Raw genomic sequence first — 72,089 nt, 5'->3', positions numbered from 1 at the left:
GAGAAAGAGGGCCGACCGGAAAGGATTTTGTGAGGTCGATTAGGGTTTGGCTCGTGATACCATGAAAGCAATGATAATTACAATTGAAATCCTTGCCTCTTTCCCATTCATGTTGACTATATATATTACAATAATATGTAACTAACTATGGAAATAATATCAACTATAACCATTACAATATTTCACAAATAACTTCTATATACATCGATAGTCTATTAGGTTGGTTGTGATTTTATATCATTGGTTTATCATCCATCTAGATAGTTGTTGGATGATTATCCATACTCCAGATTTATTAATCAATAATCTTCTTTATTCGGTGTAAACTCTTTTTTTTTAATTTATGAAACATTGTCAGTATAACGATATCAGGTTTTCAGGTCTGAATTGCTAGTTGAAATTGGAAGGTCATAGACCGGATGCTGACCAATATTGTAGCTGACATTGAAAAGTATTCTCAAAAGTCAAATGATTTGGAATATGCTGGTCAATTCTGCTGGGTGGTCAAAGTCAACACCTGGATAAAGTGAACAGAATGCACTTGAGAGTTGATAGTTGGACACAATATGCAAAACTCAATACTAAATCTTACCAGCAGACAATATTACGATGATCCCCAGTTTTGACTGCTTCAAAATACACAACTACACTTGTATACAAAAACTCTATTTTATACAATAAGCGCGTACCTTATGTATCTATTTTCTACGATAAACCCTGTACCATTATGATTTTATAACAACAAATAGTGATTTTTTGGATGTAGATTCATTATTACAGATATTAGGAAAACCTTAACACCATCGGCAACTCAAAGATTTTACCTTTCCCATGCCAAAGATTAAGAAAACTTGTCGTTTTGATGCCATAGGATTCTCACTGTCAATTGCTAATCAATCATGACTAATGTGGATGTTAGTCATAAAATATTTGACTATTTTATGGGTACGCAGAGCATTATTTTATAAAACCACCCGAAACTATTTTGATCATAACTCGTTTTGATTCTAACCAAACTGAACCTTTTTTTTCCCTCTTAAGTTTTTCTGTTCTGATCCAAATCCGGCATGACAACCCTCTCGTTTTGGCATGTATACTTCTCATAGATTGCAATGTCTTAAGAATTGATGATATCACATGTACTTGAATAAATTCCATGTGTTTGAATAACAAGATCAACAGAAACCTGGTTTAGAAGTCGGTAACATGTTTTGCACTTTTGGAACCAAAAATTTGCCTCTTGAGTGGATCTGCAAATAAACAATCAGGGTAAATCAAGATTTTGTGTCATTGTGTTGGTTGAATCATGATTCATGAATGTGTTGTTTATATGTTTTCTTAATTGCAGATTTGGTAAATGTTTGAAAGGAAAATCGAATGTATTGAATTAATAACAACCAAAGACTCCATTCAAAGTCTGGAAACTTGTGGTGAAATGATTTTTGCAGTTACACATAGCCATAAAATGAAGGTAATTGACGGGTGTAACAACAAGCACTTGCAACCAAATAACCTATTATGTGATTTGAATAACTAGAATCAGATAATGTTTGTAAGTATTTTCATTGTTTGAAATTGCAATAATCAGACAATCAAAGCAGCTGGGTTGTGTTTGGTAATTCTGAATTTATGATTATTTAAAAGATAATACATAGAAGACAAAAAAATAGGCATGCAAACGAGCCGAACATTCAGTGAACGTTCTTTTATGTTCGTTTATTTGATTAATGAACAAACATTGACACATGTCTTGTTCATTCATTTCTTTTTGTGAACATTCGTTTACGTTCGTTCATTTATGTTTGTTTGGTTGTGTTCATTAGTTTTGTTGACTTTTTAGGCCCAGCGGACACGCTTATTTTTATTGGTTATCGCTCAATTATATTTGTTTAGTTTCGTTCTTCTATGTTTCTTCGTCTATGGTCGTGAACCATCCATTTCTACTGTTTGTAAGAATAAATATATTTTATATATTTATTTATATGGTCATCTTATCATTTATATAATAATAGATCATAATAATTAATTATACCTTATTATATATTAGCTTGGTGACTGTTGATGGGCCATATTACTCTTAATAGCTAATAAAGGGTTTTCCATTGGGTGTATATATAGAGAGAATAAATTAACATCATAACCTAATCACACACACATTATAATTTTGTGTGCTTCCTCTCTCCTAAACCAGGTTCCTCTCAAGAACCCTAACCATCCTTAACTATACATCCTAAAGGAACTCGATCAAGATGACAAGCATGTCGACTACATCATACCCTGCTGCGCTTACTACTATTCATGCTGTAACAGGTTCATAGGTTTAATATTTATCATGTTTTATATTACTTACATGAAGAACTGATCATCATGTGGCATCAGAGCGATGTTGATTAATCAGTTCTTCATGTTTTCCGTAAATCTGGAATTGAATCAGAAGACATGGACTAAAACTTGATAAACCCTAACTTTTTAGGTTTCTCTTTTTTCATGTTCTATTACGAAAACAATACATGGAACTGTTTAAAATCGCTAAAATTCATATTTAGTAAACTCTAATATTTTCGAAATCTGTTAATTTCATGTTTAAAGATTTCGATTCCAAGTTTTTTTATGTTTAATTGTTAAAATTTTCGATGATGTTCTTCGTGTTCATCATTATTATCGAAAATTATACATATGTTGGTTCAAAATCTAGATTAAAATTTGTTAATGATTATTTAGGGAAATATTTTTTCAAATCTTGGATAACTTAGAAGTTTTAATATTTTCTTAAAAGATTTGAATCCCCTTAAAATAGGAAACAAATATAATTGTTAATCATTAAAAAGATTTGAACCAAATCTTATCATTGTTAATTTAGTTAATAAAGATCATGGGTTAAGGGCTTAAACTAGTTTACGGGTTCACGGGCCATTTAAAAATCATGTATTATGGGCTTAAAATAGCTTATGTGTTCTAAGAGTTTATGAGTTTTCTAAAATGGTTTGGGGTCATAACCCACAAACCCGAAAACTCACTAATACCGGAATTAACATTTTCCATAAAACTCCATAAAATCATGTAAGCACCCAAATACTGAAAAACCCACTAAAAGCCGGAAACTGGCAATTCTTGGGAACCCAAAATTTCAGAGAACTAATTCCGCAAAATAAGGTCCTACCGGAAACTTAAAAATCCTTACTCTAAACATTTTCCGCTATTAACTAATTAAATGTTTTGTAAACCTTAAATATTATTAAATTTTACAAAACATAAAGGCTTAACTTGAATGAACTTTTGATGTAACACTTCTGCCCAAAGGTGATGAGTTACATTTACCCTATCATTCAAGTATATCTGAAAAGCTTTTGTTAGTTTTGCCTAACATGATACAAATGTCTCACTTCTGCCCAAAGGTGATTTGTTACATTTTTATTTAGCAAAACTAGCCCGTGCATAATTAAAATAATTGTCTCATTTCTGCCCAAAGGTGATGTGTTACAATTGTTTTGCACATATACTTAAATAAATTTTAATTCTGCCCAAAGGTGATTTATTTTTTGTTTAAGTAGAACTATTAATTATAGTCTATTAGTTTGATGTTAATAATAGACATATCACATCTTCAATAAAATATAGTAATCCTTATATTAATGATCATTCATTAATCTAATGATTATAAACTTTAATCTATATTATTTTAATATCCCATAATATTACTCACTATATTTTCTTCCATAAATAACGATCTCATCCAAATCATCCACTCTAATCTTAAAATGCACTACAAGAAATTAGGGTGTTTACCCACACATATATGTGTGAGTAATAGCTTATTATATGTTGATAGTTGTCTTTACCTACACATAAATTAAGTGTCACTATGTGTAGACTCGCGACTGTTGAGATAGATCATCCCCCACACATCAACTATGTGTAGGTATTAACGTGTTTATACCTACACATATATGTGTAGCTAAAACTAATATATATGTGTGGTAATAAGTATGACGATGTGTTTAGATGTCAGCTGACGTGGCACGTGACATGGCATGTGACGTGGCGTGTGACATGTCATGTGATGTGTCCAGTGACGTGGCCTATGGTGATGACACGTGTCAGGAAATATGTGTGGGTAAAAGTATTATTATGTGTAGGTAAAGTGATCGATGTGTAGGTGTTGATTTTAATATGTGTAGGAAGAAATATACATATTTGTGGGCAATACCCACAATAGATGTAGATAATTGTAATAAATTCATATAAACAAATGCAAAAACAATATAAAAACATTTGTGACCAAATTCGCATTCTTATTTAAAAATGTTGAAACATCATTGTTCAAACCCCAAATCGAGAATACTAGTTACATAAATTGACATCCTTGAATTAACAAAGCAAAAGATATTCATAAGTCACTAACAACTTTATAGAAAATAATAAAACTACTTCAGTCATCGGTATTTTCACCACACTCTGATGTATCTCCATGAGACTGTCCTGATGCACTTGGTGGAGGCATTATATGGTTCGCAATTAGTGTTTGTTCCATAATTGCACATTTACCTTTCACTATTTCAAGTGCATCCACTAGTTCATCATAAGTAAGACGCTTTGATTTTTTGGTGGCCCCCATGGTGTTTGTAGCAATAACTGGATCACGTCCTCACCCATGCAAACGAACAGAGCTTCGTCCAAGTACACCCTCAATAATCGACTTATCACTCATTGACTCCAAAGAATGCTGGTTTCTTAGCTTAATCATCTCTTCCTTTTAGGGAAAAAAAGACAAATACAATAAATTAATTATTTACCAAATAATGAATACTTATCTATAAACATGAGCAAATAAACTCACATATAATGCAGCTGCATCCGGAGATATCCAACCTTTTTCTTCATCCCAATGTGTAAGCTTCCAAGTCTCAAGTTGACCCGATGATGAATCTAAATCAAGTCCACGCTCAATGTGATAGCGTATTGTACTCTTTGAACCATTTCTGCTATTAAGCTTTCGCTTTCCACGTGCAGTAACATTCTTTTTTGTAGTTTCCTTCAAAGACATACAACCAAATAAAACATAAAATATTACACATTTTTCAACAATTGTTAATAATACAATAATTAGAATATTGTTGTAATAATACCAAGTATTTTGTCTCAGACCACATGTCACAAAGATATTCCCAGTCTTCTTTGTTTATATTAGAAGGGGGTGTGGTCTTTGCCTTTGTTGGGTCATCTAGTCCTCCAATCTCTTTGAAGTAATCATGCAGTTGAGCTCGGTAACCTCTCCATGCCCTTGCCATGTAGCTATCAATAACCTTAATAAAATTCGAATTCTCCACGTCTATATCAAAAAGTGTCTTCAAGCAACAAATATAATTAACTAATTAGTAAATGTTGGTGTTAAAAATCATATTGATTTATAAAAAAAATAAATTAAAGAAAGAAAAGTGAGACACTTACAGTTAGCTTGTGACGTAACGGCAACCTAACTTCATTCGGTACAAGCCTCCACTCTTTATATTGTAAGCTACAATTGTTCCGCAAAATGTAGCCACACTCGTACATGAAAGATGAGTCATTTTCACATATTACTCGCCTCATTTGAAAATTGAACTCCAATGACAATCTCTTCTTAGATGCTTTCATTATCTTTCGAGCTCCCTTACCACAGGTAATGCCACGTTTTATCCTTGTCACACCATTACCAATTTCTTCCTCAGTCTCATGAATTGTGTCTACAAAAAGGTAGAAGAACATTTATATCTACAACATTGCCTACTAAATATATGAACATGTTTTTATTGTGATGGTCGTACCATTATCGGTTTCTTTCTCAGGTTCGTGAGATTGCTCAGCATTAATAATCAGGTTTGGAGAGACTGGATCACGTTCATGGCTTGTGAGTGAAGGGACTGGATCTGTTTCATGTAACATATGTTACGTTAATTTAAAAATCAAAATACATATGCATAAATTAGTGTACCCAGTAAGAAAAAGCAAACCATCTCTAAGTCGGCCACCTTGGCTTGTCATTTTTCTCTTTGAAAATACAAAGAAAAATTAAGCATTATATAAGTCAATATATGACATTAAATTAAACAAAAAAAAAGATTGTTACTCAAAACTAAAAAAGCTTTCATGAAAATCATGCAAAAGAGTAATTAAAACTATCAGAATTTGGATAATCAGAATTCAATATATAAGATCGTAGAATACTAATAACATAAAACACAGAGAACTACACCAACTAAAACAAAATAATAGTCAAATCAAGAACAAGTTAGTGCTCTTAAGCTTGGGTAGAAGACAGGTTTGTAACCATTATTTTGAATGAAAAAAACAAGCTTAAAAATATAAGGATATTCTAACGAATTTATCATCATAGTTGATTAGAAATTACGGGTATTTTATTTAACTTTTTTGGTGCAGAAGTCAAGATACCCCGATGCAACCAAGTACCTTCGTTTTAGATGCACAAAGATCATCTCCGGTGTCTGAATCGCTTGAAAAAGATGGTTCCTCATTAATGGCTAATGGCATATACTCCACATCGTCTTCCAAATCCGCCTTTTTTTCCCTTTTCTCTTCTTTGTACCCATAAATGAAGACGTCCTTTTATTCAAACCCATTGCTTTCATTATCGCGTTATTCTCTTCTATTCTTTTCATTCTCTGTTTCTCATACTCCAACATTCTCGCTTTTTTTTAAATTTCAAGTACACAATTAGATTATAGATACATATAGTTATTTTCTCCTAAAAACTTGAAACACACATTGAAGCCCAAACCAGTCTGCAGCCGGAAATTAGTAAACACTTGAAGCTTAATCCAGTTTGTAACATTGAATCATTTCATGACCTACCAAACCCGTTTACTTTTAGAGCCCTAAGAAATGTGTTCTTGGGGTTCTTTAAATTTTTAGTCAGGTTTCTTTAGACTATTTTTAAAAGTAAGCATTAAACTAGCTTTCCGAATTATGTTATATTCAATTTCTTAATGATAAGTATTATTTGAGCACATAAACCCATGGATAACAGATTAGTGAGACCCAAAATCATAAATGGTATAAACAATCCTATAACAATTATGGCATAACAAAAAAATAAACAAAATCAATCATCCGAGCACATAAGTAATCTCTAAATTACATGAAATATTTATGCAATACACTAATTCCATTTGAGTGTCAAAATTATTATAAACAAAACCAAGAAATCACATAATTAATTTTTTTTTATGAATCAGGAATAATATAAATCCAACACATATGTAACAAGACTAAAGTTCACAACAAAAATTCGAATTTGATGATGAATATAGAAAATACTAACCTCTGGATTGAATTAAACTAGGGTTTATGGTGCCAAGCTTGTGCTGTTGAAGAAGGGGTTGAGAAGGGGAAATATATAACCTGTTGTGCTCGCAATCCATTCCTTGTTTGGAGGATGTGAAATCTCTTACCATTTGAAAAAAAAAGGAAAAATCGATAAAGGATTTTGGACAGGAGGATTGAGTGAATACTGTCTAAAATAAAATTAACTCGAGAGATGATTTCTCCATCATATTTGAAGGCTAAATTAAAGATGTTGACTTGAGTTTCTACACATACACATGATGCACACTATAAATTGAATATTTCCTTTAAACTAAGTTTGATATTTCCCTTAACTACAACGTTTTAGACTTTAGTATTCGTAAGTTTCATAATAATATTTTATTTTTTTAGTTTACGAAAAGTTTAATAATCAAACTTGTCAAAATAACTAATATTTTACTTTTAATTACTCAATTTCTTATTTTAAAATTATAATATATATATATAAACACCTACATATATACTAAAAATTGACTCTCTACCAAGCTAACTCCTGAACCATGTGACTAAGTATGATGGACCTGCAACCGACCTTATATAATGGTTTGTTTTGGTCACATGGGTCTCATGGTAAGACTCATGAATTGCACACTTCTAAGTATATGTATGTGTTAAGTAAATAAACAGAAAAAATATAGAAATTGGCACAAAACAAAATCCAAAAAGAACAAGGAAAAAAACACTTGTTTTGATATTTGTGTCGTGAGTGGGAGAAAAAGTTGTTCCGTTTTTACGACCCTAATTAACCACACTCATATATTACTAATCCGCTTGACTAAATAAACATTGATCAACTACTATAGTTGATCATCATTACCTCTATTTGATCATAACTCGAACAACTTGACCACTAGTGAACTTAAATGATCATCAACGGTTCCAATTGACCATCATTTATCCTAATTAACCAATAGTTACCCTAACTAAGTACAATTGACCAACAATGATCTATAATCGACCAATATTGGCTTAAACTGGCCATAAGTTACCATAATATGAATCACTTGACCACCCGTGACCTTAAGTGATCATCACTGACCTAATTGACCATCATTATCCTTATTAACCAATAATAATGAACCAATAATTTAGTCTATAGTTGTCATACTTCTTATAGTGTGTATCTAATATCTACACATATTGTAAAATTTTTAAATATGTGTAGGTATTTATTTTGCCATGTCATTTCAAAAAAAAATTATTTATATATAAATTTAAATGTATTTAATATCTACACATATTGTACATTTTTAAATATGTGAAGGTATTTATTTTGCCATGTCATCTAAAAAAATATTTACTTAAATCCATTATCTACACATATTTTTCATTTCTAAATATGTGTAGGTATTTATTTTCCATGTCATTTTGAAAAAAAACAAAATAAAATTTATTTACTTCTCTTATCTACACATCTATTTACAAATATTATGTGTTGGTAAAGATAATCAATTACGTACACTTAAATTAATTTTTTAAGTATGCGTAGATAATTTAACTACACATAACGAAAATTTGTCATATGTGTAGGTAATACTATATTTATTTGATCGCCAATTTGGGGGGGGGGGGGTTTTCCCACCAACGCTCTGTGTGGCTAAAAGGTATTACCAACACATATTAAATGTTAATATTTATGTAAATAACACATCAACTATTACCCACACATATACAAACATGTATAGATATCTACCCACACATTTATATATGTAGGTAAATTATGTGCGGGTAAACACCCCAATTTCTTGTAGTGATGCAATTGAATTTTGTCTCATAAAGAATTTTAATAACATGTAGCTCTTCTCAATTTTAATTATTCATTAAGACATGATATAGCTATCCTACTACTCTTTCTAATAACAATCATTATATTAGAAACTGGAGCATAACAAATAGGATGCGTCAATCATAATGTCTCTTATAATAATGATAATCAATAATTTATTTAAATAAATGTTATCACTAGAGTTATTCTTGATTTAGTTTTTCCTAAGACTAATCAAAATAACTCATAAGATGCATGCATTCTTTCTTGAAAATTCTAACTATAAGGTTAAATGGCATTACCGAATACATCATAATTTAAAATACCATGACCCATAAAATTAAGGGCTTACACATGGAAATAAATACATTTTTAGTACATTACATACTAAAATTTTCAGCAATACAATTTGGTGTCTTACGAATCAACTATAACACTCAGAAGTACCAAGGGAAAATGAGTGTGTTGATCAGCAACATATGTACACGAAAAGAAATGTCTGGTGCTAGAAATAAGATGTTATTCAACTCACTACCACTAAAACCTAAAAGAGGATAATTCTAAGGTTCATAGACAAAATACAGGTATTACTTTCAGCTTTAGGTTTCTTAAGGAGAAGTCCCATTGCAAAAATATGTCATTAGATTAGGCATAGACATTAAAACACCACTAGAAAAAAGGCCTTTAATGACATGCGCACTATGACACGCAATGATTTATGACTTGCAAATGCGTGTGTCATTAAAAAAAGGTCATATTTTTTAAAATCTGAAAGATTTACGACTTGCATTTTTGTTTGTCATTGATTCAGTGTCATAAATAAAAACATAAAGTTATGCTTGTCATCTTATAATTTAAAACAAATATATATCAAACCTAATCCTTATCACAATACGATTGTAGAACACTCATGTTCCTTCTCCACAGCACCCCCGCCTCCTTCTCCAGCTGCTCGGAAACTCTCTCGAGATCCGGCGATGGCCGCCGTCGACCCTTAATACCCTTCTCATCTCTCTCGCCCATGTTCTCTTCCCGTATCATAACTAGGTTTCCCCAAATTCCTAACCCTAACCCAATCTAAATCCCAATGTTATCAATGAAAACCCTAATTCTAATTGGACCTCCAATTCCACATAGGGTCATATACAGGTCAACAATCAGGTAAATACTTATTGATTTAGATGAACTTTAAAGGTGTTCTTTTTGTTATACATAAATATATACTTTTCTAAGTTAATGATCTATATATTGGATTTAGATCAATTAGTTTAGTAATTAGTTAAGGTCTGAGATTTGTTTTTCTTTCCTATACCTCATTTTCTGTTTTTGTTTGGTTAATTGATCTATTAGAGTTCTTAACATACGTTAATGGGTGTTAATTTCCTCTTTTTTACAAACAAGTAGTAGGTGTTTCGTTTATATGCACTTCAAAAAATATTGATTTGAGGCTTAGCACCCCAAAGCAAATCAGAAGTATATTGTTATGTTAAAACCATAATCATAAAAGAAACTACATCACAATTATAAACAAACTTTATCCAGTATTTTACTTACATAAACAATATAGGCAACATGCATTACTTACACATTAATTAAAAATAAATTAGTAGTAAAAACTAATGCAAATATGAAATTAACAATGAACTTAAAAGATTATGTACTAACAACTAACCATAAGACATGACTGTAAACATAAACAATTAGCATAAATACCTAAATTAGTTAAGAACACGAAGACAAACGAAAAGTAAAATTAGATAATAATTTTACTCACAACGGGTCAATTTGAGTTATGTTTAATCTCTTAACTGGCCAATTCGGGTTATATTTTGTCTTTTAATGGTTAATTCGGGTTATCTTTCGTCTTTAAAGTGTAAACCCAGGTTATGTTTAGTCTCTAACATATTGTACTTGGCTATGGTTATCTAGCAGGTTGAACTCAAACAGAGGGCTGATTTTGGTTTAGCCTGCAGGTATCAAGTACTTTATATATGGTTTTTTTCAATTAATGTGCATCTAGGTACTTTATAAATGTTTTTTTTCATTTAATCTGCAGGTGTCCGCATTTACTTGTTTGGAATATCTGTATGTCGTTTTATTACATCCAAGGTTTCGTTTTGGCTCTGTTTTATTAGTTAGGATTTGATTCTACAAAGATTTTCATGCTCAAGTTTAATTTAAGCATCTTAAGCAGATCAGATACAAATGGCCTGATGAGTTCTATAACATACATCCAAGTAAGTTCTTTTTGCTGTTATTAGTCTTTTATTTGATGGAATATTCAACTGTCAATATATGTATTGTTTGACCCTTTATTGTCATATATTTTCATCACTTTCTTTTAATTGATTAAACCAGGCAAATGAAGTGTTCTTTATTATATCCGTAGCGTGGCTCTTATTCAGCCTCTTCGCTATACTAGTAAAGTAGTAAGTTACAAATCATTGTTTATTTCTATGATTAATAGTTTTATTTATGCTTGTTTCCTTGTTAAACTCTTGAATATGTGTTTTTTTTTGTCTTGTGAATTTAGCTTTCAGATTTATTTCTTGAAGTTGGACACTGCTGGTGGTCAGGAATCCACGAACACAGGTTTTAGATTTATTTTCGGTCTTTGCATACAACTTGGCTGATGAAATGGCAACCATTTGCATCTATACTATAAACTAACCAGTTTTAAACCCAAATTTTTTTATTAAAAAAGGGTCGTTGGTTCAGACTGACCCGTTCGCACCCATACCAGAAAGTAACCTATTAAAGCTAAATAAGTGTGATTTGTTGAATATGTGAGTTTTTTAGGCATTACATTTATAATGCAGAGATCTACAAATACAGAGAGCTTCTGACAAAGTTTCCATTTGAATGTGAGTATTTTCCTTTTTGCTATTAATTTTTTTACTCTAGTCTAAATTCACAATAGAATTAGCCTTTCAAGTTTAGATGTGATTTTGAAGCCACGTTTCATTTATGGTAGCCGTTGAGTTGGCAGTATAAAATTATATTTTGAAAAAATATATATTATATTGTTTGATATGTTTCATTATTTATTTGTAGGGCAATGGTATTGGACGGTGTAAAAACGGGATCCGACATGCGGGTAAAAATAAACTGGGTCAACAGCAAGGTGAGCATTTAATTCCTTGTTTGTGAGATATCATATAAATTGAATTGCGAAAGCAGATTTAGATCAATGCTTTAGGGCTTGTTTGCTTGTTTCTTTTTAACCAATTATCGTGGATCACTTCAATCTATAATTTGTAATGTCAATAATTGTTAGATATATGGGCCTCTTTTAGTTTTAGCTTGCCTAACCACACTATAATAAAGTGGTGTATTGTACAGTTAGATTACTATTGAAGTTCGGAACTTTGGACAGGAAGTTTGTTTTGAACAGGTTTTGAACAACTTATGACAAGTTGTTATATATCTTGACTGCATGTTATAAGCTTAAAATCTGTATAGCTTCATTAAACTATGGCTTAATTATTTTAAATCATTAGAAAGCTTTATTATATGTCTTATTTATTTTACTGTTTGTAATTTTGTAGTGTCCGACTCAGCGGGGAAGTACCGAGTGTGGTTATTATATCTTAAACTTCATGAAGGAAATCGTTCATGGAGGACTTCAATACTCGTCAATAATAAGACGAGTACATGGATGCGGATTTTAATGCAATTTGAGAAGAATGGTCAAGTTATGCATCACAGTTTATTTTCGGGTAGTGATATATGTATAGGGTTGAATATTAACAAATACTTTTGTTAACTTGAAAATATTTGTAATACTTTGACTTGGAATGTTTAATTATGAAATGAAATGGATGGTTTTGATGCTATATTTGTTTAATTAATTTACAAATTAGTAATTATGCAATATATATATATATATAATAATTTTTTTTTAAAAAGTATACGATGACACTCATAAATGCTAGTCGTAAATTGGTGTCATAAAGGCGTGTCACAAAGGAGTGTCATTAATGCGTGTCATATAATATGACACGCAGGTGCATGTCATATTTTGTTTATGACTGGGGCTTCAACGATGCGCATTTGCATGTCATTTGTACCTATTAATGACACGCAATGCGTGTCGTTAAAGGCCTTTTTTCTGGTAGTGCAAGACTATCCATAATTCAAAAGAACAACTGGCTAAAATTGATAGTTGTATAATAATGATATATAAGTCTGCTAGTCCTAATATTCCCATTAACACATGATTTGTTGAGTCTAGTTCTATATGTTTACCCGAAATCAACAAATAACTAACATGAGTGTTAGTGACAAATTTAAATGTTAAGGTTATTCGAACCATGATAAACTGTCTTTTAATTACACTTTATGATACCTTAAATATTCTGAAGATTAATCAGAATTTAGTATCAATACTTAAGTTACATTATGACAGTTATAAGGTTTGCATAGCTAACATAAAGTCACTCTTACCTTAAACACTTATATTATTTGTTATCAATATCTGGATTGAAACATTTATAAAATAGAACTAGATGATAATGTATACTTTCACAACTTTTGTTATAATGCAAATAAAAATTTAACGAAAGACAAATGAGACCTATAATATTCATCTATTAAAACCAAATTTCTTGAGAAATCATGACTGGTTGATGAGGGTGATTTTTCATATAATCTCATTCTTAGTGATTTTAAATCATGTGTTAAATGCCTTAAACATTACTTGGCTTAAGGAATAAGTATGGGTCCACCATAAGTTATATTTCACTGACATTCGTGAAACTTATTCAAACGGAATATTCAGACATAATTCTTTTATCATTTAAAATGTTATTTACTTGTATCTAATCAGTATTCTATGGTCCGCGGTCTTAAAGAGATCCGTTCATATATACTTAATACGATTTCTTCTAAATATGTCCTTTAAGTTTATTATGACATCTGGACGTTAAAGGAATCAAATCAAGTCTAACATATATATGACAGATTCTCACGTCATGTACATCATTGAACTTCTCTTGTATTTTTCCTAGAGATATTAAAGATCAGTGGGAGTCTTAAGTGTCTCAGTCATAACTTACAAGATTTGCAAGAGGTGGGGGAGTGAAAACTTGATATTATCTCAAATACACCTCTTGTACAAGACACTGCTCCATCATAACACTATTCCATCAAAACTTATCTCTTTAGAATTTACTACTACTCTTACAAAAGTTTCATTGTTGCTTAAACGTGGACAAATTCAGATTTCTTACTAAATTAATCCTCACCAAGAGAAACTGCAACAACTTATATTATTAACTTGTTTCTCTGTTAGAATCTATTGGTCTTTAAATACTGACCCTAAATATGCTAATTTTCTAATGGTTTCTAAGGTCAATAGGAGCAGTAAAAGTCTTTATAATGACTTGTTATAAGTACAAAAGGCGGGAGGAAGAGAGATATTAAATTTTTACTCCAATTACACCTCTTGTACACCATACTGCGCCAAATCTTACACACTTAGAATCCTGAAAATGATAGCAACCTAACTAAGAGCTAATCCATAAAACTGAGACTTTTAAAATTACTCAATAATCAACTTAGGAGGCCATCTAGGTTTTAAAACCTACTAAATTTGATGCTTATGTAACCTCCCTAACTAAAGTTGAATTGGATGTTGGAAAGTTTAATGATCATATCCCTTATAATTAAACCATTATCATCAATCATAATTGACTCCATAAGTCGCTAACGTTTTGAGATTTGGTTGAATCACCTAAAGGTGTTCATAACTAAACTAAATCCTAACACAAATGTTAAGACACTAAGAAGCATAATTGATTATTAAAGGTTAGATTCAAAATGGAATAAATCATCAAAGAATCTTATAACCTATATTATAAAACATTTCTTTGAGGATCATCACTGTTCAAGTAGTTTATAATAGTTAAAGAGCTACGTTAGAAGAACATTAAAACAACTTTCCCTAATAACTGACTTACATATCTACATGCTCATAAAACAACCTAAACTGAAGGTTAATGAACATTTAGTCTATAAGTCAATAAAATCCATATATGGGTTAATGCAAACATCAAAATTTGATGAAATATTTATACAATCATTTTCATCAAAAAGCAAGTGAATTAATGTACCTACCTCAAAATGAGTGGGAGCAACTAAAAACAAACTTGTCCTTATATAGATGACATTCTATTGACAAGTATATGTTACATAAGTCAAAGCATTGTTCACACACTTTGATATGAAATATCTCAAAGATATCCCTGACATAATAGATATCACAACATTCTGAGATATACCCAAAGGGACATTAGTTTTGTTCTATAAGTTTTATCTTAAATGGGTCCTTACACATGTAACAAACCATATTACTCTATTTAGAGGATAATAGGATCATTGAGATTATTACCTTATGCTTCATTAAGTAGAAGCCTTATGTAGGTTCAAGTCTATACCCGTTCAGATATTACTCAAAATTGTAACACACTAGATATGCCTAGATTAATGTGAAACATCTAAAAGAGTATTAAAATATTTTTAAAAGAAACGAAAGACTATAATTTAAAAGAAGTGAGAATTCAAAGCGGTATATTACTCTAAACTTTGTCAAATTCAGAGATAAGAAAATGTAATTTTCGGGAATATTCTTATGTCAGTGGATAAATCTATCTCATGGAGGAGTCATAATGAACTGATAACAACAACCTAAGTCATAACAACATAATATGTTGATTAATTACAACGTTGTTGTCAGTAAATGTTGTTGAATATTTAATAAGGGACTCATAAGTTTTATTAAACTCCATATAACTTATATATTAAAGACTAATTGTGATAACGTCAGCCACCATGCTTTCTCAAACAGTAACAGTTTGATAGGTGTTGCATTAAATTTTGATATGAAATTAATTATTCGTTTATGAACGAATTGAGGAATCTAAATTTTCATATCGAATACATTCATGATATGCTTAAGGATCCTATAACTAAAGGTCTATTACCCATAAGTATTATGAAAGTGCTTATAATCATGAGGGGTTTATTAATGACCACGTACAACTGCATATCGTAGTATGAATGATTAACTATTAAATTTCCTCATCAGTTTTGATTTTGTGCGTCTCTTAATATGTTCTGCATGCATAATGACATATAGATGAATTAAATATACAAATCAAACGTTCTGAAGGGCTTACTTGAAAATTTTGATCATAACTACTTAGGTTTTAAATAAGGACTGCAGTATGATTAATTGGGGTCTTGAGCTGATGTTCAATTCAATGACTGTATTTCTCTGCTCCAGTTTGAGTTGAAAACTAAAATGAGTGTTAACTCCTAATCAGGCTTATCTAATACTCATAATAAATGATTACTCGGCCAAGTGGGAGATGTAAGAATAAATATATTTTATATATTTATTTATATGGCCGTCATTATCATTTATATAATAATATATCAAAATAATTAATTATACCTTATTATATATTAGCTTGGTAATTGTTGATAGCCATATTACTCTTAATAGCTAATAAAGGGTTTCCTCTTGGGTGTATATATAGAGAGAATAAATTAACATCATAACTTAATCACACACACATTATAATTTTGTGTGCCTCCTCTCTCCTAAACCGGGTTCCTCTCAAGAACCCTAACCATCCTTAACTATACATCCTAAAGGGGAACTCGATCAAGATGACAAGCATGTCGACTATATCATACCCTGCTGCGGTTACTACTCTTCATGTTGTAACAGGTTCATAGGTTTAATATTTATCATGTTTTATATTACTTACATGAAGAACTGATCAACACTGTTAACAAACGAACATTAACATATATGAACACAATCAATTTCTTAACGAACGAACACGGACAAGAAAAATCCGTTCATTTAATTGTTCGTGTTCGATCGATTGTTTTGTTTGTTAAAGATAAACAAATGAACATGAACATATCTTGTTCTTGTTCGTTTGTTTCGCTTACAAGCCCTATTAAAAATGAGAATATAAAACATTCAAGTTATTTCTAAAGAAATGGTAATTTGGTAATTTTTTGTAGGTATTTGATTCATCGATCTCGAAAGGTGAAGGATGTTTGCAAGAACAGGCATGTGAAATGCATAAGGGCTAGCCAAGGGAAAGTTTACATAGGGTGCATGGACTCAAGCAATAGCATACAGGTCTTTCTTTATTTTATTTTTTAAAATTCAAGAAATCATCATATGTAAAATATTTATTAAGTTTATGAATATATGTTACAGGAGTTAGTTATTGGAAACAACCGACAACAAGAAATCAAAGGTCCGTCTAAGAGTTGGAGGATGCAAAACAAGCCTATCAGTTCACTATCACTTTATAAAGACTGGTTATATATATAGTGCAAGTACATGTATAGATGGATCAAGAATTAAGGTTTAGATGAGAATAACATGATCAATTAATTAGTTAATCAATTATTATTTAGACATGTTACTAATTAAGTGATTAATGCAGGATTTGAGAAGACAACGCAAGGCTCAAATGTCTATAGCACCAGAAAAAGGAGCAAATGTTGTAGCAATGAGTGTAGTTGAAGACTTTATAAACTTAATCACCAGTTGTTCATCGAGCAACCTAGAGGTGCGTGATTTAACCGTTTTAAATGATTATTATAACTTTTTTATAAATCATTTATAATTAGCAGATTTGGTTAAGAGGAACACAACATAGAGTTGGAAGGCTATCAGCAGGCAGCAAGATAACAAGCATGCTTACAGCCAATGACATTATTTTATGTGGTACTGAATCCGGGCTAATTAAGGTAATATTTTGTATTTTTACTTAAGGTCATTAAATGATGAATATGTTGTATTTGATAGTTAACAAGGTGAGGTAAAATGTGAATAGTTGCATATAGCATTGAATAACGTGTTCTTACATTTCTCTATTTTCCATGATTAACAGGGTTGGATTCCTCTTTAATCCTTGGATTAAGCTATTGCTATGTATACAATGTTATACTATGATCGCTGTACATATTATGGTGTATATATATAAAAGGAAAACCGAGCTGCACATAATGTACATGAGTTTCATACATTGTATATCTCAACATGTACAATTCATCTCCATTTCCCAATTTTCTTTCACACGATAAGAAACGAGGCAATGATGATGTAGTTGGTTATTATGATAAGTTGATAACAGATAATATATTATTTTTATGTGTGTTCAGAATTTTCGTTCTTTCACTATTTTGTAGTTGAGTTTTGAAGAAACACGAATCCACCCCTCAAGGTATAACACGTTAGTCCGAGGGTAATGGTTAAGTATTCTACACGATGGGTTATAAAACCTTCTTGGCGCAGACAAGTGTAACATGCAAAACAGAACACCGTGAGCTCGTTACGAGGAATGGGGGGGGGGGGATTCTCTCGTAACCACCCTCCGGCGTGAGAATCAGTACTTGATAGTACGAAGTAGTATAATTTGATAGTGATAGTAGGAGAAAGTATATCCTTTACCATTTGGAGGTTTACTGGTATTTATAGCCGGAAGAGAGAGTGTGTGACCAACCACCTTGTCAGGTTTTTCACCAATAATATTCTCCACTCGTGCGGTCGTGGTGGTTGGCGGAAGTTGGTGGGCATCATAGCCTTTTGATAAGGACGTGGTTGTACTGTTTGTACCGTCATTTATGTGTTGTCCAATCCCCATTGGTTTGGTATTTATCCCTACATGGGTTACCATCTTTTTGTCCCATGCTGGTGGGACCTTTGCATTACCATTCTCGAGGTGTCAGGAAAAGTAATATTGGACTACACTCTTCGCGCCATGCACTACGCCCGGCGTTAGTGATTTCCTGGCGCCTAGTGTTCCACCCAGCGTATGCAGCTAGTGATACTTTGTCAAATGGTGGGTTTCATACACTACCTCTACAAGTCCCCGTAGTCTATAGTCGCCCTTCTTTCAAGAAGTGGGGGCTGTGGACTTATTATGGGCTTTTGGTTATGCATGCTATCTGTGTTTCACTGATTTTCGTCGTTGGTTTTGTTTACCTTCGTGGATAATTCCACGTTTTTGTCATGTGACTTCATTAATTGTAACCACAGTTCGGTGATTAATTTATGTTAAGTCATCCTGTGGCGCGGCCTATATTGGCGGGTGATTTAGCTTAAATCATTCCATAGCAGAGCTTGTTTTGGCGGGTGATTTAGCTTAAATCATCCCATAGCGGAGCCTGTTTTATAGGGTGATTTAGCTTAAATCATTCCATGACGGAGCCTTTTTTGGCGGGTGATTTAGCTTTAATCATCCCATAGCGGAGCCTGTTTTGGCGGGTTATTTAGCTTAAATCATCTCATGACGGAGCCTTGTTTGGAGGGTGATTTAGCTTTAATCATCCCCTAGCGGAGCCTTTTTTGGCGGGTGATTTAGCTTAAATCATCCCATGACAGGCGGGTGATTTAGCTTAAATCATCCCATGGCAAAGCCTTTTTTGGCAGGTGATTTAGCTTAAATCATCCTATGACGGAGCCTGTTTTTGGCGGGTGATTTAGCTTAAATCATCCCATGGCGGAGCCTGTTTTGGCCAACACTTATCATCTTTGTTTCCTATTATATGGATAACGTGTAATTTGGCGTTGATGGGTGAATTAAATGCAAGTCAGTGAAACGACTGCTGTACGTGACAGTTTGACGACGGTTGCTCTGCCCTGCAGGCTTTCTGCTTGTGTCAGGCGAGTGGGCGAGAATCCCGGTGACGCGCCCAGCTGTAACACATATCTTCTGTCATCCTATTATCGTGGTGTTCTTTGATTGGGCCACGCGTTAATTATCCTTTTTATATCTCTCCCCCCTCATTAACTGCGATTAGTATAAATAGGGGGAGGTTACACCATTTAAGCATCATTTCTCACCGTTTTCCTTCCTCCAAGCCTTTTTTATTTTATGGTTGAATCTTCGCAAACCTCCAAGACTAAGAAGAATAACACCATGGAGTTCGTCGGTTGTCGTATGTCTGCAGACGACTTCAACAATGTGGTCAGGGTCTATAACATTGGCCCTGAGTATGAGCCTGAGTTGCCTCAGGCAAGACAGCTCATGAAGCTCCCACCGGCAAGATTGCCGTGTACCGAGAGTACTTCTTTTTGGGCAACTTCCGGTTGCCCCTTACCCGGTTTTTAGTGGACGTTCTGGGTGTGTTTGGGCTGCATCTCAGCCAGATTCATCCATTCGGGATGGCTCGTCTTCGCCATTTCGAATATACTTGTCATTGCCTCGGTATTACTCCGACGGCTAACAGGTTATCTGCTTTCTACCGGTGGCGTTTTACCCATGGGTGGTACAACTTGCATACTCGCCCCGGTGCCAAGGCTATCGCCTTAGATGCACCATCGAGTTTGCATGAGTGGAAGAGTGTGTTCTTCTACGTCTCCGCGCACGTGGTTCCACATCCTATGTTCTTTACGGATGTGAAAGAGCTTCCTGAGCCGAAAGTGGCTCCTTATACCGGTTCCGACTGGTTTACCACTTTGCGGTCCAGCCTCTCTCCACTCTTCGTACTATCAAGTACTGATTCTCACGCCTTATGGTGGTTACGAGAGAATCCCCCCATTCCTCGTAACGAGCTCACGGTGTTCTGTTTTGCAGGTTACACTTGTCTGCGCCAAGAAGGTTTTATAACCCATCGTGTAGAATACTTAACCATTACCCTCGGACTAACGTGTTAGACCTTGAGGGGTGGATTCGTGTTTCTTCATTGGCGCCATCCGTGCATATAGCTAGAACAGTAACTCACTCCGTTCTTGACTCAGATGAGTGGCAAGATTACACCGAAAGAGGTTGGCCAAAAAGCCAACCTAGAAGGAAACGTTGAAAATCTGGACGTAGAGGATACAGGTGGAGGTCTTCTAAACACCTCCACCGTTCACCCTACCGTCACGGATAAACAAAAAACAAAGACACGTTCCAAAGCAACCATGCCGCCATACATCATGGCGTGGCTCGAAGCAGAATAACAAAAGCTAAGAAACAAAAGTACAAGAAAAAATGGCGTCCGTTGTGAAACCTAGATCACTGTTTGATACAGCTTCTAGTAGCAGCGAAGAAGAAGAATCTGAGGAAAACTCAACACCGCCTCGTGTGAAAACACCTTTCGCCAAAACATCTCCTGCTAAGCAAACCAGCAAAGCAGGAGACAAGTCACAGCGGTCGAATCTAAAGGCAGACTCACGCCTAGATGACCCGGACTATGAAGAGAGCTGGAAAGGGCCAGACACCAAGAAATTAGTAAAATACCACCCAGAAGCGGCGGTTGATTTTTCCAAACCATACCGGCCAACAACATCGGCGGGAAAATCAAAGTTTGTAGCAAGGATAGCCGAAGCAGAGCTACCAGAAAATCCCAAAATCCCGCCAACGGTGGGCCAATATGATGGTATCTCAGATCCAGACGATCATTTGCAAACCTTCACGGCAGCGGGGTTAGTATCAGGGTGGACCATGCCGTTATGGTGCCACATCTTTACGCTAACCCTAGTGGGAGCCGCTAGAGCATGGTTTGAAAGGTTGCCAGATGGCCAAATTACAAGCTGGGAAGACCTAGCAAAAAAGTTCATTCAACAGTTTAGCCCGCAACGACGACACATCAGTGACCCAGCGGACATTTTGAATGTCGTTAGAAAAGACAACGAAACGCTTGAAGATTTCATCACAAGATTTAACCAAGAAGGCCTGAACATCGGCGACGTAAGTGAAGAACTTCTGCGGGCAGCCTTTTGCCAAAACGTAAAGTGTGACGATCTTATGTGTAACCTTACGGGCAGAGATGGCATGCCGCAGCGATGGGACGATATTATGACCGCGGCCAAAAGGTACGCGAGAATGGAAAGAAGTTTGGGAAAAGAACTGGCAAAGAATGACGCCAGAAACGACATTAATAGGGCCGCCAGGGCAAAAGAATGTCCTCCGTATGGTCAAGGTTGAACAACGATAGAGAGTCCACATTCGACCCATCCAAAACAAGACAAAAGGGTCAGCCGAGTACGCCCCAAACGAACACATCCAGGTGGACTCCACTGACAAAAAGTCCAGCCCATATAATGTACAACGAAGGGATCCAACTGAAGAAGCCGGCACCAGTTAAACAGGGGCCGAGCACATATATGAAAGTTATTGCGACTTTCACGAACAACATGGCCATTCAACAAACCAGTGTATTAATTTGAAAGAGGCGATCGAAGAATGCGTCAAAAATGGCAAATTGGATCACCTTGTCAGAAACATACGAGGGAAGTACAGACGCCCACCTTCAAGAGATGGTGGAAAATCGGAAAGAAGATCAAATATCTACACGCCAATATGATCTTAAACGATGTTCAAAACAAGAAAAGAAAAACATAATGGGCGCCATGGAAAGAAGAACAAGTCATCTTCCCAAGAGTAAGAGGAGAGGCGAACAAGAAAGCACCCTTAGTGATCACAGCCGTTTTCGGCAAATACAGGACGCCGCGTTTCTTTGTTGACACAGGGGCAACGTCCAACATCATGTACCGCCGGTGTTTCGACCTGGTAGACGAACAAGACAAACGTCGGCTGACAGCAGTTTACGCTCCAATCACAGGGTTCAACCAAAGCATCGCATACCCGCTGGGACAGCTGACATTCCCAGTCGAGCTAAGCGATGGACTCCATTCACGAACGGAAGACGTCGACTTCCTAGTAATGGAAACCCTTCACCCACAATACGATATAATCTTGGGAAGAGAGGCCATTGGTGACTTCAACGCTACCCCGTCAACAGCACATGGGATAGTAGGGGTACCAACCCCGACCGGGATAGCAATGATCCACGCCAACAAAGAGTGTAACATGGAGGAGAGAAAAACACCACCACAAAAGACGCTCAAACTTGGTAAAACCAGAGAAATGGAAAAGTGGATACTCAACAAAAAATTCCCGGAGCAAAGCATAACCATTGGATCGACCATCTCCGAGGAAGCACGGGCGGCACTCAAAAGCCTGTTGGCCAAAAACATTGATGTCTTCGCCTGGACACCGGCGGATATGACGGGGGCCCCAAGAAGCAAAGCGGAACATGAGTTAAAGGTTAACCCAACCTTCATTCCGGTGGTACAGAAGCGGAGAAAGATGGGACCAGAACAAGCAAAAGCCTGTGATGAACAAGTTCAACAATTGATTGACGCAGGTATAATCAGAGAAATCCAGTACCAAACATGGTTAGCCAACCCAGTAATGGTACCCAAGGCAAATAGCCAATGGCGCATGTGTATAGACTTCAAAGATCTTAACAAAGCCTGTCCAAAATATTGTTATCCACTGCCAGAGATCGACCTTAAAGTTAACGCACTAGTACCCTTTCAGTTCAAATGTTTTTTAGACGCGTACAAAGGGTATCACCAGATCCACATGGCGGCAAAAGACCAAGACAAAACGGCGTTCAGAATGAACAGTGGAACATATTGTTACAAAATGATGCCATTTGGTCTCAAGAACGACGGGTCTACTTACCAAAGGATGATGGACAGAGAGTTCAAACCTCAGATTGGAAGAAATTTGGAAGTCTACATGGACGATTTAGTCATCAAAAGTAAGACGGAAGGAGCCATGTTAAAGGATATCGAGGAGACCTTCGGAACTCTAAGGTCAATTAGCATGAAGCTTGACCCAGGAAAATGCTCCTTCGGCATGGAGGAAGGAAAATTCCTGGGGGTAATCATGACGAATGGTGGCTTCAAAGCCAACCAAGAAAAATTGGAAGCCGTGCGGGGAACGTCGTCGCCAAAATCGGTCAAACAAGTGCAAACGCTTAACGGCCGATTGGTTGCGTTGAATAGATTTTTATCTAGTCATGCGGAAAAATCATTCCCGTTCGTTTCAACCCTGAGAAACTGCCTCAAGAAATCTCAATTCCAATGGACGGAAGAAGCAGAAACGGCGTTCCAAGAAATTAAGTCACGCTTAGAAGAATTACCAACACTTACAGCCCCTAAAGCTGGGGAACCATTAATAGTGTACTTAGCAGCATCAGAAAGAACAGTCAGCGCAGTCTTGATGGTGGAAAGAAATGGTGTTCAAACGCCCATTTATTACATAAGCCGCACACTGGCAGACGCAGAAACAAGATACTCCACCTTGGAAAAGTTAGTCTTATCCTTGGTCCAGACAGCGCGACGATTGAGAAGATACTTCCAAGGCCATCCGATACATGTTCTCACCAACTTTCGCTTACAAAATGTGATAAGCAAGCCAGAATTGTCTGGGAGGCTCGCAAAATGGGCAATAGAATTGGGAGAACACGCCATCGAATATAAACCAAGGCCAGTAATCAAGGGCCAGGTTTTGGCCGACTTCATCGCAGAAATCCCTCAAGAAAAGGAGGAAGAATGAAAAAGAGAGATCGAAACCCCTCTGGATCAAATGGAAGATGAAGTCTGGAAGATGTTCACTGAAGGAGCTTCCAACGATGAAGGCGCTGGAGCGGGCCTAAACATAACCAACCCAGAAGGGCAGCACTTCACGTGCGCATTACGCCTAGAATTCAAAAGCACAAACAATGAGGCGGAGTACGAAGCATTGTTGGCAGGGTTGAGAATCGCTAAGAAGCTAGGGGCACGCCACTTGGAAGCACATGTGGATTCCATGTTAGTGGCAAATCAAATTGAAGGGTCGGACGATGCAAAAGATGATAAGATGGCGTCATACCTAGCGCAAGCTAAAACGCTAATGGCAACTTTTGCCACATGCAAGGTGAAACACATCAAGAGAAGTGAGAACAAACAGGCTGACGCCTTAAGCAAACTTGCAGCTGTTGGTTTTGAACACCTAGCGAAAGACGTCCGTCGAAGTCCTAGCAACACCTTCAATAATGAACAAAGAAATTCTCGTTTGTTCAGAAGCAGAAAACAGTTGGATGACACCAATCATCAACTACCTCGCAAGAGGTATTCTGCCAGAAAAGAAAGCAGAAGCACGGAAGATCCGCCACAAAGCATTGAATTACACAATCCAAGGGGACATTCTCTATAGGCGATCGTACTTGGGTCCACTTCTCAAATGCGTGGACCCGCAAGACGCAAATTATCTGCTTAGAGAAATTCATGAGAGAATATGTGGCGTACATGCAGGACCAAGAATGGTGGTCGCAAAAATCATGAATACAGGATATTATTGGCCAGACATGCATGTTGACGCTGAGAAAGAATTGAGAAAATGCAGCGCTTGTCAACGCCATGCGCCAAACACCCTGCGCCCGAAAAATGCCATGATACCGGTGACAGCTTCTTGGCCATTTCAAAAATGGGCAATTGATATAACCGGACCATTTCCAGAAGCACCAGGTCGCGTGAAGTTTTTGATTGTAGCGATCGAGTACTTCACAAAGTGGATCGAAGCAAAGCCGGTAGCTTACGCTCTGATGCATCTCGATGGCTCAGCGATTCCGAGAACATGGAACGCAGCACAATTGCGAAGGTGTTATATGTAAATCGATTCCAATTGTAAAAACAGGCCAAGGGTCAAATTTGAATGGAAACGATACTCCGCATTTCACAAAAGCATTCATTTCATGAATTTCTAGTATATAAATGAAATGAATGCTTTTGTGAAATGCGGAGTATCGTTTCCATTCAAATTTGACCCTTGGCCTGTTTTTACAATTGGAATCGATTTACATATAACACCTTCGCAATTGTGGTGCGTTCCATGTTCTCGGAATCGCCGAGCCATCGAGCTGCATCAGAGCATTGGCGCCTTTCCCCAACACTTTGTTAATTTGGTATGGGCCTTCCCAAGACGGCGCCAATTTGCCTTGTGCATGTGCCCTTGATGCCTCGTTTTTGCGAAGAACATAATCTCCGGCATTGAACTCACATATCTTTACTTTGGTGTTGTAATGCTTTTGCATCTGGCGCTTGTAATTTTGTTCTCTTATTGCGGCCAATTCTCGACGTTCTTCAAGAAGCATTAGGTCTAACCGTCTCTCCGCGTCGTTGTAACTTGGTAACGTGATTCTTGGAGAAGGAACGCCGACTTCAGCGGGGATCATTGCTTCGGTACCATAAGTCATACTAAACGGCGTTTCCGCATTACTTGTATTTTTGTGTGTTCTTATGGCCCATAGTACGTGAGGTAGCTGATCAACCCATCCTGATTTGTGGCTCGCCAATCTTTTCTTGATTCCGCCCACAATTGTTCTGTTGGCGCGTTCTACCTCGCCATTCCCTTGCGGGTGAGCAACGGAAGTGAACGTTTGCGAGATATTGAGTTCCTTCGACCATTTCTGGATGTGTTGGTCAGCGAATTGTGTTCCATTGTCGCTGACCAAGTTCATGGGTAATCCAAAACGACAGATTATGAACTCCCAAATAAACTTCTTGATGCTGGCCGCGTTGATTGTTGCTACCGGCTTTGCTTCGATCCACTTTGTGAAGTAATCGATCGCTACAATCAAAAACTTCACGCGACCTGGTGCTTCTGGAAATGGTCCGGTTATATCAATTGCCCATTTTTGAAATGGCCAAGAAGCTGTCACCGGTATCATGGCATTTTTCGGGCGCAGGGTGTTTGGCGCATGGCGTTGACAAGCGCTGCATTTTCTCAATTCTTTCTCAGCGTCAACATGCATGCCTGGCCAATAATATCCTGTATTCATGATTTTTGCGACCACCATTCTTGGTCCTGCATGTACGCCACATATTCCCTCATGAATTTCTCTAAGCAGATAATTTGCGTCTTGCGGGTCCACGCATCTGAGAAGTAGATCCAAGTACGATCGCCTATAGAGAATGTCCCCTTGGATTGTGTAATTCAATGCTTTGTGGCGGATCTTCCGTGCTTCTGCTTTCTTTTCTGGCAGAATACCTCTTGCGAGGTAGTTGATGATTGGTGTCATCCAACTGTTTTCTGCTTCTGAACAAACGAGAATTTCTTTGTTCATTATTGAAGGTGTTGCTAGGACTTCGATGCGGACGTCTTTCGCTAGGTGTTCAAAACCAACGGCTGCAAGTTTTCTTAAGGCGTCAGCCTGTTTGTTCTCACTTCTCTTGATGTGTTTCACCTTGCATGTGGCAAAAGTTGCCATTAGCGTTTTAGCTTGCGCTAGGTATGACGCCATCTTATCATCTTTTGCATCGTCCGATCCTTCAATTTGATTTGCCACTAACATGGAATCCACATGTGCTTCCAAGTGGCGTGCCCCTAGCTTCTTAGCGATTCTCAACCCTGCCAACAATGCTTCGTACTCCGCCTCATTGTTTGTGCTTTTGAATTCTAGGCGTAATGCGTACGTGAAGTGCTGCCCTTCTGGGTTGGTTATGTTTAGGCCCGCTCCAGCGCCTTCATCGTTGGAAGCTCCTTCAGTGAACATCTTCCAGACTTCATCTTCCATTTGATCCAGAGGGGTTTCGATCTCTCTTTTACATTCTTCCTCCTTTTCTTGAGGGATTTCTGCGATGAAGTCGGCCAAAACCTGGCCCTTGATTGCTGGCCTTGGTTTATATTCGATGGCGTGTTCTCCCAATTCTATTGCCCATTTTGCGAGCCTCCCAGACAATTCTGGCTTGCTTATCACATTTTGTAAGCGAAAGTTGGTGAGAACATGTATCGGATGGCCTTGGAAGTATCTTCTCAATCGTCGCGCTGTCTGGACCAAGGATAAGACTAACTTTTCCAAGGTGGAGTATCTTGTTTCTGCGTCTGCCAATGTGCGGCTTATGTAATAAATGGGCGTTTGAATACCATTTCTTTCCACCATCAAGACTGCGCTGACTGTTCTTTCTGATGCTGCTAAGTACACTATTAATGGTTCCCCAGCTTTAGGGGCTGTAAGTGTTGGTAATTCTTTTAAACGTGACTTAATTTCTTGGAACGCCGTTTCTGCTTCTTCCGTCCATTGGAATTGAGATTTCTTGAGGCAGTTTCTCAGGGTTGAAACGAACGGGAATGATTTTTCCGCATGACTAGATAAAAATCTATTCAACGCAACCAATCGGCCGTTAAGCGTTTGCACTTGTTTGACCGATTTTGGCGACGGCATTCTCCGCACGGCTTCCAATTTTTCTTGGTTGGCTTTGAAGCCACCATTCGTCATGATTACCCCCAGGAATTTTCCTTCCTCCATGCCGAAGGAGCATTTTCCTGGGTCAAGCTTCATGCTAATTGACCTTAGAGTTCCGAAGGTCTCCTCGATATCCTTTAACATGGCTCCTTCCGTCTTACTTTTGATGACTAAATCGTCCATGTAGACTTCCAAATTTCTTCCAATCTGAGGTTTGAACTCTCTGTCCATCATCCTTTGGTAAGTAGACCCGTCGTTCTTAAGACCAAATGGCATCATTTTGTAACAATATGTTCCACTGTTCATTCTGAACGGCGTTTTGTCTTGGTCTTTTGCCGCCATGTGGATCTGGTGATACCCTTTGTACGCGTCTAAAAAACATTTGAACTGAAAGGGTACCAGTGCGTCAACTTTAAGGTCGATCTCTGGCAGTGGATAACAATCTTTTGGACAGGCTTTGTTAAGATTTTGAAGTCTATACACATGCGCCATTGGCTATTTTCCTTGGGTACCATTACTGGGTTGGCTAACCATGTTTGGTACTGGATTTCCCTGATTATACCTGCGTCAATCAATTGTTGAACTTGTTCATCACAGGCTTTTGCTTGTTCTGGTCCCATCTTTCTCCGCTTCTGTACCACCGAAACGAAGGTTGGGTTAACCTTTAACTCATGTTCCGCTTTGCTTCTTGGGGCCCCCGTCATATCCGCCGGTGTCCAGGCGAAGACATCAATGTTTTTGACCAACAAGCTTTTGAGTGCCGCCCGTGCTTCCTCGGAGATGGTCGATCCAATGGTTATGCTTTGCTCCGGGAATTTTTTGTTGAGTATCCACTTTTCCATTTCTCTGGTTTTACCAAGTTTGAGCGTCTTTTGTGGTGGTGTTTTTCTCTCCGCCATGTTACACTCTTTGTTGGCGTGGATCATTGCTATCCCGGTCGGGGTTGGTACCCCTACTATCCCATGTGCTGTTGACGGGGTAGCGTTGAAGTCACCAATGGCCTCTCTTCCCAAGATTATATCGTATTGTGGGTGAAGGGTTTCCATTACTAGGAAATCGACGTCTTCCGTTCGTGAATGGAGTCCATCGCTTAGCTCGACTAGGAATGTCAGCTGTCCCAGCGGGTATGCGATGCTTTGGTTGAACCCTGTGATTGGAGCGTAAACTGCTGTCAGCCGACGTTTGTCTTGTTCGTCTACTAGGTCGAAACACTGGCGGTACATGATGTTGGACGTTGCCCCTGTGTCAACAAAGAAACGCGGCGTCCTGTATTTGCCGAAAACGGCTGTGATCACTAAGGGTGCTTTCTTGTTCGCCTCTCCTCTTACTCTTGGGAAGATGACTTGTTCTTCTTTCCATGGCGCCCATTATGTTTTTCTTTTCTTGTTTTGAACATCGTTTAAGATCATATTGGCGTGTAGATATTTGATCTTCTTTCCGATTTTCCACCATCTCTTGAAGGTGGGCGTCTGTACTTCCCTCGTATGTTTTTGACAAGGTGATCCAATTTGCCATTTTTGACGCATTCTTCGATCGCCTCTTTCAAATTAATACACTGGTTTGTTGAATGGCCATGTTGTTCGTGAAAGTCGCAATAAGTTTCATATCTGTGCTCGGCCCCTGTTTAACTGGTGCCGGCTTCTTCAGTTGGATCCCTTCGTTGTACATTATATGGGCTGGAATTTTTGTCAGTGGAGTCCACCTGGATGTGTTCGTTTGGGGCGTACTCGGCTGACCCTTTTGTCTTGTTTTGGATGGGTCGAATGTGGACTCTCTATCGTTGTTCAACCTTGACCATACGGAGGACATTCTTTTGCCCTGGCGGCCCTATTAATGTCGTTTCTGGCGTCATTCTTTGTCAGTTCATTTCCCAAACTTCTTTCCATTCTCGCGTACCTTTTGGCCGCGGTCATAATATCGTCTCATCGCTGCGGTATGCCATCTCTGCCCGTAAGGTTACGCATAAGATCGTCACACTTTACGTTTTGGCAAAAGGCTGCCCGCAGAAGTTCTTCACTTACGTCGCCGATGTTCAGGCCTTCTTGGTTAAATCCTGTGATGAAATCTTCAAGCGTTTCGTTGTCTTTTCTAACGACATTCAAAATGTCCGCTGCGTCACTGATGTGTCGCCGTTGCGGGCTAAACTGTTGAATGAACTTTTTTGCTAGGTCTTCCCAGCTTGTAATTTAGCCATCTGGCAACCTTTCAGACCATGCTCTAGCGGCTCCCACTAGGGTTAGTGTAAAGATGTGGCACCATAACGGCATGGTCCCCCCTGATACTAACCCCGCTGCCGTGAAGGTTTGCAAATGATCGTCTGGATCTGAGATACCATCATATTGGCCCACCGTTGTTGGGATTTTGGGATTTTCTGGTAGCTCTGCTTCGGCTATCCTTGCTACAAACTTTGATTTTCCCGCCGATGTTGTTGGCCGGTATGGTTTGGAAAAATCAACCGCCGCTTCTGGGTGGTATTTTACTAATTTCTTGGTGTCTGGCCCTTTCCAGCTCTCTTCATAGTCCGGGTCATCTAGGCGTGAGTCTGCCTTTAGATTCGACCGCTGTGACTTGTCTCCTGCTTTGCTGGTTTGCTTAGCAGGAGATGTTTTGGTGAAAGGTGTTTTCACACGAGGTGGTGTTGAGTTTTCCTCAGATTCTTCTTCTTCGCTGCTACTAGAAGCTGTATCAAACAGTGATCTAGGTTTCACAACGGACGCCATTTTTTCTTGTACTTTTGTCTCTTAGCTTTTGTTATTCTGCTTCGAGCCACGCCATGATGTATGGCGGCATGGTTGCTTTGGAACGTGTCTTTGTTTTTTGTTTATCCGTGACGGTAGGGTGAACGGTGGAGGTGTTTAGAAGACCTCCACCTGTATCCTCTACGTCCAGATTTTCAACGTTTCCTTCTAGGTTGGCTTTTTGGCCAACCTCTTTCGGTTTAATCTTGCCACTCATCTGAGTCAAGAACGGAGTGAGTTACTGTTCTAGCTATATGCACGGATGGCGCCAATGAAGAAACACGAATCCACCCCTCAAGGTCTAACACGTTAGTCCGAGGGTAATGGTTAAGTATTCTACACGATGGGTTATAAAACCTTCTTGGCGCAGACAAGTGTAACCTGCAAAACAGAACACCGTGAGCTCGTTACGAGGAATGGGGGGGATTCTCTCGTAACCACCATACGGCGTGAGAATCAGTACTTGATAGTACGAAGTAGTATAATTTGATAGTGATAGTAGGAGAAAGTATATCCTTTACCATTTGGAGGTTTACTGGTATTTATAGCCGGAAGAGAGAGTGTGACCAACCACTTTGTCAGGTTTTCCACCAATAATATTCTCCACTCGTGCGGTCGTGGTGGTTGGTGGAAGTTGGTGGGCATCATGGCCTTTTGACAAGGACGTGTTTGTACCGTCCTTTATGTGTTGTCCAATCCCCATTGGTTTGGTGTTTATCCCTACGTGGGTTACCATCTTTTTGTCCCATGCTGGTGGGACCTTTACATTACCATTCCCGAGGTGTCAGGAAAAGTAATATTGGACTACACTCTTCGCGCCATGCACTACGCCCGGCGTTAGTGATTTCCTGACGCCTAGTGTTCCGCCCAGCGTATGCAGCTAGTGATACTTTGTCAAATGGTGAGTTTCATACCCTACCTCTACAAGTTTATATAGGGGATTACTAAGCCCATCCTTGTTTCTCATTCTGCATTCTCATCCCTGCCAAGAAATAAGTTTACATGTTATTCGCTTATTGTGCTTAACACGGATCCCTATTTTGAAGCAAACTTAAGACAACAAAAATATTAGACATGTTCGCGAACAAGCTCATTTAACGTTTATGATTTACAATTAAATTTACTAATTATAACATCTACTCGGTAATAAAATATTGAGAAAACATAATAACAAAATAATGTCACGTGTGTGGAGTAAGGAATAAGTTGTCTACTTACTTGTCTGTGATTATAACTTGAATGTGTGTGTGTGGGTGGGCCTATGAGGATGTGTCGGCGAATGGATACAAAAGAATGAGATTATATGTCAAAGATTAAATTAGATCAAAGTTACGATTAACTACTAACATTTTGCGGTAAATAGTAAAACCGTTATGATGTATGGAAAAAAGATGACTCGATGAAACATTTAATGGATAATACACTTACTGACTTAAATTAGAGGCTTGACTCTTGAGGTTTGGATTTTGCTTATACTGATTTTTGTCATAACCTTTTAAAGGCCACATGAATTACCTGATTTCATTTGTTGGCAAAGCATTGACGAGCCCCCTCCCTTCCAAAAACTGTAACATCCCGAAATTTCTAATAATATTATAATTAAATTAATTAATATAAGTGGGAAAGTTTACTCGGGTTAGTCGGGAAATAATTAATAGAGTAGAAGCTAGTATGGGTCGGGCTAGTGTTGGGTAATGGATATGGGTTATGGACTTGGGAAGGAAGAGACCATGGGCTTAAGCCCATGATCCATAATTATATAAACCTTAATCCCTATTTTTCATTCATTTCACACATATTCCATACACCACCAAAACACACACTTAGCTCTCTCTCATCCTACTCTCTCTCTCCCGAAATCAAGAGGAAGAAGAAGGATAAACGATTTCCGACCCGAGGTAATGGTAGTATGATGTTATTTATACTCAAACCCGTTAGTTATAGTCGCGTAACGACGAGCCGACACCGTTAAACCGTTTAAATCACAAGATCCGGGTAGAATCGGGTATAAACCGGACCTAAGATGAGTTTAGGGATCACCCTAGCTCAAATCTGGATCAAACGGGATGAAAAACGATGAAAACGGTGGAAGAACGAGTGAGATCTCGTTTTTCCGGCGAAAACGCGGTTATCCGGCGATGACGGCGCCGGAAAAGATAAAGGTGTCAGGGAATGTTCTCTGACCTAACCCTAGTTCGTTAAGGAAACTTAGAGAACTAGAGGGTGATTCTTTAGCTAGTTCGCTAAGGAAACTTAGAGAACTAGAGGGTGATTCGTTAGATAGTTCGCTAAGGAAACTTAGAGAACTAGAGGGTGATTCATTAGCTAGTTCGATATGGGAGCTTAGAGAACTAGAGGGTGATTCGTTAGCTAGTTCGATATGGGAGCTTAGCGAATCAGAGGGTGATTCGTTAGCTAGTTCGTTATGGGAGCTTAGCGAATCAGAGGGTGATTCGTTAGCTAGTTCGTTATGGGAGCTTAGCGAATCAGAGGGTGATTCGTTAGCTAGTTCGTTATGGGAGCTTAGCGAATCAGAGGGTGATTCGTTAGCTAGTTCGTTATGGGAGCTTAGCGAATCAGAGGGTGATTCGTTAGCTAGTTCGTTATGGGAGCTTAGCGAATCAGAGGGTGATTCGTTAGCTAGTTCGTTATGGGAGCTTAGCGAATCAGAGGATGATTCTTTACCCAATTCGTTAAGGGAAAAGTAACGAACTAGGAGTTTAATATAAAGACCGAATGGTCCCTGGACTTAGAAAAGAATTATATAATTACATAACAGCCCTTGGAGTTTGGCAATTTATGAAAGATACCTTTAAAGGTTAATGAGTAACGATTAACTAACCAGGTAATGATTTAATGAAATAAAACAGCTTAGACGTGTAAGACTAATTAAGTAGCAATGAGATGACTAGAGCGGTACGTAATACTGTAATTATTAAACAGTTAGACGCGCACATCTCAAGAAGGAGTAACCGTTAGCAGAAGAAGTAACCGAGTTCAGGTGAGTTTCTAGCCCCATTCCTTGTTATGTTTTCGGGGCTGTGTGCATACTCGATGTGTTTGTTAATACATTTATCCTAAGTGATAAGTGTATACCATATGTGATAGATATGAATGATTGCTTGTCGGTACGCTAACGATCTTCGGATATTACGCGTACTGTCAGGTTATAAATAAAGATATAAATATTATATATGGATGATGTATGATTGTTATGAATGAATGCTTGTCGGGGCGTGAACGATCTTCGGATATTGCACATGCCGACAAGGAGTATGATTGTTAATAGAATGATGTGAAGAACGCCTAGAGTGTTCTTATGCTATAAACTGTATATGTGAAGAATGTGTATGCAGGTACAAGAACAGTGTGGTAGTTCTACGTCCGATGTAGCGAGTTAGGATGGCAAATCCCTCTAACGCCCGTTAGACATGGACTTGGCAGGTGATGGCGTAGTTAAAGATTGTGGGCCTTATACGTGATATAGATGATAGATGTAAACGTAGATAGGGACATTGGGCCTTATACGTGTTATAGGTATAGACGTCAACGTAGATAAGGACTGCAGACCTTATACGTACTGTAGATAGGCGTCAGCACAGGAAAGGACGGTGGACCTTATACATGCTATATTTGTGTTGTGGCAGCATAGGAAAGGACTGTGGACCTTACATGTGCTGTATTTGTGTTGTGGTAGCATAGGGGAGGACTGCGGACTTCGTACGTGCTATGGTTGGGTTGCAACATAGGGAAGGACTGAGGACCTTGTACGTGTTGTTAATATAGGATGGTATAGGGAAGGACTGCGGACCTTGCACGTACCATAATCGGTGAACATAGGTAAGGACTGCGGACCTTTTACATGTTCACGAACTTGAGTACAGGTATAGACGGCGGACTATGAACGTACTCTCGGTAGACTGAGGATTGTGATTGTAGATATGTATGGTAGTAAGTATGTATGTAGAACAGAAGGGTAACTAGTTAAGTATGAGTATGTATCTTCGGATACGTAAGTATGTATGATATGTGTATGTAATGTATGATTACCTGATTAACTAGAACTCACTCAGCGTAGCTGACTTTTAGTATGCACGCAGGTATACATGCTTATCGAGATGGCATGAGGATGACACATGGCATGGATTGAACGGCTGGCATCTGAAGATGGAAGAAAAGATGTTTTAAATATAATGATTTGTTTTATGGTATCAAAGAAAAGACTTAATGTTTTGTAACAAATGATTTTAGTTAACGTTTCCGCAAAAGTTTTAATGAACTCTGATTTGTAGAACTGTGTTTATGAGTAAATCCGACGCTAAAGTAGGGCTACCGGTAACGGGGCCTTACAAAAACCCCTATAGCTTGTGGTAGTAGTGAAACCTAGTATGATATAATTAGACGAATGGTTGAGGGAGGTGATGATGAAGGGTTGACAATGGATGAGATGAAGACTATGGTGTTTCAAAGGCACCTAAGTTGTTTAACAAACAATCTTGAATAAAACTAATAAATTCAAAAAACTTAAGCAATTAAAATAATCAAAATTATTGTTAAAAAAAGTAATAGTATAACAGTATAATTAAGCTAGGATATTATAGATAGACAGATGTGATATGACAGTGGCTGGAGGATGGATGAGCATGATTGTTATCCATTGATACCGTTGATGATGATGATTAGGAAGAGGTTAAAATGTCTAATAATAATAATAATACAAACCAATAATAATAAAAATGCTATACATTTCCACTTCTACTTATAACTTGTTGGATTCATTACTACAAATAATGATGCACTTTAAGATTGAAAAATAAGAGAACAATTGAACAATAAATTTTTCAATGGTGGACTTACAGTTCGATTTGGTTCAGTTTTGGGTTAAAACCGAACCAAAAATCGAAACTTTGGTTTTTGATTTTTTTGAAACCATTTGATATCGGTTTTTAGGTTTTATTATGGTATATTTTATTTTTTCGGTTTTCCCATAGTTTGAAAGGGGAAAAAAATAGTTTTGACTCAAAATAATGAATTTATGTCTAATTTATTTTTCTAATTATTGACTAATTGATTATTATATATTTAAGAAAAAATAATTGAGTTATATAGTTATTAGATTGTTAGTACTTAAAATAGAAATAAAAAATAAAATCCAAGAAACTCGATTCGGTTTTGTTTTGGTTTTTATTGCGAATAAGACAAAAACGGGTTTTTATTGCGAATAAGACAAAAACTGAGCCGTAAGCTCGCCTTTTATTTCGGTTTGGAATTTTTGGTTTCTTGGGTTTGATGCACACCCCAAGGGACTTTGGTGTACGTGTTGATATGAGGGTGGTGGCTGGCATGGTACTGAACGTGAGAAGGGGGGGGAGTTATTTTATTGAAACATTTTGGAATTTTTAACGCGTTGGTTGTCAAATGCTGTTTTTTTAACACGTTAGCATCTATGTAGTCATTCTAATCATCATATACTAACGGAGTTACTCTTCTTTTTACAAGAAAATATATAATGTATATATAGATAAATGATAAAATATATAGCATGTTTATTTTACACCACAATTTTATTTCAAAATTACAATCTAATTTGGACCAGAGAGGAAAAAACGAACTAGCTAGATCCATGCCCACAAGATCTAGGACGTGCATGCTATAATCCTTTCACGCCATTCAACTTAATTGTCTACTTCTTTCCATTATTTTTACTAAAAAATATTCATTAATTTTTTTAAAATATTTAACCCAAATAGATATAATGACATATATCTAGTGATCCGTCCGTTGGTTAAGTCGTATAATAACACCTTACTTTCCAAAATATCAAACTTTTTTTATTACACTTGTGCGTGTCACACTTTTGGATTTTGTTATGTTATGACTAAACAACTAGAAAAAAAAAAAATATATATATATATATATATATATATATATATATATATGGTAAGGATCCTAAGAGAACCCTTTGTAAATTGAGAATTTTGAGAACCATTTTGGACCACTAAAAACATCTTTAAAAAAATATTTAAAAAAAATCATAAAAATTTTAAAAAGGTAAAAAAACCAAAATTCTTATATTTCATTCCAGTTTCAATAAAAAAATAAAAAAACGTCGTATTATACACATATGTATAATTTTATATAATCTTTAGTTACGTAATATACACATATGTATAGTATCATTTATCTTAAATTATACACATGTGTACAAAAAAAACATGTAAATGTACATATATGTATATATTATACATATGTGTATATAATTTAGCTAAACCGATTTTTTTTATGAAACCGGGATGATAAAATAAGAATTTTGGTTTTTTTACATTTTTAATTTTTGTGTTTTTTTTTTATTTTATGATTTTTTTTATTTATGGGTTTTTTGTGATCCAAAATGGTTCTCATAGTTCTCAATTTTAAAAAGGTTCTCTTATGATCCTGATCATATATATATATATATATATTATCCTTCCTTTTACATGATGGTTTTATTATTTTTTTCACGCAATGGGCTATGTTACATTTTTATATTTTGTCACAAAACGGCATACCATTGCTTAAGTTGAAAACCATGATCAAACACTTTTCGTTGTACTTGTGTAGTTGTGTTTGATTTTATGATTTCGGAGTTTCATTTATTCATCTGTATGTTTAGGATTTATGGTGAAATTGAATTGTATTAATTTGACATTGGTTTTCTTGGATGGAACGGTAAAGGCGAAGAAATAAATAATAGAAATCGATAGCATCCAAAATCTGTTGTTTCATTGTTTTGGTGCTTGATGTTACGGTTTCTAGGGTTCAAAGTTGACAATCAAAACCCGATCGAAATTGCTTGATGGTTAGGGTATTTAGTAACTAGTGTGATGGTGTTAAAAGTATATTTAAGTAGGAGTTGTGTAGAGGACAAACTGGTGTGTTGTATGTGTGTGATGATGTTTGTCTTGATTAGGCTTAGTGCTAGGCTTGGCCCGGATACAATCTAGTCCGATGTGCGCTAACTCTCCCTTCTAAAAGGGTCATACCTTCATTCTGAACCTTCACTACTCTTTATTAGAGCAAAACAAATAATGGTGTATTAAATGTAATTGTTAATATATTGTGTATTTTGTTTGTAATATTGCTCATGTAAATACAAGCTTTTACCGTATGCACGGTCTCTTCTACTTTTAGTATGCTATTACTTTTATACTTTCACGTATATCCGCACATATAAGTTGATCATACATAATGGTTATACATACAACACATATAACACTTGATGTCTTGATCATTGGAGATAGGTCTTGGACTTACCCATATGAGAGAAATTTGTATATGTACATTAACAATTTAACCTTAAAAGACATGTGTGAACCTTGTTTATGATACTAAAAATACTTTATTTTGAATTCAACTCCACTTTCGTTAAATAATAAAATATCGAAAGTTGCAAAAAAAAATATAGCTTTTTTTTGGAACGACCGACTAAGTAACGTCGGGTACTCAGTACGCGGCCCACATTGGCTAAAGGTAGCCCGAGCCGGCCACGAGTCCGGACGTACGGAGCCCCTAGCGGTCCACCTATTGAGGGAGTCCCCGGATAAAACCCGACCCCCACGCCTGCCAAACTGCACGACAGCGAGGAGCCGGTAAAACCGGGTGAGATCAGGACTCGAACCCTGGCAAGTCATGGCCATCCCTCATATCTCCCATATAAATTAGTGATAGTGAGGTTTGAACCCTAGGCCTCTCACTAACAAAGTGAGTGCTCTACAATTGAGCCACCACTAGTTTATAATTAAATATAGTTCTCTTTAATTTTTAGAAAAATAATTAGCGAATTAAATGATAAATAGAACATAATTATAAAAATAAGCAGGTTAAATATGCATATTATTATTGTTTTTAGTATAAGGATGAAAATGAAACTAAAAGAAAAATTTGACAATCATGATTGGTCAAGTATGTAAATTTCTTATATATATACATATATATAATTCTAAACTTTCAAATTTATGTATTTTTAACTACATATCATTTTTTATATATGTATATGTTTCTTTTAAAGAAAATATTATTATTACTTTTTATTGTTATTATTTATTATTATAACTATATATAATTTACAAGTTTGGTGCCGCAAGTGGCTTATTGGGCCATTTGGCGGCACCGTATTGATCGGTGAATTTTGTAATTTATCACAATAAACATAATGAAAATTGATCAAATGTCATTTTTTTAGTTCCGGTACCATAACAAATCTGAAAGAAACCGGCCGAGCTCGCGCAGACTTGCGGCTTTATTTAATGGGCCATTTGGCGGCAGCGTATTGGTCGGTAAATTTTGTATTTTTTTTAGTTTAGTTACCACAATAAGCGTAATGGAAACTGATCAAACGTCAATTTTTTTAGTTCCGGTACCATAACAAATCTGAAAGAAACCGGTCGAGTTCGCGCAGACTCGCGGCATTATTTAAACCCCATGACCGACCCTCCCCCCCTCCCCCCCCCCCCCAATAAAAAAATGGCCATTGGTCCACCTCAAGTTTTTTATTTTTTTTTTCGTTTTTTAGTTCCGGTATCGTAAGGTACGTAATCAAAACCAACCAAATTCTTGTCAAGTTACCGCCTCAATGCTGGGGACCGACAACGCTTTAGTTTTACCACCGCCTGGGTTTGCCAACCAACTAAACATCATCTTAAATATTTTGTTTTTATACGAACGCAGCCGGTACCGACCGAATTCGTGTCGACTCATTGTCGTAACGGTCGGGTTTTACCAATGCCCTTTTCAACGTATGGGTTTAGACAGCTGCCCGCCGGGATGAAAATAAGCGTAATGGAAACTGATCAAACGTCAATTTTTTTAGTTCCGTTACCATAACAAATCTGAAAGAAACCGGTCGAGTTCGCGCAGACTCGCGGCTTTATTTAAAGCCCATGACCGACAACGCTACCGACCGACCCTCCCCCCCCCCCAAAAAAAATGGCCATTGGTCCACCTCAAGTTTTTTATTTTTTTCGTTTTTTAGTTCCGGTATCATAAGGTACGTAATCAAAACTAACCAAATTCTTGTCAAGTTACCGCCTCAATGCTGGGGACCAACAACGCTTTAGTTTTACCACCGCCTGGGTTTGCCAACCAACTAAACATCATCTTAAATATTTTGTTTTTATACGAACGCAGACGGTACCGACCGAATTCGTGTCGACTCATTGTCGTAACGTTCGGGTTTTACCAACGCCCGATTTTCAACGTATAGGTTTTGACAGCTGCCCGGCACAACGCGCCGGGATGAAAATCTAGTTATTATTATCTATCAACAACCACCTAACTTATCAAAGCATGCGAGTACTTGGTTGTGCGAGTACTTAGTCGCGAGTACCGTGGTATGCAAGTACTAAGTAAGTCGGTACTTTAGATTAGTGAATACTTGGAGTATTCGCTAAGAATGGATTTTGCCCGTTTTGTATGTGAACCTTATACAGTTGTTCAAGTGTTCGGCCTGGGAAGATAATTTCCCAATAAAGTTCTTAATAGTTGGTAAGTTTCTAGATTCCTCTTTCCTCTTTGTGTTAATGCCTTGAGACGATGTCCATATTCACTATATGATTAACTGTAATGAGATAATGTTTTCGGCTTCTAGTTTCTATGGTAAAGAATGACTAAGTATGCATGTTATTAACGATTGGCAATGTTTAAAAAGAAAACATAAGGGTTTAAACATGTAACAAAATAATTAACGAATAGCTTAATGATTACGGAATGAGAATGTACGATGTACAATGTAAGCATAGAAAAGACATGCAACCCTTGTACGTTTTACATTCTAAAAAAGGGTCTTATGAGACTTGTTGAATGATAATGACAACGGTCATTGCCCGACGGGACTGTATGGGTCTTACGGGACAGGGACATGTGGAATGAATTGGTGAACAAAGGGAAGGCTTGCGCCCCTTGTATGTGTTCTATTTACTTATATGGTATGTGAAAGAACAAATGTGAATGCTATATGATGTAGATACTGATGTAAATGTAGTTATGTTGTAACCAGTATATTGCTAAATGATAATTATATATGATACGTTATGAAAGTTTGATATGACCTTTACAAATATAACTCACTCAGCGTAGCTTATTTTTAGTATGCACATTAGGTTGATACAGATATCGCCAATGTTGGTGTGGAGTATATGTATAGGCTATCCGGATTAAAGACCGGCTTCTACCAAGGAATTTTATGTTTGATTGATGTTTTGTTTCAAAGACTGTGTTTTGTTAAAATGTTTTTGTGACTGATTATGCTAATTTCAATGCAAATGTATAATAAATATCTATGGTTTGAGAACTACGTCTCATGAGTGTGTCCAAGGATAAAGAAGAAAAGGAGTAATATGCGTTATTTAAAATAAATTATTATTATTATTTGTAAATATATAAAGGTATATTTCATTTAGATGTTCAGTTTCGTTAAGGGCTGAAAATGTTTTGAACGTTTGGCAAACTGTATATGAACTGTTCGATGTGAAATTCATTTATGTTAATTCGCTTACTAATGAACAAACATGAACAAAGAGTTTTGTCCGATTAACTAAACAAATGAACGCAAAGAAAGTCCATGTTCATTCAGTTGTGTTCGTAAATGTTTGATAATGTGTTAGTTTACGTCCTTTTAGGTTAATTTGTTTGTTCATTAAAGGTTTTAGTAACCTTTTTTTTAATCGCATAGATTAAAGCAACATTGTTAACTATTAAACAAAATTATATATGAGTATCATGTAATAATTTATACAAAAAAATCATATATGAGTATTATGTAATAATATACAAAATTATTATGAATATCAACACAAACTTGATAACCGAACCGAACCGAACCATTAGCACTGACCATTCTCTATTAGGCAAATCAAATAAATCGTTGTTTGTGTTCATTTGTATTCGTGAACAAGTTCATTTTCTTAACGAATGAACACGGGCAAGAAATTTCATTAGGTTAGCCATTCATCAACTGTTTGTTTATTCCATAAAAGCTTAACGAACGAACATGAGCAAGACATTATTATTTGGTTAGTTTGTTTGCATCCCAAGTTCCTTTATTTGAATTATTTATATACAGTACATATTATCATAGCAAAACCAAAAAAAACTAGTTGTAAAATCCATAAGTGAATCACAAGTTTCTCAATTGGTTTAGTAATTCAAATTTTAATTTGGTTATTCCAATTATTTGTAATTAAGGTTTTTATAAATTCCATGCAACTATAAATTTTTACAAACACATATTATTTGTAATTCCAATATTAATTGGATTTACGTAAATTGGTTCTCAAAGAAAATAAGGTTATTATAATTTCCATGTAATTACTATAACCGTTTACAAACACACATTCCAAATCAACATGAAAAACAAATATAACACGACAAAACCACCATATGCAAGTGCTACTTGCACGTAAACTAACGAATGCAAACCCCATCAACAAGTGTATAGCGTGCGGGTTAGTTCATACTACAACTTGCATGGCACAATCCCAAAGTCTCACTTGAGGAGTACATGATGCACTAAAGATATCTTTGATGATAATAGTTAATACCCAATTCTAGTTTTCAAACATATGAAAGTGACACTGTGCCTTAACTTCCCTTATAAATAGGCAGCTTTCGTAATTGGCCATGCATCAAGCCCTTGATTGTAAGAAAGCTAGCTCTTTCGAAATCAATGGCAATGAAATCTACGTTGTTAGTCACTCTTTTCGCCCTTGTTTTATTGGCATCACAAGCCGAAGCTCAATTTGGCAGTCTCCTAGGTTTGCTTAACATCGGTGGAACTATATTTTGTTCGGCGAATGGCAATGCCATCGCCAACTCTACAACCCCAACACCTACTTTTGCAAGTAAGATCGTCTTCCTACTTAATACATGTTTAATCTTGTTATACATAGACTCCAAATCTCCTTTTTTTAACTTTATTTTTTTTATCGAAGACACAAAATAAAAATAGTCAAATTAATAATTGAAACTCGTTTGTTTTTTTCTTTCACTTAAATCATCAAGATTCAAGAAGATTTATTATGACAAAATAAGATATTCTCCAACCATATCCATAATCCATCGCCATAAAAATCCAAATGCATAGTTATCTTTTTTTATTTATATATTATATAAAATAATCATAAGTACTTAGGCTATTAGGTGTGGATGCCATTTTACTTTCCAGTTTATAGTGACATGTCATCGTCACATCATACCACACTTTACTTCAATATTTTTCACGATTTCATGAAAATGCACACAAATTCACCACTTTCATACTTTTCAAATAAAATAATAATATTTATATTACAACAATTTTATATAACTAAAATTAATTTAATATAACAAAATAAAAATAAAGTAACATTCATTGATAAAATTAGCAAGAAATAAAATCACTTAAACGTAAAATAAGAAAAAGAAAAAAAATAACTAAACATATTTGTTGGCAATTTGAGCTTGCAACGCCTCCAATGCTCGTTTACGCTTTTCGTCCGTGACGTCAATGTTAGTTTGGAGGATTTTAAAGTCCTCTCTCATTGCAGGCTTGCAGCCGCCTCTTCCCGCATCCTCGCCTCCATTTTTTTCTTTTATTTTGAGTTTCCGCTCCTCAATTTCCGTATAGTTGGTGTTCATCGGATGAAAAATCCATCTTGATTGAAAGAGATTTGTAAATTATTTATATGGAAAAAGAGAGAAAGAAGGAGTTTATTTATACGGTTTGGTAAGTTTTATTAATTATAATTTATTAAAAAAATAGAAAACAAACTAATCGTTGTCAAACGGATAGATTATAAATAAAATAATCATTTATTTTTGTCTTTCTTTGAAATAGTCAACAATGGTAGGTTAATTTGAATATATAATTAATATATCATGTGTATCTTCTCAAATAAAGCGGCATTATTTTTGGCATTTTCACCTCCTAAATTTCACCGATGGCGGTGCCAATTTGAGTGGTGTGGTGTTCACCATCGATACCACATGATACATCAGCATTTTCATAGGCATAATGACATCTATATCTTACAGTCTTAACGAGTTAACGGGATTAAGGTTAGTGGTTGACTGGTTGATAACAACATTATCTGCTTTAAGAAAAAGTTCCATTCTTTAGAAAACATATTTAATATTCATTTATGTAAATTAAATAAATAACTAGTCATGGCACCGTGAACTCAAATTTTTTTTTATTATCATTATTATTAATTATTATCATATAGATATTTCCTTTATTCAACGTGTAATACACAGATGTCTAATTTGATTTATGTTATATCCATGTTATAAAGATAGAACAAATAAGAAGCCATTTTTTCAAATATATTTTTGACTAATTTACAGATGCTCTAGTCCAAATATCGTGTGGCGGAAATGTAATATCCTCAGGCTTAACCAATGGATCAGGAGTATTCAGTATTGTTCTAAACCCGCTTCAGTTTCTCCTCACCACCCTTTTGTCATCTTGCAATTTGGTTGTTGCTTCACCGTTGTCAAGCTGTAACTCAAGCCTACCATCAACCGGAATTCTACAAGCACCGTTACAGCTAGCAGGGACTGTGATTCGTGGACTTTTGAGCATTGTGAATTTGATCCCAGGCACATTCGAGCTTATTGGAGCTTGATGACTGATTTCATAGGGCGCACCAATCTTATATAATGTATGAATAAAGGAAGATGATTGTTCTCAACTCTTTCTATCCTAAATGTTTCTATTTTAATGTTTGTACCACGCTTGAATATTATATCAAAATTATAATTCTAGTGATTTATCAATTAATATTAAGTTGGAGTCTTAGATTTTAGGCGGGTTCAACAGTTAAAATAAACTATATTAAGTAAAATTTCAATCGATCCAAGCATACACAAGTTTGTACCTAAGCTCGAACTTAAATTGAAGCACATCTAATAAACAGACCAACGCATGAGGTTCGTATATTGAACTTGACTCGGCTCTTTTACATCTTTAGAATAAGTATTAATTTGTTTTGAATATACAAAGATAAGAAAAGGAGATGCCTAAAATAAACAAACAAATATATGCATACAAAATAAAAATCTATATTGAAAATTATATTTTATATATAAAAAACTATATTGACTAAGTTATAAACAGTTTTAGAATAAAAGAGAAAAAAATATGTAAAAGAAAGAAAACAATTAAAAGCTAAAAAATGAAAATAATTAGGAAAATTATGTAGTTCTTCTGGTAAGGGTAAAATTGTTATATTTTAAAAAGGTAATTGAACTTCTAACTGTAATAATGTAAAGTTATTACATTTCCATACTCCGTTTAATTAAATAATATTTTATTGTATTTTTGTCATTACAATTTCTCTATGATTACTCATAATCAATATAAACAAATATTAAAAAATAAATATGAGCAAATAAAATTTTCTTAAGTTTACAAAAAATCATTACATTTTTTCTCTGCACCCTATAACTTACACTCACAACCACTCAAAACATGATCTTATAAATTGCAAAATCCCCTCACATAATTTTAGAGGATGAGTTGAGAATGCTTTTAGCAGTTGATTTGAAGTTGCAAGTTCTAACAATGGTGATTCACGAGAGAACAAAATCAAAGCAATTAATGGGTGGGATCAAGGATGGAAGTTTTGATTCGAATACGCAGGAGAATGGGCTTGTGGTTGGGGTCTCGGCCAACTGCATGCCAATATAATCAGATGTGAGGGCATGAAGCATTCAGGATGAAGATATATAGGATTCGAAGAATCGATTGAATTATTGAGAAAAGCATAAGCTTCAGTTGTCGTACGTAGGGGGGAATGTAACACAAACGAGAGATAGGGATAAGTGTTTCCGTTACGGGTACCGATTCGGTACCGACCATAAGCTTCAGTACTGCAACACAAACGAGAGATATGGATGAGTGTTTCGGTACGGCAACTGATTGGTACTAGTATTGGTACTGAATTCGGCACCGTCAATACTGAATCGGTACTAAGTTTTGAGTTTTCGATACCGGTATTTCCCAAATTTTGCATGAAATACCTGTATTTTCGGTGCCAGTATAGTACCAATCTCATCCATACGAGAGATAGAAGAACCTAGAAAGTTTTTCAGAAAATAACATGAACCTTGGTTGATACCATGTAAATGTTATCAGAGTTTGCGTGATATGAATTGAATGATCTTTTCTTTTAACCATCACCCTAACACCATTAAACCAGAAGATCAATTATGTACGAGTTGAATTATTAACTTTATTCTAGATCTTGACAAAATGAAAAATGCATGTGTTCTAACATAATTAAGTGGCCTATCTAAATATATAGTTTGCCAATAAGTTAACTAACTAACCAATCACCTAATAACAAACTATACAACGAGTAGACTAGTATTTGAATATAAGTGGAAACTTTGTATGAGATCATCCATCAAAATTGCTCCTGCTCAAGCAGATTTAACTTTTGATTTCTCATCTCAACTACAACTAATTAATGCGTCCAACATGTGTTGGTAATACATGTACATGCGGCAAGACATTTACTAGTATTCCAAAGCACTTTGATGATACTGACATGAGATCCGCCCGGCCTGCCGAAGATGTTACACCCATGCATGTTCTTGGAGTGCTAATCTTCTAGACAATCTGTGAGATGGGTGGCCGGAGTTGAGATTATACCATAACTAACTACTGCCCTAAAGTTATTCTCATTTTCATAATTTTGTTGAAAATATTGGCATATACATTTTGTGGTCCATACGTGATATTTTAAGTGGAAACTTGCTCCTTGATGGCTGCAAATGTGTTTCTCGGAGTTTGTTGGAGAAATAGACCGGTTCATGCACCAAATTTTAGATTGGTCCAATCCATGAAGATATATATATCCACATGCGCACAACTTTCTTTTTGCATGTGAACCCCGGCCATATGTTCTTCTTCATGTTATCTTTTGTTTTGTTTTGTAGGTGGCGCGAGGCTCTTTGTTCACGAGTAGAACCAATGAGTCCTGAAGAAACACTAACCAGACCCCGGGCAGATTACTGGTAACCTGGGGGTTGGAGAGCTGTTTCCCACGAGGGGTTAGACCCTTGGAAGATGGTTCTTCTGATGACCTGCAAAATAGACACCGTGAGCTCGTCACTGAGAAGGGGGGGTTCCTCCTTGTGACCACCCTCCGGCGTGAGAATCAGACTAGATTGCTCTTTAAATATAAAAGTATATTAAGAGATTGCTAGAGCAGATATCAGGTATATATGATAAGATAAGATGTTCTAAGATGATCATACCATTGGGGTATTTATAGCCGAAGGTAGGTTTCCAAGGGGTTTAGCCGGCCCAACACGCTACCAACTGTAACCTATGCACGTGCCTTGCCTGTGAGTGGTGGATAGGTAGCGGCTGACACAGAGCAGGCGTGTCGTGCACTCTTCCTCTTCTGCCAACTACAGGCTAGGCACGTGGTATGGCAGGAGTTGGTGGGTAGGCGGCGGCTATTGGTCACAGTGCTGTGGCGTGCTGTCTGCCATGCTGCTGTCAGTGAGCTGTCGCATTCTTGGTCAGATCTTTTGTCTGTACCTCGTCAGGTATCACACAAAAGATCCTCCATCATACGGACTGGCTCATTTAGGCGGGAGTTTTCCCCCTCCCGCCTTTGCTCATTCCTTCAGGTGACACTGGGGAGAGTTAAGTGCCTTGTGCGTGTAGCCATGCTGCGCGGGTGGCCTTCCCTAATGGCTTGTATCCAAGGCTGCGGGGACAGGCGGTCCTTCACCATTGGGAGGCATTTCCTGCGGGACCAGCTTGCGTACTGCGCGTAAGGACGTTACGTCTCTGAGCATGGTTGGTCCTGCGGATCCAGTTGGTCTCTGCGCAGACGTCCCTGTTTAAGGTGAGTCTTGCGGGTCCAACTGGGCTCTGCTGGGACCTACCTCTTCAAGTCCCCCCAGTCCAATGTTCTTCTCATGAGTGTTTAATAAAATGAGGTGAACTTTTGGACTTGAGCAAAGGGTTTTGAAAAGGGGTTTTGTAAGGTTTTCCATGGGGATTCTTTCCGCGGAAGTCCTTGTCACTTGCAGAAATGCCCGAGTTTCCTGCTTGGTCTTTGGGTATGATGCGGGTAGGTCTGTAACCTCCTCGCAAGTCAGGAGCATTGAGTCCCAGTTGTATGTATTTTCCATGAGGTTTTGGTAGTTTTGAACATAGTGATCAATTATGTTAAGACCACCAATTCCATCTTGGAGCTTCAAACAACGTAGTTCTCGACGTTCCCGCTATGCGGGGATGTTATTTCCGTTTCCGCAAGCATTGCCCAGAAGATCCTTCTTGGTTTCAATTCCCAGCGGAGCGCTAGGTATGTGAAGGGTTTTGCCTTAACACTGTACCTGTGCTCGTCTTACGGTTACTTTACTTCCAAGGTATTCCTGGCGTCAATTCCCTGCGGGTGTTAGGTATGTGAAGGGTTTTGCCTTTACACTGTACCCGCACCCGTCTTATAGTTACTTGGTTGCCGAGGTACTTGGCTTCAATTCCCTGCGGGTGCTAGGTATGTGAAGGGTTTTGCCTTAACACTGTACCCGCATCCGTCTTACGGTTACTTGTTCACCAAGGTTTTCTTGGCTTCAATTCCCTGCGGGTGTTAGGTATGTGAAGGGTTTTGCCTTAACACTGTACCCACAGCCGTCTTACGGTTATTTGTTTGCCAAGGTTTATTTGGCTTCAATTCCCTGCGGGTGCTAGGTATGTGAAGGGTTTTGCCTTTACACTGTACCCGCATCCGTCTTACGGTTACTTGCTTGCCAAGGGGTAAGGGGTATTTTCCCGCTTACTTTTTAATATTTTCGAATTTTAAATTTTGAAATTCGGAGAGTTGGTGAAAAGATAAGTCCAAACCTCTGAAACGTCGTGCGACGGTTTCTTCTGACTGTGTCAGGACGTGCAGGGAGTTATGGTGACGTGACAGAACATGGTCATTCCAGTTGCTTTTTCAGGCGCGTGGGCACGGGATTTCGGGCGCGTAGCCGCGAAATCTCTGGCATACGTCCTTGTGACAGATGTTGCCAGCTTGCTTTTGCCACGCGTCATAGTTTCATTGCACCTTTGATTTCTCTCTCTTCCGTATTAAATTCATCGCATTAATTGCGATTACTATATAAAGGGGGAGAGGGTTATTTGCAATTCACACTTTTCACTTTCATCTCTTCTTCTCAAGTAATTTCCGGCGAATTTTTCTGTTCAGTAAAGCATTACCCTGAAATCTCTTTTCATCTTTCTTCCACCATGTCTTCTCATGATGCTGATGACCAGAAGACTGCTGGCGAATGCCAGTGCTCTCTTCCTGTCGATCTGTACCAGTATATCGTCAGGAAGTTCATGCTCGAGTCTCTCGAGCCTGAGTTTCCTGAACCCCACCATACTGTGTACGATGCCCCTAGTGGCAAGATCGGGGTTTATGCTGCATTCTTTGTCTACGGAAACCTTAGGTTTCCGTTGACAAAGTTTGTGTACCGTGTCCTGGAGAGGCACGGTGTGCACCTGACAGAGGTGCACCCCATGGCTATTGCCAAGGTCCGGCACTTTGAGTGGGTATGCCGGATACTGGGCCTTGAGCCCCTCGTTGACCGTCTGATGACCTTCTACACTTGGAGGTGCATCCAGGGGTGGTACACTCTTACAACCCGTATCAAGGGTTTAAAGATTTGTACCACCGAGCGGAGTCTTCGCTCATGGAGAAGAGAGTTCTTCTTCATATCCGCTCGCGCCATCCCTATCGCCATGAAGTTCAAGAATGGCCAGGCGCTTCCGAACCTTCCCGCCCTCAACTACGAGGAGGCGGAATGGTTCTCGAAGATATCCCGGGTCCAGTCCCCGGTTTTCCGTTTTCCGGAGTCGGCGATGGTGATGCTGGGGATGAGCCGGGTGTGGAAGGCGGCGAATGCGGATAAGGTTCCGATCGTCCTTGAATATGGTTCGAACTCTGTCCCTTATGGTACGTCTTGTTTCATTTTGCTGACTTCGATTTTTTCTAACTTTCTTGTTGATTTCAGAGGGGAACGATCTTCAGTCGCTCCTGAACCCGCGGGAGGAAGATGGTCCCGCGCGGATGGGTACTCGTGCTCTGGACGAGAACGAGTTGCCCATCTTAGAGCAGACCGCGGGTTGGTTCGTGGAGGTTTACCCGCCAGGCCAAGAGATCCTGAGCCACCGACGGCCAGGTAAGCCTATCTTCTACCCTGAACCTCTCAATGCTGTGCCTGCTGCTGGAGTTGACATTTCTTCTTCTGAGGAATCCGCAGAAGGTCCTCCACTGGTGCGGAAGAAAAAGGCTGCCGTCGGGAAAGGCAAGGAGAAGGTGGCCTCTACGGCCGACCCGGTAGTCCTATCTGACTCGGAGTCAGATAGTGCAGAGGTGGCGGGGAAGCCCGGTGGTGAGGAGACCACCGCTCCGGAGGCTGTAGCTGTTACCTCCGGGGAGGCAGCGACGACGACGGTTACCGGTGTCAAGAGGCCGGCTCCATCGGGTTCGCCCCCGCTCGTCCGTACGTTCAAGCTCAAGAAACCCCGTAAGTACCCCCATAATTCTTGTCTAGATTTGTTGTTTCAAATAAATTTTTCTAACACTTTTGCTTGTGCAGGTGTGGATGTTGACGCATTCCATGGTGGAGTTGGAGCAAGTATTCCCCCGCCAATGAGGGAAGGCTCGGTCAGCCTTCCCGAGGCGTCGACCCAGGCGTCTGCGCCTGCTTCCGTTGGTTCCAGCCTTCCTGAGGCTGTTCCAGCTGAGAAGGTGTCTCCGCCGGCCGTGAGTGCAATTTTTACAGCATCTTTCACGGAGCCGGCGGTTACTGTTGCTGAGGAGGCGACGCCAACAATGGCTACCACAGCGGCTGCCACTATACCTGCGCCACCGGCATCGACGGCCGGACCATCAGGTACGCGCCGGGCTTCCCGCCGATCTATGCCACCTTCCCATCTGCCTGACCTGTTGGATGGATTTCCTTTAGGTTCAGGTGATGGGTTTGGCGGCTATCGGCCTGTTATTGACCCTACAGGTACGTAGGGTTCTTTTTCCTTTGTATATTTTTGTCATCTTTTCCTAACTGCCTTTGTTTCTTTTGCAGTGTCGGATTCCAATGAAGTGTATGTTCCAAGATGGAACATACGCCGAGGAACAACCCTTCGCACCCCTGTGGAGTGCGTGGATTGGGCTCGCCACGCTGCTCCTCATGGTGCGTTGGGGGAAGCCATGGCTAGCTACCAGGAGGGTAGGCTAACCAATGAGCTTCGGGTTCTCCAAGCCCGGATGCAGCCCCGCGTCGAGCTGCTTTGTCGTGAAAACGACAAGTTAAAAGCAGCTCGCGCCAAAGAAATATCTGAGACGCGGGCTCTGCGGGAGGAGAACCGGCAGTTGGCCGCTGCCGCCGCCGAGAAGGAGAGAGCATTCAAGGCCCTCGAGGTTGAAGTCCAGGCGCGACTCGAGGCCCGCTCCAAGGCTGCCCAAGCTGTGAATGAACAGCTTCGGCTGGCTAAGGAGACTGCGCGAAACTCAACTGAGAGGGCTGCCAAGGCTGAAGCTGTTGCTGAGCCGCTTCGCGAAGAGAATGAGCAGCTTAAATGCAAATTAAAGGCTCTTCAGCATGCTCATGACGCCTTGGCAATGGAAGATGCCAAGAAGCTGCAGGAGATCCTTGACCAGAGGGGGGTGCTTGACCGCACTGAAAGGAAACTCAAAAGCGTCGAAGAGGCTGCCGCCAAGGAAGTTCAACTTGCCAACCTTGATAAAAGCGGAGCCGAACGTGCTTACAAAGAAAGTCAAGCTACCCTCCAATGGCTGCTTCGAGAAGCGTTGCCTCAGGTATCTTTATCTTTTTCTTTACGCTTTCCGCTCGTAATTAGAAAATGTTCTAACTTGTATTCTTTTGTAGGTTGTGCGTCGGGTCCTTTCAGAGACCTCTTATGACGATGCGATGAGCGCAGCCCTCAACGCTTCTCATGAGGATGGGGAGAAGACTGGCTTCCTGCTTGGTCTTGGGTTTGCTGAGAGAGGCTTTCCGCCCTCCAACTTCCCTTTATTCAATGTTAATACTGAAGCTGCTTATGACCAAGCTGTGAACCAGTACGCTGCCTTCCCGCATCCAGTGGTGGAGAAGGTGAATGAAGCTGCTGCTGCTGATGATGGGCTAAACATCCTTAAGGCTTTCCTTGGGCAGCCGCTCTCTGACGGTGCTGGTCCAAGCGGAGGTGGCCCTGAAGCCTGATCCTGAAGATCCCTTCCCACTGCTAGGGTAGACTTAGCTTTGTATAGATTTCTTTTAGGCGGGTAGTTACCCGGCCACTGTTGTAATATATCATTGAAATATACGATTGTTATTCCTTTCATTGGATTCTTTGCTTTATAAACTTATGACTTGCATACTTAGTTTAAAATAGCAATTTTCCAAGTGTTTAGAATAAGAACCTTTGAACGTGGTTGATAGTGGGTTAAAGTTTCGCTTCCTCCTTCGTGATTGTGCGGGTAGAACCGTCACTTGCACTTGGTAGGATGGCTAAACTTTAACTTTTATCTAACCTGCGTGTAGGTTTTTATTACTTTTTGAGGATAAGTTAACCTTTGAACGTGGTTGATAATAGGTGTGAAGTTTTGCTTCCTCTTTCGTGATTGCGCGGGTAGAACCGTCACTTGCACTTAGTAGGATGGCAAAACTTTACCCATACCTGACCTGCGTGTAGGTTTTTCTTACCTTTTTAAGAATTTTGTTTTGAACCGTTCGACGCGCGGTTGTCGATAGGTTAGTGTTCATCTTCCTTTCATGATTCGTGCGGATAGACCGGCACTTTCATTTAATGGAATAATTGAACTCTTCTCCTTCAACTGACCTGCGTGAAGGTTTGCCATGTTATTGGGTTCGTGCGGGTAAGACCGCCTTCCCACGCAACGACTTCACGTAATGTGAATGCCGTCACCAGTGTTGGATAGTTTTAACCGTTCGACGCGCGGTTGTTGATAGGTTAGTGTTCATTTTCCTTTCATGATTCATGCGGATAGACCGGCACTTTCATTTAATGGAATAATTGAACTCCTCCTTCAACTGACCTGCGTGAAGGTTTGCCTGTTGAGGATAAGTTAACCTTTGAACGTGGCTGATAATAGGTGTGAAGTTTTGCTTCCTCTTTCGTGATTGTGCGGGTAGACCCGTCACTTGCACTTAGTAGGATGGCATAACTTTACCCATATCTGACCTGCGTATAGGTTTACCTTTTCCTCTTAAGAATTTTGAACCGTCCCACGCGCGGTTGTTGATAGGTTGGTGCAGTTCCCTCGAATGATTCATGCGGATAGACCAGCACTTTCATATGGTAATTTTTTTTCCCCTTCAACTGACCTGCGTGAAGGTTTATCATGCTTTTTGGGTTCGTGCGGGTAGGACCGCCTTCCCATGCAATGACGTTTTTTGTAATTATGCGGTGAAAACCGGCATATTAGTGTGTACAAAAGTATAAATGTAAATCATCAGCTTCGACGTTTGAAAGAGAATCATTTCCATTAGAAGTGGCTCTTGGCCTTTTCTGTACAAATTGGAATTGATTACATGCAAACTGTGTAATTGAACTCCCTTCCATGTTGGGACAGGAGTGCCATCGAGCCGACACGCACCTGTTTCGGGATCTCGTTCTTTACGCAGCATGTAGTCTCCATATTGAAGCTGATTTTTTATTCATGTTTACCCCAGCCATGGTTCCACACGCACCTGCCTGCCTGCTTAGCTTTTATTTCGCCACGAGGTGTGCGAGCGTCCCATCTCTGACGAATGTTTCGACCATGTCTTTTACGTCTATGCATTCTTCAGTGTTGTGGCCTTTTGTTCTGTGATAGTCACAGTACTTGCTCCGATCAGCATCGTGACGATGTCGGATTACTGGAGGCTTTGGCCATGGGAGCTCTTCAGTAGCAAATATGTCAGTGACGCTTTTGGTAAGTGGCGTCCATCTGGAGTTCCGGTGCAGCTTTACATTATCCCTTTCACCCAATCGGTGCTGTAAGCCGGATGAGGTGTCAAAGTTTACCCTTGACTGCCAAATGCCTTGCTTCCGTTTTTTGTTCAATCGGGCGGTGAGGACGTTGTCCTCTCTCGTCCTCTGGGTGTAAAGGTTTGTGCTCTGCGGAAGGTCTCTACCCAGTTGCTTCTCCGTTTCCGCATAGCGTTTGGCTGCTGTCATGATGCCATCCCATGTGGATGGCATTCCATCTTTACCCGTTAGGGTGCGGATAAGCTCTGGGTCCTGCGCGCCCTGGATGAAGGCTGCGCGAACAAGATCCTCGCTGATATTGCCCAAACTTAACTTCTTTGAGTTGAAGCGAGTGATGAAGTTTGGCAGAGATTCATCTTCTTCCCGTATGCATTTGAGGATTGTCCATTGCTCCTCGGTATACTTTCGCTGCTGGCTGAAGTGTTGGCTAAACTTCTGCTGGAAGTCTGCCCAGTCGTAAATGTGGTTAACCGGTAAACGATCAAACCAAACCCTAGCAGCCCCCACCAGCGTCATTTGAAACATGTAACACCACGTGGGTTCCGTCCAGTTGCTGACGGTTGCCCCTGCTATGAACCTGTTCAAATGGTCGTCTGGGTCGGACATACCATCATAAGTGCCTATGTTGGGCATTTGTTTGGCACTTTTTGGGGCAATTGCTTCCGCAATGTCCCTTGCAAATTTGGACGTTCCCGCATTTGCAACGTTCGGTCTGAACGTTTTGGAGAAGTCTCGTGAACTTCCACCTGTGCTTTTTGGTTTGAAGGCTTGTCCAAAATGCCTTCTCGGTTGGGAGTCCGTTTCCTTACGCTTCCCTTTTGCCCTATGGCGAGGGTTCGCGTCGGAGTCGGATTCCTCCGAGTCATTGTCCAAGTATTCTTCGAATTCGTCGGCCTGTTGGACGGAACGCAAGCGTTCGTCCAACTCAGCTTGGAATTCCTTTTGTCGTGCCTCCGCCCATGCCTTAACTTCATCGAGAGTTTGGCGGGGGAGTCTTGTTCGTTTTTTAAACTGGGTATCGGTGAATCCCAGTGGGCGATTATTTACTGCACTTGCCCCAGCTTGGGTAACTGGGGTAGTGTTCGTAAAATTTACTTCACTTGCCCCGGCTTGGGTAACCGGGGTAGTGTTTGTAAAAACTGTGTTGCCGGTATTCCCTCCAGTAGCTGGGGTTGTGGTTACCGGAGTTTCTTTAACCATCTTTCTAGAAGTTTGAAAAAACTGGAGAAAAATGAAGTTCTAGCTTTATGCACGGATGGCGCCAATGAAGAAACACTAACCAGACCCCGGGCAGATTACTGGTAACCTGGGGGTTGGAGAGCTGTTTCCCACGAGGGGTTAGACCCTTGGAAGATGGTTCTTCTGATGACCTGCAAAATAGACACCGTGAGCTCGTCACTGAGAAGGGGGGGTTCCTCCTTGTGACCACCCTCCGGCGTGAGAATCAGACTAGATTGCTCTTTAAATATAAAAGTATATTAAGAGATTGCTAGAGCAGATATCAGGTATATATGATAAGATAAGATGTTCTAAGATGATCATACCATTGGGGTATTTATAGCCGAAGGTAGGTTTCCAAGGGGTTTAGCCGGCCCAACACGCTACCAACTGTAACCTATGCACGTGCCTTGCCTGTGAGTGGTGGATAGGTAGCGGCTGACACAGAGCAGGCGTGTCGTGCACTCTTCCTCTTCTGCCAACTACAGGCTAGGCACGTGGTATGGCAGGAGTTGGTGGGTAGGCGGCGGCTATTGGTCACAGTGCTGTGGCGTGCTGTCTGCCATGCTGCTGTCAGTGAGCTGTCGCATTCTTGGTCAGATCTTTTGTCTGTACCTCGTCAGGTATCACACAAAAGATCCTCCATCATACGGACTGGCTCATTTAGGCGGGAGTTTTCCCCCTCCCGCCTTTGCTCATTCCTTCAGGTGACACTGGGGAGAGTTAAGTGCCTTGTGCGTGTAGCCATGCTGCGCGGGTGGCCTTCCCTAATGGCTTGTATCCAAGGCTGCGGGGACAGGCGGAGTCCTTCACCATTGGGAGGCATTTCCTGCGGGACCAGCTTGCGTACTGCGCGTAAGGACGTTACGTCTCTGAGCATGGTTGGTCCTGCGGATCCAGTTGGTCTCTGCGCAGACGTCCCTGTTTAAGGTGAGTCTTGCGGGTCCAACTGGGCTCTGCTGGGACCTACCTCTTCAAGTCCCAAGCGACGCCGACCAGTCTATATATGTTAAACTACTCTAATTGATATCTAACCCAATTACAAAGCGTACTCGATTGTGAAGGAGCGTCTTGTGCTTGGTCTTATATACTCGTCAAGCATCACTTCACTTAACTAGTTGGGTGTATCTAATATGTACACAAACGGTCATCGGGTATGCTCGCTAGTTTTATAAAATACGAGTATATCAATGGTAATTCAGAAGTGCATTTCTTCCTATTTTACGTTTTATACAATAAAGAAAATTTAGAAGTATGAAACCTAAAAAATTAGTGAATAAATTTATTAAAAATAAAATAAAAGGTTTACATATATGGTTTAGATAAACAAAAATGAATATTTTTTATAGTCGAATGGTTATCACCTAATATCATTTTCGTGTCAAAAACGCATAAGTTTTTAAGAGTTCATACCCAAACACCCTCAAATTCAAACACACTGTCCCCTTGTCTGTCCCAGTCAATCGTGCGAACCTTCGTAGGACCAAATCATCGGCTATCGCTACCATGGTCATCGCCTTTTACATTGTACGAACCATCAGACCATCGTCTTACCCCACCACGTTGTAGCCAAGTAGACTTGAGAACAACCCCGCCCTACCACGATTCCAAATAATATAAATCTACCCCACCAACACTGTATTACAATACCATCATCAGCCCTCATTTTTCAATTTCAGATTTGAGTAATTTTGATTTATGTTATAGACGAGGTGGTGGTTAATTAATGACTCAAAATCACGTTGGCAGTGTCAGAAAATTAAGTGTGTGTTTAAAATAAACAAAAAGAACTGTTAAGTGTAGTTAAAGTAAACTTGATGGTCACAATTTCAAATCCCGCTTTTTTAGCTTGCCATTGAACTCTCAAGCATAGACAAGTCCTCGTTTTACGAGTTGTCGATTTCCTTCTTAAATAGGTTGGCGTCATACTCGAGCGTCAAACTTGCGATAGATGGTTGAAATTTCGTCTAAGATATGACACACTTGGACTCTAAGGATACATACCACTTAATTTAGATCACCATCGCCGTTCGGAAATAAAAGAATATAGTAGTAATTTTAGCAGTATTTTTAGAAGTTGACGTAAACTTAAGTTTTGGTATCCGATTAGAGCAATTTACACTTAATTATATTTATTAAAAGATGAGATATAATCTTTTTTTTTAAAACTACTAATAAAAATCTGCATGTGAAACGTCAGAAGAACCCTGTCCACGTAATTCCAATCATACCCTTGGACCCCTTTTCATTTATTTTTTTCTCTTGAGTAACTGACACAATTATTTTGCTAAAGGGCCGAGCATGCAGATGTTTAGTTCTACAAGGACCATTTGTATAAGTAACATTTTTCTCTTTTTCACTTTTACATGTCCCATTCCCATCACAAAATTTTATAACAAATATATTTGGGGAAAATTCTCTAAATAACCCAAATAAAGAGAGAAAAAAAATCAAAAAGTCACAACTTTTTTATAATAGCTCAACTAATTTGTATTGAGTAGACACCTTGGAAATATAATTGACGGGATTCAAAAACAATTAAAACTTAACACTTGGCATGAGTCTGATAAAACCGACCAGATTTTCAAAAATCTGGGGGTTTTCGTCCAAATATGATATTTAAATCATTTTGTAAAAAGCAGTCTCTACACACGGTTTTTTATGTTTCTTAATTGGTCCATTCAAATTCTTTTTTTTTTTTTGAGAAAATAGCTTTTTGAATTTTGTCTTCCAATACGCATTTTAAATGAATTTTTTCCAATGTGATCATGTTCTTATGTTTTCTATTTGGTAGGATCAAATGCAGTATTCTTATATCTTCTTATGATTTCATCTTCTCTTCTAAATTATTCACAATCAGAAAATCCAATCCACCACTATCATTTCGTTTCAATGAAGTATAAGAGAGGAGATCGAGTAATCCGAACTATATCCAAGGAGATCATAGAAACAATAATATAATTATACTCGAAAAAATGCTCATCGTTAATCCCAACTATCTTTGATGCTTCATGGTTATGATGTTCCTCCATCTCTAGTGCCACGATAACTTCCAGATCATCCAGTGACATCCACAACCACCTCCGAATCATGACAACGGGTCTTGGTGGTAGATGTATTTTGATTTATGTACTTTTGATGTGTAAACTTATTACTTGTCTGTTTTTCTTATTTATCTTATTTATTTAATGTTTGTTTATTATTGTTTATATTGATTTTTTTTTTGAAAAAAAATAATTATAGAAATTAGCAACAACAAAAAAAGTTGTCTTACACATTCAAAAAAAAAACCGTATGGATTCATACTAAAAAAATGAGTCGCATAAACCTATAAAACTCATTATTTATTTGTGTGAACCATAAAAATCTATACGAGTCGTGTAGCCGGACATTTTTCTTTTAAAAAATGTGTAGCCCTATACCACTCATTAGGTATTTATGTGAACTGTAAAAACCTATACGAGTTGACATAGGCAGAAAAAAGTTTCTTTTAAAAAATGTTGTGTAGTCCCATACCAGTTAGGCGCATACATAAACGAGACATATATGCAATTCGTATAAGATTTGACCATGTAGAGTCTAACACCCATCTAAAATATCATTTTGTCTCAATGAAGTATAAAAGATGAGAATATGATCTTCTTGGGACAAATTCATTTAAAATGCGTATTGAAAAACGAAATTCAAAAAAGCTCTTTTCTCAAGAAAAATAGAATTTGAACGGACCAAATAAGAAACATAAAAAAAAACGTTTGGAGAGACTGATTTTTACAAAATGATTTAAATATCAGATTCGGACGAAAACCCCCAGATTTTTGAAAATCTGGTCGGTTTTGTCAGACGCATGACAAGTGTCAAGTTTTAATTGGATTTTGAATCCCGTCGGTTATATTTCCAAGGTGTCTCCTCAATACAAATTAGTTAGGCTATTATGGGAAAGTTGTAACTTTTTGGATCCTTTTTTTTTCTCTCTCTTCATTTGGGTTGTTTAGAGAATTTTCCAATATTTTTGCTAAAATTAAATTGGTTAAGAGCATTCTCATCCTATTCTCTATAAATATGTGAGGGAAGTTTGTAAATTATAGGGTGGGGTGATGAGTGGTTGTGAGTGTAAATTATAGGGTGGAGAGAGAAATGTAGTGATTTTTTGTAAATTTGAGGAAACATTTGGGGAAACATTGTTTTCCCTATTTATTTTTTAATATTTGTTGGATTGGTTGTGAGTAGAGGAGAGAGAAAACTGTAATGATAAATGTATAAAAAATACTATTTAATTAAGCATGAGAGAGAAATGTAGTGTTTTTTAGTGTAATTATAGGGATGGAGATGGGGAACGGATTGAGAAGCTCAATCCGTTCCCCATCTCCATCCCTATAATTACACTAAAAAACACTACATTTCTCTCTCATGCTTAATTAAATAGTATTTTTTATACATTTATCATTACAGTTTTCTCTCTCCTCTACTCACAACCAATCAAACAAATATTAAAAAATAAATAGGGGCAAACATTGTTCCCCAAATTTACAAAAAATCATTACATTTCTCTCTCCACCCTATAATTTACACTCACAATCACTCATAACCTCACCCTATAATTTGCAAACTCCCCACACATAATTATAGGGGATGAGATGAGAATGCTCTAAGAGCATTCTTATCCAATCCCTCATATTATGTGAGAGTTGTTTTTATAATTTAGAGAATGATTCAGGATGTTGTGAGTAAAGAGTTTTTATATTTTAGAAAAAGTAGTGATTTTTCTGTATATTTGAAAAGTTACTGTTTATTCTCTATAATTTTTTAATATATTTTGAAAGTGGTTGTGAGTGAAGGAAAGAGAAAAGGTAATGATAAAAGGTATAAAATGTATTATTTAATTGAAATGTAGAAAGAAAATAAAGTGAGTTTTAGTGTAATTTTTGGTTTGGAGATAGAGAGTGGGATGAGAATGCTCTAAGTAGGTATATCTCTAATTTTTTTCTCCTTAAAACACACTTTATATCATTTGATATTTTCCCTATTGACAAAATTGATCCCTCGTGTATCATATTTGTAATAGTTTTCACCTCAAACATGCTGAACACTTAACACCACGTACTATACCATCACAAATTCACAACTATTCATTTAGCCCTATCTCAACATAACCATACACTTATTTCGAAAATATCTCTAAAGCTCAAAACATAAAGCTAAATTTATTCATGTGATAACTCAAATTGGGGTGTTACAGCATAACTATCTAGCACGTTATATATGGTCAACTTGGAATCTCATATTGGATACGTCGGCATTGCAATTAATTTTATAGCTCTATTGTACGTGTGTGTATACACAAACATCATCCTCACCTACATCTCATGACAAGCATCGGTGAATCGGTGTCCCCCTCCACAAACCTCACCCATTATGCATCAATTGAAACACAAATTATTGTCTTTACAATAATTCAAACTTTTTATATATATTGTTGTATAATAAGCTATATAAGTTTTTGGTCGCTTTGCTAATTCGAGTTTAGTGTCAACATCGTAACAAAGATAACCAAGACCAATCGAATACGCGTCGCTCTGCTTATGTCTTAAGCTATATATATTTATATTTTTTTAATATGTTAATCGTTTTTTTATTATTTGTTAGACGAGTATCGTTGTTGTTTTCTGTGCTAAATGATTAATTTTTCAAATTAGTGTCGGTATTGTAACAAACTTAACTTATATTAACCAAATGCATTTTATACACAGCCGCAACGCAACTGGTACTTACCTAAAAAAACGAAAACGGGAAATGGTGACTGGTGAGCTAGTGATATTAAAGTTTTTCGACATGGACTATTCAATGCGGCAAACGTAGCTTACATCATACCTACAAGATACTCACACAGTCGCATTCTAATTCAAATCCCGTCATTTTCTTTTCAATAAATATTTATTTGAAATTGGTTAACTTTTTAAATTCATGTTGTGTTTGTTATTTGTTTTCTTTATATGAGTGAAGTATCAAAAACAAATTATTTGGTTAAAACTGCATTAATTAAGATAACTAGAAACTGTCCCCAAAAATCTAACCTTTCAAGTTCCAACCATTTGGTGTTTTAAAGGTTTTATTTTTGTTAATGGGCCACAAGCTTAAAAAAATGTTACTTAAATAACTCAGTTAAATTTAACTGACAAAATGGCAAAAATCATCATTTATGTTTGCACGGTTTTTCAATGGACGTCCTTTGGCAAACTTAATGACAGAAAACATCATTTATATTTGAAACCTCTCTCACGTTTTGTCTTTTGACCCTAATCCAGTTAAGTATTTTCATTAAACCTGGTAATGTGCGTATTTGTGTAAATTTACATATTTATTTATTAAATAACATTTTAATCTCTCGATCCACCATCTTCTTTCTCTCTCTCTCTCTTCAACATTCAGACTTACCATCATCACCAACCAATCACCACCAGCCGCCACTTGCCACCACTAGCATCATCACTTTCCACCACCAGGAGCATCACTTTCCACCGCCATCACCACCCATCACCTGGTGTTGCGACCACCAATTTCCACCGGCAGCAGATGGTTGAATTGAACAGAGATTTGGGAGGTCACCAAAGATCCAAACCCAAACCCTAAGCATTTCACTGGTTGTAAACCCAAATCCATTATTGATTATCAATTATATGAAGTATAGTTGCAAACCCTAATTTTTTTATATCAATCAGTTAACAAAAATCAAAATTATTTGCGGTCTCGTGTCCATCGCCATCCACCGTTTTCGAAGCACGGTCACCCATCAGTTGCTACCGAAACCGTAATAGTCACCATCCCTTCACCGAAAACTCAGTGCTGCTACAAGGTGTGTCACTGGGAAACCGAGGGTCACCGGAGCACCTCCTGCGCCTCCAAAAAAGATCACTGAAACTTCCACATTCGGTCGGCGGCGAGTTCATCCACTCCGACGTTGGTAAGCCCAACAACTATGGTTCGTTTTTCTTTGATTTTAATGGTTTAAATTTGATTGGAAAATGCGGTTCACTAAGAACTATAATCAGAACCAGATTGGTGATATTGGGATTAATGATGGGTTTAATACATGAATTTGTTAAAACCTAGTTAAAATTTTGGTTCGAGTAGGTGGTGCTGCTAGTTTGAATTTTGGGTGGTGATGGTAGCGGCAAGTGATGGTGGTGGTGGTGGTTCGTTGGTGATGATAGCAGTGGTGGTGGGTCTGGATGTTAGAGAGAGAGAGAACATGGTGGATGGGGAGATTAACAGAAATATTTAATTTAAAAATATACCTTTATGTGCATTGCACATAACCAAATTTGACGAAAATACTCAGCTTGGTTAAGATCAAAGGACAAAACGTGATAGAGTTTTCAAATATAAAGGATGTTTTCTGTCATTAAGTTTGCCAAATGACGTCCATTGAAAAACCGTGCAAACATAAACGATGTCTTTTGCCATTTTGTCAATTTGATATTAATACATATTCGGAAGATCAAATGGATATTATTATTGTTGATCCATCAAATAATCTCATTCCTAAATCCCAGTATACCCTTAAAGCATCTCCATCGCTAAACATTTCATACATGACATAACAGCAGCACATTAGACGAAACGGTATTGTAGTAGATGAGGCACATCCAGTGACGGATCTTGAACACATAATATCGATGGATCAGATGATTTTAAACAATAATTTGAATCAGCCAGACTCAATACATATAATTTTTTTTTACAGAAAAATTCACTATTGGACGAAAAGTTGGGTGAGCCGCGGGTCGCCTTAGCCCACATAACCCAAAACATATATGCCCGTTTATCTTAACCATACTCATAATCATGTTATTTATATTTTTTTTTACTTTGATAGTAGAGGCCACAAGTTTCTTGTTACTTTTTTTTAGATGATAAACTTAATATAAAATCTAATCGTAAAAATTTATTAAAATATCTCATTATATAATTTTTTAACAATTGATAACAAGTATGTCGATACTGACGGGTAATAGATCAAATATTTAAAACGATTGAATATGAAACTACGGTACCAATAAATGTCCTAGTCACGTATTACTATCCATATCTATGATGTCTTTGAAGAACGATGTGAATTCAACAAACACTCTAGCAGCAGCCAGCATGAGAAAAAAGATGAAATAAAAGGATAACAAAAAGGTGAAATGGACACTTGGAACCCTTTTTAAATCCTCATCAAATCTTCAAAAAGTTCTATCAATTTCCAATCATTTTTTTCCTAACATAAGATATATGATAATTATTTATTGAACATATATCTATATGTTAGAATATATAAATACATTTTGTCCCCATACACTTCCTAAAGTCTGTAAATCAGTGTTTTTTCATGCATGTTTCAATTAAAAAACCCATTTCCCTTAAAATTATTTAATTATTAGAGGATAATTCTAAATGGATCATTAATTATTTTAGCAAAATTTGTATTCAAAACATAAATTCATAATTTCATACAACCAACCAAAACACAAATAGGCAAATACCTAAGAAAACACAAGTGAGTTTGTGTGGTATACAAGTTGGTTCTAAACTTCTAGTATGTACTTTAAATAAACACTATTCATTTAAACATCTTTTACCATATAACTCCCATACAAAACATTAACAAAACTTAACATCAATCCATACTACAAAGCCATATAGAAACAAATTTACTAAACAAAATGTGTACTAAAAAGAGTATATGAAGTTGATTTCACATTTTCACTACATTTATTCCTTCACACATTTTCATCATCCATTTACTTTACTTCCTTGAAATTATTTTTCATAAAATAGAAAGGATTATCAATTTTGCCACCCCAACTAATTTATAAAAAACAAACCCAAAAATATAAACTTAAATGAAAAACGAAAATCCAAAAAAAAAAAAAACATAATAATAATAATAATATTAATTAATATCTTTAGCTTTAGCTTCTGACAGACAACAATGAAGGTACTGCATTCAAATTTGGTGTTTGATTCTTGTTTGAAGCTTTTGATGAAGCTGATGATGATGGCTTACTAAACGCTCTCATCGGACTTGCTAACGACCACCCCCAGCTCCGGCTCCGTGAATGCTGCTCGCCGTGATCTGCTCCGGCCACCGATGACGTCACCTTAGGGTTTGAAGCCTCAAAATAAGACGATGAGGACGATGACGTAATCATAAACCCACTGAACAAGCCATCGCACCGGACTCTCTCCTTAATGCATTCCTGTCCGCCGTTGCGCATGGCGGCGTGTTTTGGCTTCCCTTCGCGGTGTGACTCCACGCGCCGCAGCGTGCAGTCGCCGAACCCGGTTGAGATTCGCTCGAAGAAGTCGCCGGAGAAGCTCCGGCTGCCGCACCCGACGGATCTGGATCTGGATACCTTCCGGTCGTACGGACATGGGCTTTCGGTTTCGGTTTCTTCAACCACGATGATTTCACTGTCGGTTTGATTAGATCTGATATTGGATGCACGTAAGATGTTCGACGAAATGTCTCTGTGAGTTTTGGGGTGTTTTTGTAAGTGGATGAATGACCAGAACCCACGTTTGTGTGGGCTGGTTAAGTTGTCGTCTAAGTAAGTTGCTGACGACTTGCTTCGTTTCAAAAGTATATTATTATTCTTATTATTATTATTATTGCAATCAATAATAATATCATGGTCTTTCTTTTTCTTCTTTTTCTGACCAATCATATACATCATCCGTGACCGGTTGGAATGGTAGTGGTGACGGTGACACTTGGTGGTGGTGCTACTACTAGTGGTTGTGGTGTTGGTGCTTGGGGTGATGTGGTTGTTTGAAATACTTGAAGTAGTATTTGAAGCCATGATGTTCCCATTGTTGTTAATGAAGTGGTTGTTGCCATTGTCAGATCTGAATGAGGAGGAAGAAGATGGGAAAACTGCTGTAGGAAAAGATGAAGAGACCAACTTGCCTAGCTTTTCTTGAAGGCAAATGGCGCAGATGCCGCCTGCCGGAGTGTTGTTTTTGAATGGATGTTCAGTGCACTGCATGCTGCCATCACCGGTGTCATCTTGTAAGGCATCCATGGTTTTAAATAAAACCCACCAAGATCTCAGCTTTTTAAATCTGGGTTTGTTGTTACTTTGCTTGATTTTGTGTTAACTTGAGAGAGAGAATGAGAATGAGAATGAGAATGAGAGTCAAAGGGTGAATGGAGGACTGACTAGGTTGGATTATTAAAAGATAATGAAACCCTACAAGACTATAAAAGGACAAATTATGTATGCAGTGATGCTGCTGGTGGTGACTGGTGGAGATGATGGTGGGGAGTGGTGGAGTTAAGTGTGATAGATTTATTATTATTTATTTATAATCTGAAACAGAATCTTTAACACTGCAAACAATATGCTCAACAAGAAACACCCCTACCTCCTTTAATTACCTTTTTCATATAGTACACTATTTAATAAAGACTATATAGGTTGTTTGGTATGCTGAAAATGTGTATATTGACTGTATAAGGCTGAGGGGTGCGGAGCGCGAGAAGGGGCGCGAAAGCCCTTCCGGGGCGCGAGCACCACACCACAGAGGAGCGCGAGAGGGGCGCCCCTCCGCACCCCTCAGCCTTATACAGTCAATATACACAGGGCGCGAGAGGGGCGTGAGCGCGGAAAAAGAGGCAGGCGCGGATGGGCTAGCGGCTGGGAAGAGCGTGAAGGGTTCTTGGGTTGCGTGAATAGAGCCGTTGGGCTCGTTTTTTATTAAAAAAAAATTTTTTTTTTCTCTATATAACCTATATCAAACACAAACCAACAACAATATAAAACATACAATTTTTTCTCTCTATAAAACCTATATCAAACCCAAACCAACACCAATATTACATACCAATATCACATACCAATATCACATACCACACCCAAAACCCAAAATCACCCCATCTTCCAAACCTTTTTTTAAAAACATGGCTGGAAATTGGTACCCAAACCTAGATTCAGATTACAGTTACGACGATTTATGGTCGGCACCGGACCTAGCGATGTTTTATTCGGGGTCGCAACAATCATCCGGCTTTCGACCATCCAACATACAACCGTCTCCTAACTTTGTAGTTCCGGAGACACAAGAACCAGAAGGTGAAGCTGCGGGACAAAGAAGACGCGTCCACCGGAAAAAACAGGTTGCAACGGACGGGTCGGGTTCGGCTTCGACTGGAAGGACGAAACGGAAAACCACTCCGTGGTCATCGGATGAGAAGGAAGCCCTGTGTCGGGCTTGGATAGTCATTTCTGAGGATCGGCGTTGCGGTAATTGTTTTAACGTTTTTAAAAATGATTTTCAATAAAAAAGTTAAATAAAAAAGTTAAATGACTTACAAATTTATTTATGCATTTTGCAGCGGACTACCAAAAGAGCAAGGTCTTTTGGACAAAGGTTAGGGAGACGTTCTATTCGCTCGTTGGGAGTACAGAGCGGAACGCCGATATGATTTCGGGTCGGTGGACCGAAATCAGAAAATTTGTCGGCTTGTTTACTAATCTGTTCAACAGGAACGCCGGTCGTATGAGACCAAGTGGCAGTGACGATTTGGCGGTTTATAATTTCACTGTCGAAGAGTGGAAGCAGGAGTGCCTGCGGAGGTATGGGACGGTGAAGACGTGGGACGGTGTAAAGGTGTGGGAGAGGTTGAGAAGGTGTTCTAAGTGGGTTGAGCTGGTGGCGCCGGACCTTGATGCGGAAGTAGGGCCGAAACGGACTAAAACTAGTTCGTCTGGAGCGTAGAGCACTTCCGCCGGGTCGGATTGCCGGGTTGGATTCGACCTAAACGTTGCGGGGGAGGAAACGTCTTCACCGCCGAGGAGGCGGCCATTGGGAAGGGACGCCAGGGGCAAAAAACCGGCTGAGGGGGAAGCCGTAAACATCAACGATCTTGTTGAATCCCTCAATAAATTCAACAAAACCATGGAGGTGGTCTCTAATGACAAAAAGGAAAAAAAAAGAATGAGAGATTTGGAATTCCTTACAAGAGACTTCAGTAACCTAAATCCGGTCGACCAAATGCTGATGGAAAAACAAAAGGAACGTATCCGGAAGAGGTTGATCGAAGAAGACCAAGCCGAAGAATAAGAATAATGTTTTTTTTTAGTACTTTAATTTTTTTTTAGATATTAATGTGTTTTTTTAATTAATGTGTGTTTTTTTAAATAATTTATGAGTTTTTTTAATAATACGTTTTTTTAATACATTTATAAAAAAAAAAAAAAAAACCGCTCGCGCCCCCTCTCGCGCCCCTCCACACCATGTCCCGGGGCGCGAGCACCACAGCCAACACCCATCTTATCAAGTTTCTCTCTCTGCCACACGTCACAATATTATTGGCTGGCGCCCCCACTCGCGCCCCCTCTCGCGCCCCCCACACCCTTCAGCCTAAAAGGTTTTACGAGTTTTTATAACTGGCTGATGTGATAATGACGTGTTGTGTTAATAGTTGTATGAGTCGTTTAACCTCATATTTGTATGAAGTTACAGAACGTTGATGTGCATTGGGATGATGCGTATATATCATCTCCATTTAATAATGACACGAATCCTAAAATGTGATACAATTATAAAAGAACACGAAAATCATCTCGGACACAAAAGCTAAGCACACATGAATGAATAAGTTGTGTTATTTTTAATTATTTTACACAATTAACCTATTTAAATTCAACTTAAATTAAATATAATAAATAAATAAGTTAAATATAACTTTAAAATGGTATACAATGAGCAATGTTCTTTTAGAACTATCTTACATGTATTGCTTCTCTAAGGCTATGTGTAGTAGGCTACAGTATTAGGTGAAATAGGGCGTGAACAACGTCTCCGTGGGCGACAAAAAGGGTTGGGCAAGAAATATTGGTTGCCCATGTCTGCTTTGTTTTTATTATTAGTTTAATGGTATGTGTGTGTGATATATATATAGGATCAGATCATGAGAGAACCTTTTTGAAATTGAGAACTATGAGAACCATTTTGGACCACAAAAAATTCAAAAATAAAAAAAAATCATAAAATAAAAAAAACACAAAAATCAAAAAAGTATAAAAACCAAAATTCTTATTTTATCATCCCGGTTTCATAAAAAAAAACTCGGTTTACCTAAATTATATACACATATGTATAATATATACATATATGTATATTTACATGTTTTTTGTACACATATGTATAATTTAAGATAAATGATACTATACATATGTGTATATTACGTAACTAAAGATTATATAAAATTATACATATGTGTATAATACGACGTTTTTTTTTATTTTTTTGTATTTTTTTAATGAAACCGGAATGAAATATAAGAATTTTGGTTTTTTTACTTTTTTAAAATTTTTATTATTTTTTGTTTTATGATTTTTTAAATATTTTTTAAAGGTGTTTTTAGTTGTCCAAAATGGTTCTCAAAGTTCTCAATTTGCAAAGGGTTCTCTCAAGATCCTTACCCTATATATATATATGGGTGGGATCTAAAAAGAACCCCTCTTAAAAAGAGAACTAAAGAACTACTAAAGAATTATTTTTAATTATTTATTTAAAAATTATTTTGTAATTTTTTTTTCTTTCATCCTTCTAATAAGATGATATTGTTCTTAAAAAAACTGTCGATGTAATGCGTATGTGTATTGTATGTATAAAATAGTGTTTTATTGTATATAACTCAACACAAATACATTATCTAATACACACTATTAAATATATGCAAATACGACACTAATAATTATATGCAACACATTATTGCATATATATGTAATACAACACTAATGCACATATGCGCTATATCAACTTTTTTAATTTTTGAATATAATATAACCCTATTGCAAATATACAATACAAACAACTATATATATGTTATTCAACACTATTTCAAGTATCAAAATATACACTATTGCACATATGCATTATAAAAACAGTCGATGTATTGCATATATGCATTACAACGTTAATTTTTTTTAATTTTTTTCTCACTTTTATATTTTTTTGTGATGAAGAATAAAAACGTATAAGAAGGATGAAAGAAAACAAATTTTAAAAATATTTTTTTTAATTAAATTAAAAATACTTCATTATTAGTTCTCTAGTTCTCTTCATAAAATGAAGTTCTCTCATGATCCTCTCCATATATATATATATATATATATGAGGCTACAACACATTACACTCTTAAAACAAAAACTCACTCTTTGCTGACTGGGCGCCAAATGACGCAATTCGCCCCATTTTGTAGCCCCTCACTACACATTGCGTAATGTACCATATGTTCCACCAATCACGTAGTGGCATGCCATTTATATTCTAAACTACCTTTTAATTCCTAAAATCGCTGGTTGATTGTTTCCAAAATCACTCCAACGGCTGGTTGCAATGTTTTTACAGGTGAGTAATACCCATGCTTGATACCCGAAATTGATACTCGATTTACAGGCAGCGGTGTACCCGCAGCGGGCAGTTAAGCCGCATACGCCCCTTCCACCCCAATTATATAAATTTATATAAATAGACACTCAGGATTGATATCAACACACCTTTCTATAAATAAGGTAACTTCGTATTTCAGTAACAAATTAAAATTAAATATGATTTTTAAATCTAATTCTTTGTTTATTGAACTTATAGTGATGCAATATTTGGAAGAATAAATAATGAAAACTAAATTTGTATAGAGGGATTACATATTTTGTTCCAATACAATTAGAAATTAACTATAAAGTAATAAATATAGAAATTCTTTCATAAATTTAGTATTTACATATCTTTTTTATATTATAAAAATATATATATTGATATAAAAAAATATCATAAACTGTTAGTATACTTGTATAATAAAATTTCGAAAGAAGAAAAGAAATAAACAAGAAACAGTGAACTGGGCTTGTGTTTGACACAATTCTCTTAAACAGATTCGCAGTCTGTTCCCAGGGTACTCCGGTTCGAAACAGAAGCGTAGTACTGCAAGACTTGATCACTTGCCTAAAACGAAAACTGTAACAATGATGTTGCAGCAAAGAGGAAGAACAAGTTGTGTGTATTTTGGTGTGTCTCAAACTGAAGCATTGGTCATGGTTTTATAACCACAAAATCATAAACATAATCAATTATGATAATAACCATTAAAGTGTAATAATATTCAAATAATGGTCATTAGTGCAGAAATTAAAACCGAAAATAATAATCATTATCATAATGATCATTAATAATAATAATGGTCATTAATGCTGTTGAAACCGAAAATAATAATCATCATCATAATGATCATTAATAATATTGACCAATAGTTTCAGTTTTTGAAATGAATCTCAAAACGAATTCAAAAAATTGTCTCACGCGGGCCCGTTTTTTTTATATTGAGACTTCATTCACACAATTTAATTTAAAACTTTCAAAAATCCCCCACATGAATGGAAGTCGAAACAACATTATTCCGATTAGATTTCAGTAGTTGAATCTTGCATACAATAGGTAGTTGTTATCCTTTGAAACTTTGCTTATGAAGCATACTTAGCTCACTGGCTCTAAGTAGACAGTGATGTCTTTGAACTCGTCTGCCGTTTGTGTAGACGACAATACACTTCACACAAGTCTCTCCCTAACAAAGTCAAGTCCTCAGAGTTATGTTCGTTATGGTCATGAACATGAGTCTGGTTCTGCAAGAGCTATTAAGTTTTGTGCCCAACAACACCCTTCGAAGCGACCCCACTTCTCTCTCACATAGGTGATTCACCATGTATGACTACCTTGGTCGAATCATTAAAAGCCGTATGCTTAGCCTCACACTTGTCACTTTAGGAATGGACTAGGAATGTTGCCTAGCTATGTAGTAAACTCCCTCTTAAATTGTAGGGTTATCCCGCCCCCACCCCACAGTGACCGCACTAATTCATACAATTAGGTTTTCCTATTGAACTCAATTCTTGGGATCTCCAGTCTGTTAAGTTAGGTTTCCTTCATATGAACTTTAGTTTTTAATTTTTCAAGGCTTCAGTCCCATTCCTATGGACGACTTCTGAACTAACTCTCTACTTAGTTCTTTTGTTAGCTGATCCGCAATATTATCTTTTGACTTCACGTAGTCAACAGTGATAATTTCAGTAGATATTAGTTTTCGTACAGTATTATGTCTACATCTAATATGTTTATTCTTACCATTATACATTGTGATATGAGCTCTGCCAATTGGCTATCACAATGTATACAGATGATTGATGCCAGCTTAGGCCATCTTGGTATATCCTCAACAAATTGACGTAACCATTTCGCCTCTTCGCCCGCTTTATCTAGGGCGATGAGTTCTAATTCCAACATGGATCTATCTATAACCATTTGCTTCGACGACTTCCACGATATAGCAACATCTCTAAGTGTGAATACATACCCACTTGTTGCTCTGGAATCATTCGTGTCAGATATCCAATTTGCATCACAGTGTCCTTCGATAAATGCTGGATATTTGTTATAATGTAACCCGTATTCCCTAGTGTATCTTAGGTATCGAAGCAACTGAATCAAACAGTTCCAATGAGTTGAACTTGGGTTGCTTGTGTATCTACTTAGCTTGCTCACAGCATATGCTAAATCGGGTCTAGTGCAACTCATAAGATACATCAAGTTGCCAATAATTCTTGAGTATTCCAAATGGTTAACGGGTTCAACTCTATTCTTAGCTAGATGTTGACTTGTGTCAATGGGAGTTCTAGCAACATTAGAGTCATTCGCATTAAATTTCTCAATAATTTTTCTCATGTAGTGGGATTGACTTAAAACAAGTCCATTTTGGGTTCGTGTGATTTTAACTCCCAGAATCACATCCGCAAAACCCATGTCTTTCATGTCAAATATTGCTTTTAACATATTCTTTGTGGACGTTATGATTTTGTCATCACTTCCACCAATGAGCATATCATCTACGTATAGACACAAAATAACATAT

At 37.7% G+C, this 72,089-nt stretch overlaps 2 protein-coding genes across 2 annotated transcripts; one reads left to right on the top strand and one right to left on the bottom strand.

Annotated features, from left to right (window-relative positions):
• Positions 1 to 42,529: 42,529 nt before the first annotated feature.
• Positions 42,530 to 44,704, top strand: LOC143590797 (phylloplanin-like). The gene is made up of 2 exons (XM_077071165.1): positions 42,530 to 42,779; positions 44,263 to 44,704. The coding sequence occupies exons 1-2, from the start codon at positions 42,605 to 42,607 to the stop codon at positions 44,541 to 44,543; spliced, it is 456 nt and encodes a 151-aa protein (XP_076927280.1). The 5' UTR covers positions 42,530 to 42,604; the 3' UTR covers positions 44,544 to 44,704.
• Positions 44,705 to 63,756: 19,052 nt separating this feature from the next.
• LOC143590796 (uncharacterized) lies at positions 63,757 to 65,324 on the bottom strand. Its single transcript, XM_077071164.1, has one exon. The coding sequence runs from the start codon at positions 65,200 to 65,202 to the stop codon at positions 64,090 to 64,092; it is 1,113 nt and encodes a 370-aa protein (XP_076927279.1). The 5' UTR covers positions 65,203 to 65,324; the 3' UTR covers positions 63,757 to 64,089.
• Between the last annotated feature and the right edge of the window lie 6,765 nt (positions 65,325 to 72,089).

This window comes from Bidens hawaiensis, unplaced genomic scaffold, assembly GCF_021521415.1.
Source record: "Bidens hawaiensis isolate Kalapana, Puna unplaced genomic scaffold, B.hawaiensis_p1.1 tig00039000_1, whole genome shotgun sequence".
Classification (NCBI taxonomy): Eukaryota; Viridiplantae; Streptophyta; class Magnoliopsida; order Asterales; family Asteraceae; genus Bidens; species Bidens hawaiensis.
The sequence above is the reverse complement of the archived record's forward strand: the minus strand, read 5'-3'. Positions and strand labels throughout refer to the sequence as shown.

Bases quoted from the DNA above. Each gene is read 5' to 3' on its own strand.
- LOC143590796 (XM_077071164.1), bottom strand. From the start codon at position 65,202: ATGGATGCCTTACAAGATGACACCGGTGATGGCAGCATGCAGTGCACT.
- LOC143590797 (XM_077071165.1), top strand. From the start codon at position 42,605: ATGGCAATGAAATCTACGTTGTTAGTCACTCTTTTCGCCCTTGTTTTA. The intron at 42,780-44,262 runs GTAAGATCGTCT...ACTAATTTACAG, and splicing joins CCCAACACCTACTTTTGCAA to ATGCTCTAGTCCAAATATCG.